At 46.9% G+C, this 66,736-nt stretch overlaps 1 protein-coding gene across 1 annotated transcript; it reads left to right on the plus strand.

Annotated features, from left to right (window-relative positions):
• The first annotated feature begins 18,735 nt into the window (after positions 1-18,735).
• On the plus strand, positions 18,736-48,521 carry CAPN14 (calpain 14). The gene is made up of 21 exons (XM_047779228.1): positions 18,736-19,083; positions 21,714-21,783; positions 22,881-22,999; positions 23,135-23,271; positions 23,676-23,850; positions 24,432-24,497; positions 26,496-26,581; positions 29,312-29,386; positions 30,406-30,569; positions 31,551-31,714; positions 32,203-32,211; positions 34,857-35,062; positions 37,201-37,237; positions 37,731-37,787; positions 39,447-39,504; positions 42,124-42,188; positions 43,450-43,518; positions 44,417-44,495; positions 45,065-45,181; positions 45,509-45,564; positions 47,863-48,521. The coding sequence occupies exons 1-21, from the start codon at positions 18,859-18,861 to the stop codon at positions 47,887-47,889; spliced, it is 2,061 nt and encodes a 686-aa protein (XP_047635184.1). The 5' UTR covers positions 18,736-18,858; the 3' UTR covers positions 47,890-48,521.
• The last annotated feature ends 18,215 nt before the right edge of the window (positions 48,522-66,736 follow it).

A 66,736-nucleotide genomic window follows, 5' to 3' on the forward strand; every position in this document is an offset into this window, starting at 1 on the left:
TTTACAAGATGTGAGCTATAGTGAGGAAACCTTCCCTCATCACCCTTATTATCAGTCTCTACTTTCATAGCACTTATGTTTCCAGAGGGTGGGCATTGCCCTGCAGCATCTGGTCCTCAGAGCAGTCCTGAAGGTCACACACAAAGAGGCTGAAAGCTTTGCCCACATAGGCATCCCTGTGGAGTTCACTATCATTCTCCTCCTTTCCCTCAAGCCACAAATGAGGTGAGGCAGCTTACAAAGATCTCCCAAATTCACAAAAATATTTTAAGCCTTGAGGCTGTAAATAGGAGGGAGTGGGCAGGTGGCTGGTGCCCATGTCGGGGAAGAGGAGCTCACCCAGTGCTCCTTACAGGTGAGCAGCACATGGGGCTCGAGCTTCCTGATGAAAGCCAAACCAGAAGCAAGGACTTGGTTCCAAGCCCAGATAGAGCCATTTGTCCCTGCAAGCAGGATCTTGATTATCCCACTTAACCACCTCTCTTGGGTAATAACAATGTCAAAACAGTGAAATGCCAAAAAGCAGAGGAATCCAGAGAGACCCTAGAATCTGTACAAGTCCTGAGCATCTTTCCTAGGTGATAAATTTTGCCTGTCTCCCCACTAGGGGAGCTAGAGGAAGCTTCTTGAGGAAGAAGGCTGAGATTTCATCTGCTAAAATCCAACTAGATGCAAACTATTGCATTTGGAGTGGATAAGCAATGAGATCCTGCTGTATAGCACAGGAAACTACATCCCATCACTTGTGATAGAACATGATGGGGGATAATGTGAGAAAAAGAATGTATATATGTGTATAACTGGGACACTTTGCTGTACAGCAGAAATTAACAGAGCATTATAAATCAACTATAGTAAAAAATGTTAAAGAATCCAACTAGAAGTTCTCATATTAAGTGAAGTAAGTCAGATAGAGAAAGACAAACACCATATGATATCACTTATATGCGAAGTCTAAAATAGGGCACAGACGAACTTAGAAGGTGTTCCCCTCCTCAGGAATTGGAGTAGTTGCTCAAAATTATCCTGTAGTTTGAAACTACAATGTCATTTACCATTTCATCAAAGAGAATAAAATACCTATGGATAAACCTAGCTAAAGTGGCCCAATACGTGTACTCTGAAAACTGTAAGACACTGGTGGAGGAAATTGAAGATTGTTTCCTTAGTTTCTCTTCCTGATCTTTCATTGCTAGTGTATAAGAATGCAAGAGATTTCTGTGTATTAATTTTGTATCCTGCAACTTTACGGAATTCATTGATGAGCTCTGATAGTTTTCTGGTGGCATCTTTATGATTTTCTATGTATAGTATGCAAACATGTCATCTGCAGACAATGAAAGTTTTACTTCTCCTTTTTCCATTTGGATTCTCTTTATTTCTTTTTCTTCTCTGATTGTTGTGGCCAGGACTTCTAAAACTATGTTGAATAAAAATGGTGAGAGTTGAGGAACTGAAATTTTAATAGTTGTATTTGGAGGGCTGTTCCCTGCAAAGGCAAAAAATATAGGACGACAGTCTGCTACTGTGATATTACTCACTTGTAAGATTTTGGTTACCATCTGTAGGCCAACAGTTCTAAACATCTCTATCTCCAGTCTGAGCCTCCCCTGGATATCCTGTAGACAGCTCAGGCATTAAGATTTTTCCAGGAGTTAAGACCTCTCAGTAAGCATTAAATGCAATCATTAAGAAAAAAAAAAAGAACTGGCGTTCCCGTTGTGGCGCAGTGGTTAACGAATCCGACTAGGAACCATGAGGTTGCGGGTTTGCTCCCTGGCCTTGCTCAGTGGGTTAAGGATCCGGCATTGCTGTGAGCTGTGGTGTAGGTTGCAGACTTGGCTCGGATCCTACGTTGCTGTGGCTCTGGAGTAGGCCTGCGGCTATAGCTCCAATTCGACTCCTAGCCTGGGAAACTCCATGTGCCGTGGGAGTAGCCCTAGAAAAGACAAAAAAATAAATAAATTAAAAAAAAATAATAATTCTAATTATTATTGTAACACAACTTACTGGGTGCTTATTATGGACCAGCCACCGGGCAAAAAGTTTTGCATTCAGAACAAAATGAATAGTTGAATTTTCCTACCAATCTTACCAAGTATATATTATTCCTATTTTGTAGATGATAAAATTGAGAGGTAAGTGTCTCAAGGTTTTCTAGCCAGTAAGTGGTTGGAGTCAGGTTTAAACCCCAGGTTTCTCTGGTTTTAAGTGTAAGCCCCTCCTAGGACACAAACTCCACAACTCCAGAGAGGGCAGATATAGGTAAAACACATCATGCATTAGGAGGCTCAGACTTGAGGGTAACCAGATGACTAATGTTTTCAAAACTGCTGCCTTATTTCCCAAAGCCCAGACTCTCAGGCTTATCTGAGATTAGGTTCTTCAGGTAAAAGGATGTTTGATCTTTCATGTTTTGAAAGGTACACACAAACTGTAGGAGGGAACTATATTTCAGCATAAATCTCTGCCAATGTTCTGTTGAAAACTTTAGCCCACACATTCCATAAAAGCATGTTGTTTTCTGGATATAGAGAAACCCTGATTTTAAGAGAATGCAAGGTTGAGGATGGCTGGTAGACATAATTGTCAAGAGGATTTCCTTTGGTTGGAGACCCAGAAGCCTTGGTACTAGAGATAATGCTTTAGTCGATTGAGCAGAGCGAAACTCTCAGGAGTGGAATTACTATACTGGCAACTCTTCTGGAGTCATCACCCTGGCTGGGCAGCTGATGGCTTTGGAACTTTTTTCACCTCCTCTCTTGGATTTTCTGGGCATTGGGCATCATGTCTTAGGCATTTTTGTACTCTGAGATTAGTCATGGTTTATTCACCATCTGAGTGTTTTTCCCGACAGAAATCTTGCCACCGCCTCTTAGAAGGAAAGATGGAAACCACACACTGTTCTCCCCAGCAGTCAATTTTCCCTTCCATCAGCATCATAATGGCAAACAAACGTTCTGCCAATAAAGATAGTCAGGGTCACAAGTCAAAGAAAACCCACACCAACAGGTAAGTAGAGATAAAACTGTGAGATACTCAGGAGAAAATGTCAGGAACAAAGTAAAGTTCAGGAAGGATGGTACTTTGGACCTTCGATAGTTGTATATCGATTTGGACAAGCTTAACGATGCCAAGAATACGATTAAGAATAGAGGCAGAAAACAAGACATGTACACTCTGAGACTTTGAAAGAAAAAAGTCTAGACAACATTTTTACCTGTCAGGGAACCAAGACCAGGAGTTAAAAAAGAAACAAAAAAGCCAATTATTCTGTAGACCTTTTTGTTTTGTTTGTTTTTTCTCTTTGGATCATCTTTGTTTGGAAGAATAATCCATAGCATCACTGTATGCTTTTGGGGGGGTTTCCAGAAAGGTCCATCATGCCAAGAGAATCTTCCCTAGGGGCTTATTGTTAATAGATGAAATTCTGTGTTTCAAGGTCCATGTTTTGTAGTTAAATCATTGGCACTTGACAGTTAAACCATCATCAGTTATGAGCATCTTTTCATGAAATAGGTAATCAGATTCTGTCCAATGGTCATGGAAAAGAGCATGTTTTTAAAAAAGTGGCCAGAGTACTAGATGGATGGATGCTTCTTGAACTTGCTAGAGAAATGCCAAAGTGCACTGCCCATCCAACTGAAATGCTGTGTACCACGTATGATAATATACGTCCTAGAGATACGTGTCTCTGGTATTACCCCAGTGTGTCTCCACATGCTCCTCAGACCTGCTCCCCTGGGCCAATATTAGGTCAGAGGAGGTGGAGTGGAGGAGACAACAACCATAATGAAGGGATGTGGAGGGGGCTCCTGCTCCAACTCCATTTAACACCCATCTACCCCAAGTTTAGCGACCAATTCTACCCAAAGACTGGGGAAATATCTAGGGCCCGATTTAGATATTTTATGGGCCTTTGACTCTGTTTCAGCATTGCTACTCTTTTCTTGTCTTCTTCTCTATGATAAGCAATTGCCTTACATCCTAAACCACAAAGAGCTCCTTGTCCCAGACCTTCTTCCCTATGAGATAGAAGTCAGCCTTACATCTGCAGCCCTTCTAGGAATCCAGCTGCGCTCTGTAGCCAGGTCATCAGAGCTGTTTTGGACCCTCTCTGATGCTGCCTGCCTATCTGGGACTGGACCTTGGTGTATTTCTGCACTGTTTCACCCTCAGTCAACCCAGATCATCCTGCCCTGATACCTGCCCTGATTCCCTTGGTCTGCACGACTCTCCCAAGCCCTTCCCAGATATGGCACACTCGGATCGTTTGAATTCATTCAGGTTATGGGTTAGGAATAAATGTCCTTGAAATTCTAATTAACTCTTTGACAACTTAGGGAAACAGTCCCCTGCTGAAAAAATACCTTGTCTGTTTTTATTTCCAAACTTTATAGTGAGTTTCTTAAAGAATATTTTCCTATGATATTCTGAAAATATTCTGAGTGTGAAGAAATTAATAACTTGGGGCTTAGAATTTACCTTGGAATTTTGGAAATGACTTTTAATTTATGAGCTAGCCCACAAAGCCTCTTCTTATTATCTGGGTTTTTGGATAAATTACTAATGCTTCAAAGTTATATATGGAACCACAAGTTTTTCCTTTTCCATTCTGCCATTCATAAACCAAATCCCTTCTCTTTTCCTTGTTGGATCCTAATTTTAAAGACATATAACCAGCTGAACAAAGGTCAAGTGGGGAAGAAGCATAAGATAATAGTAGAACCTGTCAATTTATTTTATGAAGCTTTGATGCTGCCACAACCACTAGGACCTTAAATCCCTGTCTGTAGGGCTGCCAGAAGTAACCCTTGCCAGAACTATAATATATCATGATTTTCTTGTTTTACCCTTATAGTCTATGAAAAAGGGAGTCAAAGCAGGGATTGATTAGCTCTTAACCACAAGTGTTTAGTAGCTTTTCCCATTTATAATTGTGTTGAACACATTAACAATTTTCCTTTTTTTTTTTTTGGTTTTAGGGCCACACCCATGGCATATGGGAGTTCCCAGGCGAGGGGTTGAATCAGAGCTGCAGCTTCCAACCACAGCCACAACCACAGCAATGCCAGATCCAAGCCACATCTATGACCTACACCACAACTCACGGCAACACCAGATCCTTAACCCACTGAATGAGGCCAGGGATCGAAACTTCATAGATACTAGTTGGGCTCATTACCACTGAGCCATGATGCGAACTCCTTCCTTGTGTGTTTTTAATGTGAGTTTAATTAAATAACATGAATGACCCAGGTGAGTAAGAATGAACACTTTTGAACAGGTATTTACTATACTGGGCCCCTTAACTTATTCCCTCCAGACCTTTTCACTAATTTCACTGCCTAAGATTCTAAGAATCAAGGATTCATTTGGGCGAGAGGTTTTCTATTTTCAAAAAATGCAAATACCTATGTTACCATAAGGTTTTGTGAGCCATTCACACATTAGTGAGAACTAGTTCAATCAGATTGCTTTACGGTGCTCTAAAAGTTTGGAGGAAAAGGAAGGAGATACTTTAGAGAATGCAGTTAAGTCTTTGGGAAGGTGGAGCTTGTATTCCTTGACAGAAGAGTACCAGGAAGTGGGGGTTACTCATACCAGGAAGTAGGGTAAGAAGAGACACACTTGCCCTCCTTTGAACGTTTGCGCAAGGCAGATCCCAAACAGAGTTGTAGAATGTCATAACAGAAAGCCAAGAGGTGACGGAACACAACTTTGCTGTTTTATTTTTTAAAAAACGCTTTCACTTGTATTAGCACTGATAAGAATAATTCCATTCTTCAGTCTTTTAAATCTTACTCCGTCCTCATTTTCTTTCTTTCTTTTTTTTTTTTTTTAAAGATTTTTATTTTTTCCATTGGAGTTGATTTAACTTTGCTGTTTTATGTACATGATTGGGTCCCAGAGAGAGGTGGAGGCTTACCCAGCTTCCCATAGCCAGCGTAGAACCAAGACCTGAATCATATGTCTTTTTTTATTTTTTATTTTAAAATTTTTTTTATTACTCAAATGAATTCATCACATCTGTAGTTGTATAATGATCATAACAATCCAATTTCACAGGATTCCATCCCACGGAAATTGGAGCTTACACCTCCAATGCTCTGCTGCACAGCACAGGCAAGGAAGCACTTCCCTCCTCCCTCAGATTTGCCTCTAGGACTTGGAACTCCAGCAAGTGCACAGGCCCTGCTCCCCAGGAGTTTCCATAGGCCACCAAAACCCTCCTGGGAACGTTCCTGCTCCTCAAGGCTTGTTCCACAGGAAAGCAAATTCATGATCTGAAGTTACAAATTTGTCAACCCCCTCTGGGTCCACAGTCCACTTCTGGGTCCGGGATTGGTTGCTGCGTGGAGGTAGAAGGACTCTTCCCCAAGTGGACCAGACTTCACTACCTTCTTCTAAGGAACATAAGTATGTCCTGGGTGAGAATGGAAGCCAGGAGTGGGGGCGGGGGAGGGGTCACAGGGCCTCTGAAATACCAAAATCATACACACCACTGGCGTGAGAGGCCAGTGATCCTCCCTGGCTGTTTCCTTCACTCAGGACCATAATTCTCAAGAGTTGTCAAAGGAGGAACTAGCCACTGGGCCTCACCCTCTGCATCTGGTGGGGGTGGGCTCTGTTCATCCTCTGCACAATTTATGATAAGCCTGATGAAGACTGTCATAAAAGCAGCTGTGACATAGTGTTGCCCAGCACTGCACAGGTATGGTGTGATGTGCCCAAGGAGGGGTCAGCCCATGCTGAGTCCCCGAAGCAATGGGGGGTATAAGAGGGAAGGTGAGGGGATGAAAGTGAAAATGTTATGTCTGGGAGACAGCTCAGAGGTCAAGGATAAGAGCAGTCTGCTCCGCATGTGTAGATGGAACGCTGCCTTTGTTATAAAACATTTTCACATACCTGACTTGATGGGAGCCTTAAGTTGGAGATGAACTGATTTTTTCTGAAAGGAAAATTGACCTTTCCTTAACTAAACAGGATTTTATTCCTCAGTCTTTCGATTTGCAAAGTCACTGCTCTTGTCACCCCATGACACCTTCAGACCAAATAGCATAAGGAGGGGTGGCTGTTTAAATAGGAGGTGAGGCCAAGGGTTCAAAGAGCTTTGAACTCAGGAGGAAAGCTTTGGATTTGACTCAACAGTAACAGAGAGAGAGAGAGAGAGAGTTCCTTTCTCTTTTTTCATCCTTCTTTCAAAAAATTTTATTATACTTGAGTTACAATGTTCTGTCCATTTCTCCTATACGACAAGGTGACCCAGTCATACACATATATACATTCTTTTTCTCATATTGTCTTCTATCATGTTCTATCCCAAGTGATTGGATATAGTTCCTGTGATGTACAGTAGGACCTCATTGCTTATGCATTCTAAATATAAGAGTTTGCATCTACTAACCCCAAACTTCCAGTCCATCACATTCCCTCCCCCTCCCCCTTTGCAACCACAAGTCTGTACGCTATATCTGGGAGTCTGTTTCTGTTTTGTAGGTAGGTTCATTTGTGCCCTATTTTAGACTCCACATGTAAGTGGTATCATATAGTATTTGTCTTTCTCTTTCTGACTTACCTAGCATGAGAATCTCCAGCTGCATCCATGCTGCTGCAAATGGCATTATTTTGCTCTTTTTTATGGCTGAGTAGTATTTCATTGTTCATATGTACCACTTCTTAATCCATTCATCTGTTGATGGACACTTGGTGTGTTTCCATGTCTTGGTTATTGTGAATAGTGCTACAGTGAACATAGGGGTTGCACGTATCTTTTTGAATGAAAGTTTTGTCCAGATATATGCCCAGGAGTAGGAGGGCTGGATCATATGATAGTTCTATATTTAGTTTTCTGAGGAACTTCCACACTGTTTTCCATAGTGGTTGAGCCAGTTTCCATTCCCAACAGTGTAGGCGTTCTCTTGTCTTCACATGCTTTTTAGCATTTGTTATTCGTGACTTGTTAATGATGGCCATTCTGACTGGTGTGAGGTGGTACCTCATTATAGTTTTGATTTGCACTGAAAGACAGTTTCTTGATCAACATGATGAAAACTTAGTGGAATATGGCATCCCTGGGACTTAGTCACATTGCTGCTTACTAGCTGTAGTTATCTTGGTCAAGTTACTGCTCTGGGCCTCAGTTTCTCCTTTAGGGGGATGGTAATAGTACTACCTTGCTATGAGGTAAAGATTGAGAGATTCCGCATGCAGTGTATCTAGCATTGTACCTGGCATGTCAGTTGGTTATTACCTTAGTCTGCTGAGGCTTCAGACTGCCATGACAATATACTATAGACTAGATGGCTTAAACAACAGAATTCATTTGTTTATGGTTCTGGAGGTCCCCGATCAAGGTCTTTAATGAGAGCTCTCTTCCTGGCTTATAGCTGTCTGGCTTCTTCTTCTTCTTCTTCTTCTTCTTTTTTTTTTTCCAGGGCGGCATCCATTGCATATGGGTGTTCCAAGGCTAAGGGTCAAATCGGAGCTACAACTGCCAGCCTACTCCACAGCCTCAGCAACACAGGATCCAAGCTGTGTCTGTGACCTACACCACAGCTCATGGCAACACTGAATCCCTGACCCACTGAGCGAGACCAGGGATTGAACCCAAGACCTCGTGGATACTAGTTGGATTTGCTTCCACTGAACCACAGTGGGAACTCCCAGCTAGCTGCCTTCTCAATGCATCCTTATATGGCCTTTCCTTGGTACACAATGAGAGAGAGGGAGAGAGAGAAAGGACATCTAGTGTCTCTTTGTATAAGCACACTAATCCTATTGGATCAGGGCCTCGTGATTATAAACTCATTTCTTTCCTTACTCCAAATACAGACACTGTGGGATTAGGGCTTCAACATACGATTTTGGGGGAAGACACAAAATTCACTTCCTAATAGCCGTTATTGTCAGTACCCTTTCCTTTATCAGCACTAATAAAATGAGTAAGGTGACAGTTGCACAAAAAGGTGGAGGGGTGAGAGATTAGAGTCAGGGCAGATGGCCACTGCAGAGAAGCAGGAAGGGAGGAAGGGAGAGGCGGGAGGAGTTCCAGAGGTGAAGGGCTCTTAATTCCCCTGGCCGGTATTGAGCACCCACTGGGTGCCAGCCATCGCTCTAGGTCCTAGGGATCCAAGGTGTGCTGGCGTGGAGTCAGACAAGTTAGAACTGACTTAATCGCTGTCATTAAGAATCTGTGCAAGTGGTGGTGGGAACTCAGGAGAAACCTTCACAACAGAGCAACCGCATGAGTGCCAGGAAGTGTTTTGAGGGAGAAGGAGCCAGTGTGAAATGTAAGGCAACAGTCAGTAGCGGTCAATGTATCTTGCTTTGCGTGGTCAAAGACACGAAGACCAAATGGGCAGAAAAGTGGGATTTGGGAAGGGAAGGAAGAGCTCAATTGCGCGAAGGAGTCACAAAATTCCCCTCAGCAGGAACTATCCTTGGGAGCTGCATCAAACTCTGAAGACCACAAAAGAAAATACGTCATATCTCCAAATACCTTCCCTAGGTCGGAAGTGAGAATGTGACTAACCCTCTCTTCTTTTCAAGGCATTACCGGAACATGTTCTTTTTTGTTGTTATAAGATAATAATCACCCGTGTAGAATACCATCACAGCCCTGGGCACTCCTCTCTCTGCCAGGGAACACAGAGTGGGGAGGAGCCAAAGCTCTGGGGGGCGGGAACTCAGACTCTCAGTCCAAGACCTGTGCCTAGAAAGGACTGTATATAAAGAGTGGCCTTGGGCAGTTAGGTCTGACTGCTTTGGGATTAGAGCCTGTCCAGCTGCTCAAGGAAGCAAGATTTCCTGTGCAGGTAAGTTTCTTTAGCTCCAAGGGTGGGTCCAGCTTAGCCCAGAGCCCCTAGGGACCTCTGCAGGGTCTGGGTTCAGAGATGAGAGAAAGGGAGCTGCTTCTCCTGGTATGAATTTTGCAGGAAAGAGTCCTGGAGTCTGGAGATCTGAATTTTGTTCTTGGCTTTGCATTTGCTCGGCAATGTAGTCTTAAAGCAGTAGAGTGCTGCCCTTTGGTCTCAGTCTTACTCAAATAAGGGCATCTTTGGACCTGGGTGATTTCTTGGGTTGCTCCAGCTCTGATGTCCATCAAGAATTGTATTGCTAGAGTATTGATGCTTCTAGGGGTTGCCATTTCCCAGGGCTCAGGCCCTTCTAGAGGTCTTTTGGAAGGGGGCTGGTGGGGGCCTGGGGCCTTGTGGGGCCCTGATGTTCTGGGATGTGGGCTGCTCTCCAGGTGCTAATGGACAGCAAGGCTTGTTTGCCATCCTCTGTGAAATCATATTGGAAGAAACCCCACAGCAGTGCTCACCCTCTGTGAGAGTGAAATGGCCCCTCACGTGAGGCTGTCAGTGGAGTGCTAAGGTGCGGCCTTTATTTAGACAAGAAATCTAGAAATTACCATGTTTGCTGGCCTCTGATCATTGGAAAAAGTCACTCACTGAGGCTCTGGATGGCTCAGGAGGAAGGGTGTCAGCTCTCAGCTCAGCGGGCAGGTATGTCCTATGAAGGCAGAGGGAGATATTATTTGTGTGGGTGGGACGCAGACTTGACATGGGTTAAACATTTTTCTTCTAGAAATGCAAGATCCAGTCTGAAGAAGCTTGGGGGGGCTGAACTGTGACCCTAACCCTGAGCCAGCAAAGTGGACCTCTGTTTCTGGGCCCGGGGAGGTCCTCAGACCTGGCAAGGTGGTAGCACGTCTCTGGCTTTCTAGAGAGACGGTTCTTGCATGGGCTGGGTGCAGCCCGTTACCCAGAGTGAGCCTCACAGGAAAGAGAAGAGAGCCCTCTGGCTTGGGCTATGCTGTCCTCAAGGGTGGAAATTCAGATTCCTCCTGCACCCCTGCTACTGAGGGCCCATGGGGAGGCATTCATAAAGACTCATTGAAGATGCGTTGAACTGATGACTTTTCAGTCTCCCTTGAAAATCTCTCCACTGACCATCATAGAACCCATTTAACTGTTCGTGGCATCACTGGTTTGGGGATAAATCTCTCCATCCCAAGTGTAATCACTATGCTGATTTCTAACACACAGATCCATTGTGCCTTTTGGGGGCAAGTTGTATACGTGGAATCATAACGTTTCCATGTCTGGATTTTTATACTCAGGCCTATGTGAATTTCTTCTGTCTGGTAGCCTGTAGTTCTCTGTTCATTCTCAACGCTCTATTGCATTCTGCTGTGTGAATGTGCCCCAGTATTATTTTTCCATGTCCTTGGCCTTATGGATGGTTCCCAGTTCAGCACTATTTGGAATAATGCTCTTATGAATATCCTTATACACATTTTTGGTGCATAAACATAAGCATTACTGTTGGGTAACACCCAGGAATTGCCATGTCAGGATGTATATATGTTTGCCTTTCATATTGACTACCAAAAACTTCTCCTAAAAGATGTTTCTGAATGACTTCCTTTTTCCAAAGTGTTGCCTGAGTTTCTAACTGCATGGCTTGATTTTCTGGCATAGAGTAAATTACAGCCTGAGATGCGAGGCCATCTGTTCCTGGAGTCCAGGACCAAGGTTTCAGGGGGCAGCAAGTGCTTTTACCTGGCATGACCCTCCACAGGTCACGCACGAGGTCGTAGCAGAATCAGGATTGTTCTTTCATGGCTGCCCCTTCTCCCTCTAACTGTCACACATGCTCAGAGGTCCTTAGAAAACCTTTCTGGAGATATGAAAAATTCTGTGCGTCAGTGAGGCAACTTAGCTGTGAGGAGAAGCTAAAATGTGCTGGGAGGCCAGAAAAGGCTCTGGAGAGAAGGGAAACTTGAGCTGAGCTTTGAAAATGGATGTAATTTGAACCAGAGAGGGCAAGACACATCTTGTGTTTGTGTGCAAGTGGAAGGCATGCTGGGATAGACCCAGGGGTGTGCACTGCGGGTTATTGACCCAGAAAGGGCCACAAACACTGAGAACCTGACTGTTTGGGTTTGAGGCCACACTCTGTGTGGAGTGGGGAAGAAACTGAACTACCTCTGTTTAAAGAATGCCATTCAAAGCCTGTGACTCTAAGATGATGCAAAGACTCCTGAGAAATGAGGAACTCATTTATGTCTGTTTTCAAACTCCTTCACATTCAGATGTGTTTTGAAATGTCTCAAAAGGAGGAAAATCAAAGCGGTTGGTCCTTTAAAAGTGTGGAAGGTGGTGGCAAAGTCAGAGCAGGGAATGACTCTAAGATGAGGATGCTGCTGTGGGCTGGGAACTGTGAAGGCAGAAGCAGGGGAGAGGGGAATAGAATGGCCCTGCAAGGTTCCCGTCCAAGAGTCCATTGGAAAGTAAAGAAGAAGATGTGCCAAAAAGATGCCCCAGGGCTCGCTGCAGTCAGGCTGAGCAGCCGAAACCTCCCTCGACACAGGGGCGCTGGCAGAGCTGACTGCCATGTTCCTTCTAGCCCAATGTTTGGTTCATCGGCAAAGAGTGGCATTAGGGTCTGGCTTCCACATGGGCCAGTGAGTGTTCATAAGCCTACGGAGAGTCATGTGGCAACTTAAGGTGCACACTCACATTCTGATGGGTGTCTGCATTTCTACAAAGATCTGTGGCTGTATAGTGTCTCGTGGAGTCAGAGGGAAGATGGGGCAAGTGGGAGTGGGTGGTGAGCCCCACCAGCTAAGTTCTTCTATCTCTAAATAGGCAAGCAATCACCCCCGAGGACCCCCCGCCCCCAGCATTACCAGTGAAGGCAGGGCCTTCCTGCCTCTTCTCCCTCCACCAGTCTCCTTCCCAGGTGCATGGATGGAGACTCCTTTTCTCCTTGAAGTCTGGCCTTGATTTTACCTTATTCCTTGGGGCACTGTTTCTTAAATCTCACATAACCCCCATCCCCCCGGAAGGAGCCCTAAAGCAAGACTGGGTGAGGAGGGAGTGTTCTCTCTCTCTCCTTTTTTTTTGTCTTTTTGCCATTTCTTGGGCTGCTTCCCGAGGCATATGGAAGTTCCCAGACTAGGGGTCGAATCGGAGCTATAGCCGCTGGCCTACACCAGAGCCACAGCAACGCGGGATCCGAGCCGCGTCTGCAACCTACACCACAGCTCAGGGCAACACCGGATCCTTAACCCACTGAGCAAGGCCAGGGATCGAACCTGAGGAGGTAGTACTCTTAAAGAGGTCCCTGAAGGCAAGTCCCAACCTAAATCAGTTCCAGGGGTGCGATCAGAACAACAGAAGAGCAACCAGATGGGTGACAGCTCACAAAAGATTTTCCTGTCCTTTTCTCCTTTCAGCGTCACATCAGGAGGGGTGGGGAGGGCAGGCTTTACCATTCTTTACATTTTACAAATGAAGCAACATTCCATCCATTCATTCATTCAGACAGTCAGTCATCAAACATTTATCAACCATCTCTTTATTCATAATACAATGCCGGGCTGTGTGGATCCAGGAAAAAAAATTACTATTCTTGCCTTCAATAGCTCATAGGCCACGTTCTTCATTGTTTCCTGAAAGTCAGTGTCTTAGGGTCTTCTCTTAAAAGCTCACTCTAAATGCAGACAGATATCCAAATGGTAAAAACTTTCAAGATCCTCTCCAATCATTAATTTTGTAAAACCATTTCCCCTTTTATGAATAGGTCATGATCTGTACGTAGAGATGTGGGTTTTCCTATTCATAATCAGTGCCCACAAAACCACCTGAAAATGACTCAAGGATGTCTGATGTCATCACCTCTAAAAAAATACATTAGAGACCAGACTTTAGCAGAGGGAAATGGCAAGCCACATCTTTAAGTCTTTTTGAGACATGAATATAATTCTGAATGTTGAGTCTGTAAAAACAAACAAACAACAAACAACAACAATAAAATCAATGAGTCAATTAGGGATAAAATTCTGTCTCATTAAGATAAGTTCTCAGTGATTGATTCAATTAACCACCTTTTATTCTATGAATCCTCCTTGGAGCTCCCCTGCTGTGCTTAACACAGTGCAGCAATGATGCCCCCGTGTTAGATAGTGCTTTAGAAGCAGACATTTCTATAAAAGGCCAGGCTGTAAATATTTTTACTTGTGGACCATATGACCTCTGCCCCAGTTACTCAACTCTGTTGTAATGTATGTGGCAGCAGCAGTAAGTGGGGCTGTGTTTCAATAAAACTTTATTTACAAAAAAACAATGGTGGGCTGGATTTGGCCCATGGACCATAGTTTGCCAACCCCTACTTTAGAGTTTTCTCAAGCCACTTGACATTGTTGTCTCTTCAAGTCCTGAGAGTAGGCACACTACATGTCATCTCTATTTGATGTGGAAAGCAGCCAGCTCGAAAACAGTAAGTGGTCCGCTCATGGCCACATGGGGAAGAGGTGGCAAGCCCAACTACCTCTGAGGTTTTCTAATACCAAATCTGGTGCTCTTATGAACACTGTCCAATGCCTGTTACACAAAAGAAGTATAAGGCTGCCCAAGATAAATAAGGCAGGGCTGATTGTTCATCTTGTTCTTTTGTTCCAACTGTCAGAGGCATAGAATTGATCATTTGTCCAATCCAATGCTTTTTGTCATGTAGACAGAGCCAATGTGCAAGGAGCCTAGGTTTATATTCCAATTTTACCTCTGACAATTCAGTAGATTATGGCAAGGTGCCAGAGCTCTCTGAAAATTAATCATCCCACAGGAGGATTCTACAGATCCACAGTACCTGTGAGCAGGGATGTGGTTTTTATTCCTTTTGGTTCATTTTCAGAGCCTTGACTCTACCCTTATTGGTGGGTCAAGAGCCAAGAGTATGTGTCCAGCATGGCACTGTGTCTAGCACCCAGCAGGTTCTCAGTAAATATCTGAGTGGACTGAACATCAGGGCAGGGACTGAAGGCATGGAATAGACCCAGTTTCTCACCTGGTGATGCTCCTCCATGTTTACCAACCAGTCAACATTCAAAGGCCATGAGCACCAGTGCTACCCCTCCCCATAAAGCTCTCCCTTGCCTTGACATCTGTAAAGAAGGCAAGTGTAGGCAATATGGAAAAAAAAAAAATGAAGACTGGGGCTCTGATTATTGCTTTGCTGAGTGCAAATGAATCCTGGGCTGAAGAACATGATGGAGGAGTCTAACTCCCCTTGGAGAGCTAAGGAAACACTCAGGTACAGGCAGCATGACTTTCGGCTTCATACACTAACATCTCCGCCCCAGTTAGTGATCTCCTATCCATTGGCATCATCTTGTTTTACGGGCCTGCTCCAACACCGCTTACTTACAGTAGTTCAAGTGCATTTCCAAATATGACCAAGACCCATCTGGCCCTTGGCAAGGAGCTGGCACAATCTGGGAATGAGCCAGTTTCTTCCACAGCTTGTATCACACAGAAGACATGCAAGAACTTCCAAATGGCCACATCGGGGTCTAGGCTCTCCTTAAGGTGACTTAGGAATCCTTTAAAGTAAGATACATGTGTCTGTGGCTGCATTCTGAAATTTGGAGGTGAGAGGATCTTATGATGGGCATGTTGTCTTCTGAGCCCCATAAGGCCACCAAAGTTTGTGCTGAGATGCAATGCTTTGGAATCTGAGTGTGACTCAGAGCTCGGTAAGGAGGGCATGACCCTGGTTCAGGTTCTGAAGCCAAGAGACCCAGTACCATTTATCACGTTGCAAACAGTGAAGGGTAGCTATTTAGGCTTGAAGGGCAAAAACATGAGACCTTGCCTTCATGTGGCCTCAGATTTACAAATGTACATGTAGTGGAAGAAATTTGTTGAAGAGGAAGTGGCCTGGAGGAAGCTTTGCCTGATAGTCCATATCAGGAAGAAAAACTCAGGGGAACATGCAGACCAGACTAACAGCTTTTGGATCCCTCTAACCCAGGTAAGGATAGGGCTAGGTCGGTCTTCCCCCAGGAAGTGTACAGCCACTTGTAACAAATAGGAACAGCCTGAAATCAGTGCGTCTTAAGCTCAGAGAGAGGTAAGAGTGTAACATGAACAGCATTCCAGTGTTAATCACTGTAGGGGAGAAAATACCAGTATCAAGCAGGGGAGGTTTCAGGGCATGAATCACTCAGAGCAGAGCCCACAATGGGTCCAAGGACAATGTCATTCTATGAACTCATCACTAGCAGTGCATGGCCAACGAAGTATTAAACAATTGCAGTGTTCAGAAACCTTCATAGCAATTGACCAAATAATTTTATTTCTCTTGAATCTGAAGGTTTTTTTTTCCAAAAGGAAGGCATGTATTTTGTATATCCTTTAAAATTTTATTTTTCTGTTAATTCATTTTCATTATATTGCTGTAACAAATTGGAAATGAAAGAATGCAGGCCCTTCACTAGTGATAATTTGAGATGCACCAATTAGAAGGCAGTAGGGAGATCTACAGGGTAGACAGTAGGTCGGAAGATAGGATGAGGGGCCTTGAAGACCAGGCATTCAGGGGAGGCTTCCTAGGGGAGGGATCAAGTTGGACTTTGGAGGATGAGCAAGATTTTGACAAATGAAGAGGGCCTTCGGGTCATTTCTAGAGTCTTGATCGAATACTTGTACTTCATATCAACCTTCTTTTTTAGGCTGCTTTTAGTACTTCGACATTCTGTTCCAAGTACTATATTTTACACACATGGGAGTTCCTGGCACTGAGGACTGACCACTCTAATGAGAGTCAGAGCCCCGGGCTCTGGATCAGGCTCTGATTCAGTTTCCTCACGTAGCACTTAAAAGATCATTTAGGAAGCAAGCTAAATGTCCATTGACAGAGTGGATAGAGAAGATGTGGTACATATGCACAACGGAATATTACTCAGCCATAAAAAGGAACGAAATAATGGCATTTGCAGCAACATGGATGGAGCTAGAAATTATCTTACTAAGTGAATTTAGTCAGACACTGAGACACCAACATCATAGGCTGTCACTTATATGTGGAATCTAAAAAAAGGATACAATGGACTTATTTGCAGAACAGATACTGACTCACAGGCTTTGAAAAACTTATTATTACCAAAGGAGAAAGGTTGGGTGAGGGGGGGCTGGGGGTTTGGGATGGAAATGCTGCAAAATCAGGTTGTGATGATCATTGTACAACTGTAAGTGTAATAGAATTCATTGAGTTAAAAAGATCATTTAACACCCCTGCCTCCCCCCCACTAGACTGTAAAAACCAGGAGGGCAGAGCAGACTCTGGAGAATGATGCCTAACTCCAGCCTGGCAGGTGACTGATTCTCAATACATGTTTTATTAAGTGAATGGGTGAATGGGTTTCAGTTTTAACACTTAAAATTGAAGTGGGCTATAAAACATTGGTGATTTTCAAATCATAAACTGAGAAACTGCAAAGACGCATTGGGGTCCAACCTGCAAACTCAAGCCTCCACCCTTGAGTTTCTGTAGGATTTCATTTGAAGAAGGAACTCACCGCTAAAATAATTTTGGAAATTACTAAATCAGATGTTTTCCAAGGCCTGTTCTAGCTGTGACTTTTTCTGACTCTAGGTAGATAATCCAAATAATAGAGGCCATAATGTCATTGGTGTAACCAATCACAACTGCATAAAAATAGATGCAAGAGATCTATGGATATGCTGGAATATTGGGGTGGGCGGAGCCCATGGCTTATGGAGCTCTTAATATGAAGCTCATGGGTGAACTTCAAAAGAGGGACCCACTGACCCCCTAAAATGTATGTATAAATATATATATATATATAAATTTAACATATATATTATATATAACAAATATATAATAAAAATTACATATATATATTATATATATATAATTTTACATGTCATTGAGTTATCAGTAGAGAGTGTGCTAGGGTTACATGAAACACACATCCATGCAGTAGCTGACACAAAGAACATTACAGATTTTGGCCACTACCATGACTTAAGTAAGCAAATGGTTTATATTCTCATGTAAGAAGATACCTAGAGGCAAACCACTGAAGGCTGGTGCATTTGTTCAAAGAAGTCCTTGAGATCCCGACTCCTTCTAGCATGCAGCTTTTCCCTAATGGTATCAAAACAGCTGCTCCCTCTCCAGGCATCACATTTGCTTTCCAGAAAGGGAGAAAGTCAAAAATAGTGCCAACTGAGGCTGTTTTTTTTTTAAATTAAGAAAGTCATGGCTTTTCCAAAAGCCCCACTGAGTAGACATCCACCTACATCTCACTGGCCAGCACTAGACTGTGTGGCTGCCTTGTCCAAGAAGAAGGCTGGGGCAATCAAGTTTTGTAGCTGGGCAATCAAAACTGGGATTCTATTAATAAGAAGAAAGGATGGATGGGTAGGAACTGAAAACTCTCAGCATTTGACACAACATGTGTGTGATTTTTTTTTTTTCACATTGCCAAAAATGTATTCAAAGTAGTTTGAAGAGAATGTAGAAAGGGGAAAGGAAGAGACAGAGTTTTGCAGGGAAGAAGGAGGAGGACATTGGAGTAGGAGGAAGGAGGAGTGTGAGCTCAGAGGCCCTGGAGGAAGCTCAGAAGGTGCAGCCACAGCCCCCCACAACAGGCACCAGACCCCCAAGCCCAACGAACCAACCTCACACTCCTGCTCCTCTCCTCCCTGTGTCCCCCCTTAAGTGGGGCTCTGTGACACTAGCACCGTCAGGGGCCCCGGGACTCAGCCCTGAGGCTGGGGAGACCCTCCTTTCACACCGGTCTCCCTGTGGGAGCCAGACCCCCCACCAGGAGCCCCAGCACTTAAGTGAAGGTTCCAGGACCCCAGTCTCTAGGTTAAGGATCTAACCAAGTGCTTCCTTCTCACAGTTCCTTTCTCCTCCTCCCCGCGGGCCTGGCAAAGTCTCAACAGGAAGTGAGGAGCCCAAGCATCCTCTGCTCATCTTTTCAGGCGCAACAGAGACCATCCCGGAGGCCCTGGGGTCCGCAGGGTCCTGGCCATGCTGCTGTGGTCTTCTCTAGGCGGCTGCTGGAAGCTGGGGTGCGAGGACTGGATGCGGAGCTCTTCGCAGCTCCCCAAACAGGACTACGAGGCCCTGCAGGAAAGATGCCTGATAGACGGCTGCCTCTTTGAGGACCAGAGCTTCCCGGCCACCCTGCGCTCCATCGGGCGCGGGCCCCTGCTGCGGAAGCTGCCGGAGCGTGTGTACTGGAGGCGGCCTCCGGTAAGGGGAGGGGGCATCGGGACAACAGCGCGCAGTGTGTCAACCCAGACCCTCTGCCCCAGGGCTCAGGATCCTATTCACTGCCATTGATCCCCATGTGAAGGGCCCTGGGTCAGTCCCCACATTCCCATTTCCCAGAGGAACCCAGGGCTGATCCTGAGAGCCGTCTAAGATGTAAGCGCTCCCTCAGGCCCCGCCCAGAAGTGCAGAGCAGCTGCTGCCAGAAACATGCCAAGGTGCTGCTCAGCCTCACCTGTCTCACCAATGCCCGAGACAAAGTGTCTTCACTCCTCTGTCCCCCACATCAGGCTCCTGAAACATGTAAATGAAGGAGCTATTAATCACTTTACAACGGATTCTTCACTTTATCAGATGAATCAAGTCCCTTAAAAGGCAACTTTTTAATTTAGTTTAATTTAATATTTTTTTATTTTTGTCTTTTAGGCCTGCACCTGCGGCATGTGGAGGTTCCCAGGCTAGGGAACTGAATTGGAGCTGCAGCTGCCAGCCTAAGCCACAGCTACAGCAATGCCAGATCCGAGCCACATCTGTGCCACAGCTCATGGCAATGCCCAGATCCTTAACCCACTGAGTGAGGCCAGGGATCGAACTCTTGTCCTCGTGGATACTGGTTGAGTTCATTACCCCTGAGCCATGACAGGAACTCCAAAATGCAACTTCTTAATGTGTCAGAGGCAATCCAGCTCCCTCCGCTCCAACTGGGTTGACATGCAATACTTCCAGAATACAGCCAGAAAACAAAATGAAGTCAGCCTGTGCTACAGATTCTCCCCTCTTCCGTTCCCTATTCAGCCATCACCATCGGAGCCCACAGCCCCAGACTTAATAAGTCCCTGCTGTGTATAGGATGCCCTAGTGAGCTTCCTAAATTAGAGGGCAGCCAGGATTCTCCTTCTCCCAGAGAATCTTGGGGATTGCTGACATAGTCTGTCTCATACCTGACCTTGGGGAACCAGTGCAAAGATGGAGGGATTTAGGGCTTGCTGTGGAGCAGAGACTGCCCACACTTACCACCTCACCCCAGCCTGCATCTCAACAGGAAAGCCAGAGAGGCTGTTAAAATTGGGATCAGGGTGGGAAGAAGGAGCAGGGGGAGAATAAGGAGAATGGGAATATCTCTAGGAAAAATGAGACCCATGCAAAAACAAAACAAAACAAAACAAAACAAAACAAAACACAGGAGTTTTCATTTTTAACAGATGCTCCATTTTTTTTTTTTGCTGAAATATAGTTGATTTACAATGTTGTGTTAGTTGCAGGTGTATAGTTATATATGTATATACATATATATATATATACATGTATATGTTCTTTTTCAGATTCTTTTCCAATATAGGTTATTATAAGGTATTGAATATTGTTCCCTGTGCTGTACAGTAGATCCTTGTTGTTTGTCTATTTTTTTATAAAATTATGTGTATCTTTTAATCCCAGACTCCTAATTTATCCCTCCCTTTCCCTTTGGTGACTATAAGATTGCTTTCTATGTCTGAATCTGTTTTTTTTAGATTCCACAAATAGGTGATATAGTATGGTATTTGTCTTTCTCTGCCTGATTTACTTCACTTAGTAAGATCATCTATAGGTCCCTCTGTTGCTGCAAATGACATTATTTCATTCTTTTTAATGGCTGAGTAATATTCTGTTGTATACGCATACCACATCTTCCTTATCCAGTCATCTGTTGATAGACATTTAGGTTGCTTCCATGTCTTGGCTATTGTAAATAGTGCTGCTATGAACATTAGGGTGCATGCATCTTTTTGAATTATAGTTTTCTCTGGATATATGCTCAGGAGTGGGGTTGCTGGATCAGATGGTAATTCTATTTTAAGGTTTTTTGTTTTTTGCTTTTTGTTTTTGTTTTTTTTTTGTCTTTTTAGGGCCGCACCTGCAGCATGTAGAGGTTCCCAGGCTAGGGGTCTAATTGGAACTGTTCCTGCTGGCCACAGCACAGCCATGCCAGATCCGAGCCACATCTGCAACCTACACCACAGCTCACAGCAATGCTGGATCCTTAACCCACTGAGTGAGGCCAGGGATCGAACCTCCAACCTCATAGTTCCTAGTTAGATTCCTTTCCATTGAGCCACAATGGGAACTCCTATTTTAAGTTTTTTAAAGAAACCTCCATGCCGTTTTCCATAGTGGCTGCACCAGTTTACATTCCCATCAACAGTGTAGGAGGGTTCCCTTTTCTTCACACCCTCGCCAGCATTTATTATTTGTACACTCTTTAATAATGGCCATTCTGGCTGGTGTGAGCTGATACCTCACTGTAGTTTTGATTTGCATTTTCTAATCTTTAGCAACATTGAGCATCAAGAAAAGGCATTTTTGGTTCAAGTGCTACTTCTCAATATCTACACAGAGTTCTCCAGAGTGCTGCCTTACATAAGCTGCAAGAAGAAACTGGAAATAGAGTAGGCCAAATCTCTTTGCCTGGATTTTCTGGGACAGCCCTGATTTCACTTATATTCTGTATTTATGCTCCCAGAAGCCAAGTGTTGGAATATGGGAAACTATGCAAATGTGTGTATATATATGTATATTTGCTCCAGGAGCTTTTATGTTCTTGATTAGAAGGTCAGTTCCGTCTGTTCCCACAGGAGCTGCACAGCAATCCCCAGTTCTATTCCGCCAAGGCCAAAAGGCTGGATCTGTGCCAGGGATTGGTAGGTAAGTCTTCCCATCCCCCGAGACACATGCTCGGCACCTGCACGCCTGGCCCAGTCAAAGCAGAGTGGGGTGGGAAAGAGGAGGACTGAGAGATCCTAATGGAGAAATGGCTACCCTGAACTTCACCTTGACATGATGTCCTTGGCTGGAAAATGATAACAACCAGTCCTTTGGGTTGTTATCATTTTGGGAGGTGTGGGAATGCCACACCTTGCCTAACTATCATCCTTGTTACCAACTTACAGATGTAAGTTTCATGCTGGGAAAATGTGCTCACTCTGCTTTAGTCCCTGAAACAATTCCTTCTTGGCACACCAGTCACTAGATGCCCCAGAATCCAAGAAGATCTATGCTCAACCCAGCTTTCTTTTTAGAAGAATAGAAAAAAACCCTTGGCCAGGAGGGAAGGCACATGTGTAGCGATATTGTCACCAGTGTCAATTCACAGACAGAGAAATAGGGTCCAGAGGGCTGAGGCTTTTTTCAGAACATAAATCAATTACAGAAGCAGGACTTAGAAAAGTTTGATTGTGTCTGGGCCCAGGTTCCTGCTCTTGGGGCATTTGGGAAGCTAAAAGCTAGTCCAGGAATACAGTTCAGTTCTTGGTGTCAAATGCAGATTCCAGACAATATTTCCTACCCCCTACTCTGCTCACCTACCATCTTCCACCCTGCTTCCTCCCTGCATATAAGAGAAATGACTGGTCCCAATTGCTATCCTCTCTGGGCTTGCAGCCTAGTTTAGGAGAAGGTAATTGTATAGCATTAAAATATATTTGATTTACAATCTTGTGCCAATTTCTGTGGTGCAGCAAAGTGACCCAGTCATTCATATACATACATTCCCTTTCTTAGATTATCTTCCATCGTAGTCTGTCCCAAGAGACTGGATATAGCTCCCTGTGCTATATAGCAGGACCACATTGCTTAGCCAGTCTAAGTGTAATAGTTTGCATCCACTAACCCCACACTCCCAATCCATCCCACTGACCGGGCATTTCTTTCACGCAGTAAGTCCTCTGTAGGTTCCCTTTGACACTGGTGGTCTGTGCAAGCCTGAATGGTACATCCTTGAGGATGTGTGCTCTCTGTCTCAGGTGACTGCTGGTTCTTGGCAGCTTTGCAAGCTCTGACTTTGCACCAGGATATCCTGAGTCGCGTTGTTCCCCTGAATCAGAGTTTCACTGAGAAGTATGCTGGCATCTTCCGGTTCTGGGTGAGTGTCCTCCTGGTGCTCCATCCTGGAGCAGGCCGTAGGAAAGAGGGTTCTGGGAGAGTCGTGTCTTTGTCCCCCAGGCTCACCATCCTCCACAGCAGTCTCCACTCACCAGCGGGCACTGTCTCCTTCCAGTTCTGGCACTTTGGGAAGTGGATTCCGGTGGTGGTAGATGACCGACTGCCCGTGAACGAGGCTGGCCAGCTGGTCTTTGTCTCTTCCACCTACAAGAACTTGTTCTGGGGAGCTCTTCTGGAAAAGGCCTATGCTAAGTAAGATGACACTGGGAAACTTTCCCCCTTCCTTGCTAGCCCTCCCTTCCTCTGTCTCTCTGACTCCCTCTCATCAGTGTTGAGGGAGGGCAAGGGGAGGCAGGTCAAGTTTATCAACTGAGATCCTGAGGCACATGCCTGCAAATCTAGAACTGACCCATCCAGGGTCTCCTGTGTAAAGGGTACCCCACTGGCACCAGCGTTCCAGAATCTTGCCTTTCCCTAATGGATGGAGTTGCTGAACAGGGATAGAAACTCCGCGTATGTATTTTCTTTTTTGTCCCTGGGATGGAAGGAAGGAAGAGCAGATACGTGACCCAGGCATAACCAAGTAGGGGGGTCATGCGGCGTGTTTGGACCATCCCACCCTTGCCTTATCCCACACTGATTCCTTCCCTGGGTAGGCTCTCTGGCTCCTATGAAGACTTACAGCGCGGACAGGTATCTGAAGCCCTTGTGGACTTCACCGGAGGGGTGACAATGACCATCAACCTTGTGGAAGCCCCTTGCAACCTCTGGGACATTCTAACCCGAGCCATCTACAGCAGGGCCCTGATTGGCTGCCAGACCCACGCAGGGGTGAGACGGGGCTGTTTCCTGGCAGGATGGCCTCCTCCCCTGGCCCCGGGTGGGGGCCCCCAGATTCCACCAACTCCCAAAGCCCAGAGTCCTGATGTTCAAACCATAAGAGCACAGCTGAGTCCCTGGGGCAGGCGAGAGCACAGTAGAATATAGATGTTGTGCAGAAGGGATCTAACCATCCTCAAGTGTCAGCCACAGGCAAGGCAACTGACCAGCACCGCTAGTCTCCACTAATTTCATGGAGGCACAAGAACCCAGAACTAGAGTAGGAAGCCCTCAGTTCAGCCCCGCCTCCGCTACCCACCATCATGTCACCTCACCTGACTTAGTGGCTCTGAGTCTGAGTTGCCCTCTGGAAAGTGGGGTGATGATAATCACTACAGGGTGGCATCCTGACTCCTTGAAAGGCTCAAAGGAGATTGTGGGTGCTCAAGGGCTTTGAAAACTGTAAGCAAACAGCATGGGTCTCTCCCACCCCTCCCTCCCCATAAACCCTGGGCTCCGGCCAAATGTGTCCCCCTGGACTCCTAACAAGCTGGACACAGCAGAAGACTGACAAAAGCTCTCTGTCTCTGCAGAAGGAGAGGGTGCTGGAGAATGGGCTGGTGGACGGCCATGCCTACACTCTGACAGGCATCAGGAAGGTGGGTGGAGCCAGGCCCCTCTGTCTCCCTTCACCCTCTCCCCTCTTCCCTGGGGGGCTTCTCACCAAGGCCTTCCTCCACCTTGGTGAATGTTAGCATCTGAGCCCAGTCTAAGGCCTGAATTCTCCAGTGAACCTGCCAAAGCAGGTGGTGGGCTCCCCGGACCTCTGTGCCTTTTTTCTGGGGTGAAGTGGTGGGTCCAGCCTTTGGCCTGCCCACTGCACCTTCCAGCCTCTTACCCTGGGGCGGCCCCAGCCAATCAGCCATCTAGCCCTGCTGTACCCCACATCCCTTCTTTGAGCTTCACTTTGCCTGGGCTGCCAGTGATAGTTTTCTCTCTGGGTTTTCCCTCCAGATTCTTGCTTCTTTCCCAAGTGCTCCTTTCAGAAGCCTCCCAGTTTCCTTCCATTGCTATCCATCTTTTGAGTTCTACTAAGCATTGGGAGAAAGATGAAGCAGCCAGGGACCCTGCCTACCAAGAGCTTACAGTCAAGTATGGAGACAAACCATATAAATTGATAGGGAAGCAAAGGAGAAACTGAAAGAAGAAAGCAATGATGAATGGCTTTAGGGGTTTAGAGGTAGGAGAGAAGACATTTACGTGTTTGGGCTGGAGGAAAGCAGAAGAGACTTAATAGAGGAGGCGACATTGAGTTGGCCACTGAAGGATGGGTAGATTTGTGCGAGGATGCAAGGGCATTTCCGATGGAGGGGGATGAAGGAACAAAGTATGGAAATAAGGAATCGACAGGTTGAATTTATTTTTTCTTTTTACAGCCATACCTGCAGCATATGGAAGTTCCCAGGCTAGAGCTCAAATGGAAGCTGCAGCTGCTGGCCTACCCTACAGCAATGTGGGATCTGGGCCACATCTGTGGCTGTGGCAACGCTGGATCCTTAACCCATTGAGTGAGGCCAGGGATCAGACCTGCATCCTTACAGACACTATGTCGGGTTCTTAACCTGCTGAGCCACAGCAGGAACTCTGACAGGTTGAATTTTAAAGAACCTGCTATTCTTTAGAGAGTGCGACTTCCCCAAAGTCCTCCAAGTCCCTTTACCTCTGCTTCAGATTTTTTCAACTCCATTCACACCTGACTTCTTCTTCCTCCTAGATCTGCATGGATCAAGTTTGTGAGTGTGCCACGAACTTTTAATTTATTTTCAGATTTAGTTAACAAAATTTATATTTTAAGATATTTATAATTTTATATTTATTCACCAAGTTATTTAGCAAAATTTAACCCTTGCTATGTGATAAATACTGTCCTAAATGCTTTATTGATGTTATTAACTCACTTAGTCTTCACAACAGTCCTATAAGTAGATGTATTAGTGTCCTAGGGCTGGTATAGCAAATTGCTACAAATTGAGACAAGGCAAGAAAAAAGAATCTTTGTTCAGAGGTTTTTTTTGTTTTGTTTTGTTTTGTTTTTAAAGGCTAGAAGTCTGAAATCAAGGTGTCTTTAATGCCATACTCCCTCCAGTGGCTCTAGGGGAGAATCCTTGCGCATTCTGGCTCAAGGTGGCTGCCAGTATTCTCTAGCTTGGAATGCATAGCTCTGGTCTTTGCCTCCATCTTCACACACCCTTCTGCTCTGTGTCTCTCCCTTTCTCTTCTTTTGTAAGCACCCACCTGAATCCAGGGTGATTCCAGCTCAAGCTTAATGTATCTGCAGAGACCCTTTTTACAAATAGAATCACACTGACAGCTTCTAGGTAAACATATGTTTGGAGGGAAGCATCCATTCAACTCATGGCAGTAGAGTGACTATGAGCAGAATTTATAGATCAGGAAATAGATGCAGAGCGGTAACTAACTTGCCCTAGGTATCACAGCTAGTAAGCAGCAGAATCATTTTCTCCTCTCCCAACACCAAGGGCCTTTGATCTTTCATTTCAAGGTCTCATCTGCAGGCATGAATCTTGCCCAGATATCTGCAACATTTGCAGCTGGCACTCAGCCCAGCTGCCCCAACTGGTTCTCGTTTTATGCAGGTGACCTCCAAACATGGACCTGAGTATCTAGTCAAGCTGAGGAACCCCTGGGGGAAGGTGGAGTGGAAAGGTGACTGGAGTGACAGGTGAACTTCTGGGACTAGCTGGGAGGGGTGAGGACGGAGTATGTGAAGCCTGCAAAGGAGGGTGCCATTGGTACACAAATTCAGATACGTAAGTTTGGTCTCAGGCTGAATCAGAAAAGCTTTCAGACGGTGAAGGTCAATCGCTCACGTTGACAATTATTAATTTTTATTAACGTAGAGTTGATTTACATTGTTGTGTTTGTTTCAGGTGTACAGCAAAGTGATTCATATATGTGTGTATAAATATATTTTTTTCCTCACATTTTTGAGATGTTTAAATATATAGATCCTTTTTATTCATTATAATCATTGAAGCTAATGTTTATGGCAAGCTTGCCGGCATTGTGCTAACGTTTTGAATTTGTGTAATCTTGTCTAATCCTCCAAACAATGCTGTTTTAAGGTAGGTAGGTTTATTCCCACTTGCTGATGAAGACACTGATGTTTAGATTCAGTGCATTCCTTAAGGTCTCACAGCATGACTCAAGCCAAGTCTTTGGCAACTAGTCCAGCATTCTTTCCAGTCAGTGCACTCTTGGGCTTGTTGAGTCAGAGGTACAGACAGATCTGGGTCGGTCTCTACATTCTAGTTCCACTTAATGACCTCTGGGCATTCTGATCAGCTGCCTACCTTTAGAGTGTTTCTGCTTAGAGTCGACCCTAGAGGGATGTGGGCTTCATAAGCTACAGACAAAAACAGACCAAGTGTTATAGTCCTTCTCCCTCCGGCGATGAAGACTTATAATTCTTCACTCCATATAACACTTTAGAGAACCCTAAACATTTTCACATATGCATGATCACTTCATCATTTTTATAGATGAAAACAATGATGGCTCGGAAAAATAAGTGGCATTTTACTCCTGATAGAATGTTCTGGCTTCTCTTTATTATCCATTAATAAAGAGAATTGTCAAAGGGACTGGGTCTATGTGGAAAAATGGCATCCAGATATTTATATAAATTTTAAAGTGTTACATAAATATAGCATCATAATGTGGTTGGTAGTGGTTTGTTTAAGAGAACAAGTTCTTGCCTTTGAGAAAGATGACATTAGTTGTATGATTCTAGGCAAATGTCTTAATTTCTTTGAGCCAGACGTGTGTTATGGATCAAATAAAATGATGGGCTTTATTCTGATCTGCTTTTAGTCTCATCCAGAGTAGTTTCCTCTTTACATATTATATTTTTAAACTCTAGAGATACCATTTGAGAATATCATCCACTTTTCTCTTCATCATGTCCATACTTCCCTTTATATCCTTGAGAATGTAGAGCATATTTACAACAGGTGTTTTAATGCCCTTATCTAATAAGCCCATCACATCTCTTTTATTTCTAGGTCTGTTTTTCTTCCTGGTCATGGATTATTTTTTCCGCTTCTTCATATGGCTAGTAATTTTTTTTTATTGGCTGCTGGATATTGTACATTTAGTTGCTTAGGGATTATTTTGATACTTCGAAGTTTTCTTTTAGGACAGATCTAGAAAAAACTTCATTTTGGGGATAATTTTACCCCATTACCAAGGTACAGAGCCTTTGGGCTCTACTAAAGGCCCTATGTATACAGTAAGGCCTTTTGACTCTGGCAGGTGGGAATTCAAATACCTGGCATCTGCTCTGGGACTTGTTCTGTGTAGAGTCCAGTGTTGCGGGGTTTCACTTTATATTTTATATGCACAGATTTTATTTCAGCCAAAGACTAAATGACATTTAGTCATGTGTGACTAACCATTATGACATTCTCTGGCACTCCTTCTCCGTGTACCCGCCAGTCCAGGCCGTTTACACAGCAAATTCTAGCTGTCTTGTCTTCCCTGACCTTCTGACTATTTCTTCCACTTGGCAGGACTGCTGGGTTCTTTTGGGGTCCACTTCCCTACCAGGGAATTCGTTTCAGACAGAGTTCTAGGCCATGTTAGGGCTCATTTTATTTGCTTCCCTCTTCTTGTGGTCACAGTTCTATGCTGCCTGCTGTCTAGTGTCCGACAACTGTTGTTTCTTATATTGTGTTCCATTTTTAGCTGTTTATAGTGGGGAAGTGATACGAGAAAGCGTTACTCCTTTATGGCCAGAAACAGAGATTTAAAATGATGGGCTGTGAGAAAAAAGCAACAGCAGCATAGGTTCCAGAGCTAGCTCTGACGTTTAATACCCTGTGACTTCAAACAAGTGACCTAGGAGTTCCTGGCTTAGTGGTAACAAACCTGACCAATATGCATGAGGACATGGGTTCAATTCCTGGCCTCACTCAGTGGGGTAAGGATCCTGCATTGCCATGAGCTGTGGTGTAGGTCACAGACGCGGCTCGGATCTGGTGTTGCTGTGGCTGTGGAGTAGCCAGCAGCTGCAGCTCCAATTCAACCCCTAGCCTGGGAACTTTCATGTGTTACAGGTGCGGCCCTAAAAAAAAAAAAAGCAAACAAGTAACCTAATCTCTTTCAACCTCAGTTTCCTAATCTCTGATATGGCAGGGAAATTCCTACTTTGTAAAGTTGTCATTAGCCTTCAATGAAATTCAATGTCAAGAGCCTAACCCTCAGCTTGGCTCAGAGTAAGTGAGGAATTAATGTCACATGTTGCTTTTCTAATAAAGGATGTAAGATTTAGTCCCCTGCAAGCAGTAGGAAAATGAGAATAAATAACACTATAGAGCATTTACTGCGGAATTTCTTGCATGCCCTTCACAATCCTTTCCTTCCCCAAGAAAACATTGTTTTTCTGTTTCAGCTCAAGTACATGGGAACTACTGAGCCCCAAGGAGAGGATTCTGCTGCTAAGAAAAGAGAATGATGGCGAATTCTGGTATTTGACTCAGGGACTTGGGACAGGTGCCCTGGCTTATGTTAAGATATCCATCCAGCGAATATTTATGGGGTGCCTCATGACAGCCAGGCATCTCTTATACCAATATCAACAAGATCCTTTAGGGGCTCACAAGCTAGCAGGGCAATCAAACAGCCAAGGTTTCTGTGATGGGAGTGGTGACCCCTGGCATGGAGCTCAGAGGACTCACAAAACTGAGCGTGGGCATGGCTTCCACTCTGTTTCGTGAGCCCACTGAGCTCATACCAAACTATGAGCCACCACACCTGTGCCCTTAAGAGCAAAGCTACTACTTCTACCTGCTTAAAGCTTCACACCCCTTTTTATAAGCCTTCGCCAGATGCCCTGAGCTGATTCTGCTTCTCGGTGTCTGACCTGAGACCTACCTGTTCTCCCTTCCCCTCTGCTGTTCACCCTTTTTATGAATTTCCACACTGCCCCTTAGGCCCCTCTTCTCTCCCTACCCATCCTTTTCAGACGACTGGGCCCTCTCCCTCTTGAAGTGGTCACTGAACTTAAGAGCCTTGCACCTGCCCCTATTTCTGTGTTACAGATAGTAAACTGAGCCTCAGCTGCTAAGACAGCATGCCTCCGGTCACAAGGTTAGCCTGCAGAAGCAAAGATTTTTATCCATCAATGATTAGGAACTGACATGCACAATTCTTATTGAACATTTGTAGATCAACTGACTAGATACAAATGCCTCAGTTCCGCTTTATCACTGCCGTCAGTGGAACGAGAACATTCCCAACAGGCAGCCTTGCAGGGTGGGGTTTCTCAGTAGCAGCACCTCCCACGATGGACCCTCACGCTGGTCCAGCAAGCCCCACTCTCATGGGTCCAAAGCCAGCTCAGCTCTGCCCAAGGGCATGGAGGATGAGGCCCTGGGTCCAAGAAAGGGCTGGGATGCTCAGTGCTTAATTGCAGCCCCTGTTCTGGTCCTGATGATTAAGTGTCATCTCCTTCCTCTCTGCATTGTTCCTTCTTTCTCTGCACAGGATGACACTGCGGGACTTTAAAACACATTTCACACTTCTAGTCATCTGTAAACTGAGCCCAGGCCTGCTGAGTCAGGAGGGGGGCCAGACCTGGTTGTACACCATGCTGGAGGGGAGATGGGAGAAAGGGACCACAGCCGGTGGCCAGATGAGGTCACCTCGAGGTAAGTGTGTGCACAGGAGCCAGGACCTCTTGGATCTAAAGTGGCAGCTTCTCCAGGCAGTGGTGGTGGCTGCGGACAGAGCCCAGGGCGCATGGCTGAGGGTGAGGAGGCTCTACTGGCCGAGCTGCATGCTCTGGCCCTGGGCTGTGTCCACCGAGGTGTCTTTGTCTTAATTTACACAAAGGCATAGAATTCTCAGTCAAGCTGCCTACCTCTTGGGGTTGCATCTTTCCAGAAGGTTCCCTTTCCTAGTGAGCACCAGGAGGCCACAGGTGCACATGCATAGTAGAAGGAGGGGTTACATCTTTCTGTGGATTTAGGACAAGGCCATTGATATGCTGATGTAACTACCCTATAATAGGCAGGATGGAAATAGCTTTTATATGATAAATATCAGGCCCTCCTTACCTAGAGTTTGGTAGAGAAACAAAGTCAAGGATTTCCAGGTCATCAGGTACAGGAGATGAGTGGTTTGGTGGAGATGGAGAGGTTTGGGGCCTGTGTCCCTTTTCTACCAAGGAGGTACTGAACCATCTCTTTGGGAAAAAAGACCTGGGGCTGTGATCTCAGCAGGGCCCAGGGTGGCCTTAGCTCTGGCTTCCTCTCCCCCACAGTGTACCCCCAAAGACTGAAGCTGCCCAGAAGCTAAGACTTGGTTAGTGTTAAAAGGCACCTCCCTGGGGACTACAGTATAGCCAATTAACACAGCCGCTGAGCCAGGGGCACAAAGTCTGTGCCAGGCAGTGCACTGGGTGAGAGAGTTACAATGGAGAGTAACTCTCGGTCTGTGTGTCCGTCGAAGAACCTGCAGTGGAGGAGGTGGTTGGGAGGGGACAGAGCTGAGGCGGGAGAGACCCTGGTTCCGTCAGGGGGACTTTGGCTGGGAATCCCTGGGCAGTGCCCTGGATCTGCGCTCCTCTCTGGGGTTGGCCGCATGGGATGCTAGGGGATCCTGTCTTGCCTTGCTGTGTTCTGCCCCAGACATGTTTTGGAAGAACCCACAGTTCCTGCTGTCTGTCTGGAGGCCCCAAGAGGGCAGGAGGCTGCATATGCCCTGCAGTGTGCTTGTATCCCTGCTCCAGAAGCCCCGGCACAGGCACCGGAACCGGAAGCCTTACCTCGCCATTGGCTTCTACCTCTTCAGGGTAGGTGGGCTTCTCATGAGCTCTGATCCTTTTCTCCTGGTTCCTGTCCTCTTTACCCTCCGTGCCCGTCTACTCACATCCTTCTCTGTCTGCCATGCGTGCAAATCCTGGCTGTGTCCCTTGGGAACGTGTGATCTAGGACAAGCCACCTCCTTGCATTTGTACATCAGTTTCTCCATCTGTACAATGGGAACAATGATATTTATGCAAAAGTGGAGTCGAATGCCTCCCATCGTGCCTGGCGCCCAGTTGGTACGATCAATTCTGCTCTCCTCCACCCCACCCAAAAATCCAGGCTTGCCTTCCCTCCCCCTCTTCCAGAATTTCTGATGATGGATGAAAATGTCGCTGACTAGAACAGTAAGTCTTGTGGAAGGGAAATGGACCTCTGGCTAGAGTCTTCTTAAATATCAGCCTCCGTTAGCGTTTGTGCTGGTGAAAGAGCTGCTGCGTTCATTGCTAATACAGCCTCTCTTTTTGTTTTTCAGATGAACCAGGTGAGTTCCACACTTGACTGGCTGGCCCTGGTTGGGAGCAATGTCCCCTGTGTCCGGGTTCACTGGCACTGCAGCAGCCTTACGTCAGGAGCTGTGGGAAGGGCTGACGGTAATGCCGACTGCCTGTGTGCGTGCCGGTAGAGAGCATCTGCTGTTCTTTTTCATCCAAGGACCCCCCAAAGTCCTTATGCCTCCATAGGGAGGACTGTGCCTGATGCAGAACCAATACATTTTAGAATTTATTAAATCCCTACATAAATACCTACAGCTAATATCGAGGACTGTAACAGCCTAGGAAGAATGATGAATCACAACCTTGCCTGAGTTATGAATTTTATGTTACAAAATAGATCTATAACAGATGGGACAGCAGGAGCCCATGCAGCCCACCTCCTAAGGGGACAAGGGACAAAGGCTTGGGAAAATGAAACAGAAACACAGGCAGAGGACAAAAACAGCTCTGGCTTTCAGCTGCACTGGCAGCCTGGAGGGGTCTGTTAAGAAGGTCTGAGCTGGAGTTCCTGTTGCTGCTCAGTAGGTTAAGAACCTGCCTAGTATCCATGAAGATGCAGGTTTGATCCCTGACCCTGCTCAGTGGTTTAAAGATCCAGCGTTGCCATGAGCTGTGGTGTGGGTCACAGATGCAGCTCAGATCTGGTGTTGCTGTGGCTGTGGCTGTGGCATAGGCCAGCAGCTACAGCTTCAATTTGACCCCTTGCCTGGGAACTGCCATATGCCACAGGTGCAGCCCCCCCCCAAAAAAGGCCTGAACATTCCAGCCTTTGAAGGGTGACAGCTATTATTTTGTGTCCCAAAGAAAAGAGGAGTGAAAAACTTAATTTTCTCAGATTGCACTGAATCAAGCAAAAGAATTTTTGTAAAGAAACCATTTTGCATTAGGTATCTTGGGTTGGTTTTGTTTTTCCTCTTGAGGGAACACTGGGCATTACTGAAATTGCTTATTAATTTAAAAAGAAAAAGTAATTTCTATCATGCCTATTCCTAGTAGAATTTGGGTCAACTTAATAAAAAGTATAAACATAACAAAACTATGAACCAGTTACAGAATTCAAAAGGCGAGAAAAAAAGTTATAAATGGGCAAGGGGTAGGAAAGCAGTTGATTTTACCAGGAACACTAAACCTGGAACAGCAACTACGGCTGATTATAAAATTTAATTCTGAGATTCCTGGCAGCCAGGGCAAAGACAGTAATGAAATGATTCTCTAGTTCTCACTGTGTCAATGAAGAAAGCATGGGAGTTCCTGTTGTGGTGCAGCAGAAATGAACCCGACTAGTATCTAAGAGGATACAGGTTTGATCCCTGGCCTCGCTCAGTGGGTTAAGGATCCAACGTTGCTGTGAGTTGTGGTGTAGGTCGCAGACGTGGCTCCGATCTGGCATTGCTGTGACTGGTGTAGGCCAGCAGCTGTAGCTCCAATTTGAATGCTAGCCCTAAAAAGCAAAGCAAAAAAAAAAAAAAAAAGCAAGCAAGCAAGCATGTATCATCAGGAGCTATCTTTTGTTTCCCCAGCCCTGGGTGGAATCTGCAGAATGTCTTTATGGGGTGGGTAATATCTTTATCAACAGCTGTATGCACCCCAGCAGGGACCTTCCCCTCCCCCCACAGCCCTGCCTGAGAGCAAAGGGGAGAGGAGGCAAAAGAGAAAAATAGGACCAGTGGGAAAAATAAAATAAAATAAAAAGACAAAACACCAGCCCGGGCTCTATTTGGCTGTACCGAGCCCTTGGCCAGTCCTCCTCCCCTTGGATGAGGCTGTACCGAGCCCTTGGCCAGTCCTGTACCGAGCCCTTGGCCAGTCCTCCTCCCCTTGGATGAGGCTGTTTTCATTGAGATGGTGTGGCATGTCCAGGTGACCTGCATGGAGCTACCAAGAGGTAAGGAAGGGGGTGGCTGCTCTGCATCTGTGGCCATAAGCACGCCGTAGGCAACCCTGAGATTGTATCACATACACGGAGGCAGTGTCGGGAAAGATAAAGAACATGGGCCTTAGAGCTTGGCTGCCCTGAATCCCAATCCTGGCTGAGACCAGAGTCAGGATGGCCTGACTTGCCTGAGCCTCAGTCCCTCAACGGGAACATGGAAAGTGCAGACACATGCTACGCCATCTCATTCTGTATGTGACTTTTTTTTTTTGCCTTTTTGTCTCTTTTAGGGCCACCTCCGTGGCATATGGATGTTCCCGGGCTAGGGGTTGAATTGGAGCTCTAGCCGCTGACCTGTGCCACAGCCACAGCCACGTGGGATCCAAGCCACATCTGTGACCTCCATCACAACTCAGGCAACACCGGATCCTTAACCCACTGAGCAAGGCCAGGGATCGAACCTGCATCCTTATGGATGCTAGCTGCATTCGTTACCCGCTGAGCCATGATGGGAACTCCTGACTTTTTAATGCAAAGTCAAATCAACTGATGTATCTATTCAGTCTCAGGTGGGGTTCCACCAAAGGTGCCCTCTCTGCACGTGTTCTGGTGGTTTCTCTCCACTCCTCACCCTTCCTCTCACGCTCCATTGGGGAAAGTTGGATTTGGCAAGTCGGAGGCCCCCTTAGTCCCAGCTCCTGGCCGCAAGCTCTGCATGATCCCCTCAACTGCTGCCCTCTGCCCACCCCCTTCCCCCAGAGCTATGACAACCAGAGGAGGCTGCCCCCTGAATTCTTCTGGGAAAATGCTCCCCTGAATTGGCCTGAGACGTTTCTCACAGAGAAGGAAGTGAGTCGGGAGCTGTGGCTGGAGCCAGGCACGTACCTCATCGTGCCCTGCACGTCTGAGCCCCGCCAGGAGTCCGAGTTCGTCCTCAGAGTCTTCTCCAGGAGTCACGTCTTTTAGTAAGACCTAGCCTTCTCCCAGAGGCTGGGGTCCCCAGGGGCCAGGGGATGGGAGGAGGGGGAGGTGGAGGTGGCAGGGGACGGGGGGTCCCTGTGGCTGACACAGGAGAGAGACAGGGTGAGCGGGAGAGCAGGGCTGCTCTCTGCGTGTGGAGACAGGCTTCCTCCTCCCCCCTCTCCTCCTCACGAATGAATACTTTGCTAAGCAGAGAAGAAACTACAGCAGGGAGTTCCCGTGGGGGTGCAGTGGAAATGAATTCTTGTTATACTGTGCCCAGGGCAAGCCTGCATCTGCACAGGGTGTGAGAAGAACAGCAGGGAGGAGCATCTGAGCTAAACTTCCATGGTCCTGGGGGAAGCAGGGGTGGCTTCAGGGAGGCGGTGATTCCTAAGAGATGCACAGCCGTGGTTCAGTTGAGAGAGGATGTCATCAACCATCCGGGTCAGACAAATCCATGTGCACACATCCCAGCCAAACTTATTACAGGCCTGCCTGGGGGATAGCGCAGGTTTCGTTCCAGACCACGGCAATGGTGCAAACACGGTGTTAAAGCGAGTCGCAGAAATGTGTTGGTTTTGCAGTGCATGTAAGAATTACGTTTAGGAGTTCCTGTGGTGGGTCAGCAGTAACGAACCCAACTAGGATCCATGAAAACTCGGGTTCCATCCCTGGCCTCGCTTAGTGCGTTAAGGATCTGGCATCGCCATGAGCTGTGGTGTAGGTCGCAGATGTGGCTTGGATCTGGCATTGCTGTGGCTGTGGTGTAGGCTGGCAGCGGCAGCTCTGATTCAGGCCCTAGCCTGGGATCTTCCATATGCTGCCAGCGCAGCCCTAAAAAAAAGAGGGAAAAAAAAAAAAGAATTATGTTGACACTCTATTGTAGTCTATTACATCTAAAACACCAATGTGTCTCCCTTAACTAAAAAACACTCACCACCATTGGCGCCTTCAGCGAATTAGCATCTTTTTTTTATAGTAACATCACTGATGGCAGATTAGCAAAACAAATATAATACGAAAAAAGTTTGAAATATTGCAAGAATTACCACAGAGAGACACAAAGTGAGCAAATGTTGGAAAAACGGTGCTGATAGACTTGCTTGATGCAGAGTTCACAAACCTTCAGTTTTTTGTTTTTGTTTTTTGCTTTTTTTAGGGCTGCACTAGCGGCACATGGAAGTTCCCAGGCTAGAGGTCAAATCAGAGCTCCAGTTGCCAGTTTATACCACAGCCACAGCAACGCCGGATCTGAGCCATGTCTGGTGACCTACACCACAGCTCACAGCAATGCTAGATCCCCAACCCACTGAGCGAGGCCAGGGATTGGACCCATGGATACTAGGTTCTTTTCTGTTGTACCATGATAGGAACTTCGACAAACCTTCAGTTTTTAAAATATGAATAAAGTGAAGCACAGGGAAGGGCGGTAGGCCTGTATTTTGTCTGTGATTATTTTGACATGACAGCCCCCCAGTGCTTAGAATCCAGTTCTTTTTCCTTCATGTTTTGGGTGTAGGTAGTTTGACTTGATCCCAGGCCTCATGGCCTTGTCAGATGGCTGAGTCTTATTATAATTATTATAGTTGATTTACAATGTTCTGTCAATTTCTGCTGTACAGCAAAGTGACCCAACTATATCTATATCTATATATCTATATCTATATCTATACACACATTCTTTTTCTCACATTATCCTCCATCGTGTTCCATCACAAGTGATTGGACCTGAGTCTCTCTCTCTCTCTCTTTTTTTTTTTTTCTTGTCTTTTTAGAGCTGTACCCACAGCGTATGGAGGTTCCCAGGCTAGGGGTCGAATTGGAGCTGTAGCCACTGGCCTACACCACAGCCACAGCGATGCCAGATCTGAGTTGTGTCTGTGACCTACACCCTAGCTCACAGAAACGGCGGATCCTTAACCCATTGAGCGAGGCCAGGGCTCGAACCTGTGTCCTCATGGATGCTAGTCAGATTCGTTTCCACTGAGCCATGATGGGAACTCCTGGAGCTGAGTCTTAACATATAAGCAAGAGTCATTAGATGAGGGTGGGGGAGGAAAGGGCATGGGGAGGGGGTACATTTGTCAAAAGATTCCCACAACGACCCCCAAGGAAGTAAGTCTGTCTTTCTCCCCCTCAGTGAAATTGGCAGCAGTTCGAGTGTTGTCTTCTCTAAGGTGAGTTATCAGGTGGAATTCCACAGGACAGGGCCAATTTGCAAAGCCAGGGTGATGAGTTTGTTCAGGGGTCGGGGAGAAGGTCCACAGATATCCCACAGAGCCTACTCTGTGGCACGCATAACTACGTTATCTACTGTACCCCCAGAGCACCCAGGTCCTGCTGTTTTTGCCCCAAGAGAGCTACCCTTATCGTCAGGTCCTTGGCCTTGAAGGCTCAGAGCCCTGGGTGTGTGACTTGCACTCTCCATGTTCTTCTGTTTCTCTCTGCCTGATGTCTCTTCTGCCCTTTTCACAGTTTGCTACTCCCCCAAAGCCGGGGAGGATTGGAGAAACGAGGGATGTGTATGAATGCTGCAGTAGAAAATTTAAGACAGCGCTCAAGGTGCAACTCAGAGATTTCAGAGGCCCGGGAGCCCCGAGCTGTTAGTGTGTGCACGAGAGTCCATTCATCCTGGGGAATGACCACGTTTTTCTGTGTTTGCTCCTATAGGAAATTGTAGACCCAAATGAAGGGCAGGATGAATTCTTCACCAAAGTCTTTGAAAAGGTAAGTTGACCAGAGTGGGGAGCGAGGAGATGCGGCTACGGTGGAGCACGCAGTTCCAGGGAGGGTGGGTTTGCGTCTGCCTGACTCTGGGTATAAATTGGGATTTAAGGCCCCCTCGTCCCCTAACTGCCACTTTCTTTTAAAGCCCTAGAGTCTTTAGACAAATGAGTAGAGCCATTGTTTCCACAAGGCTCCTGTAAAATGTCTATCTGTCCTTGGAAGCTACACCGATTCATTGTAGGAGAAACAAGTTTAACGTTTAATCCCTGAGAAAATGCAATATGGCAGAGGTGAGAATCAGTGTTGGGAGTAGGGGGTGGAGAGTGACAAAGATGAGCCCTGGGAGTCTGGGGGAGGGAGCCCCAGGGAGAGAGACCCCGTGGGGGGGGTCACCTGAGGGACATGAGACTGGTAAGAGGGCGTTGGGGAGGAAGACGGCTATACACCTGGTCCCTTTGAGTTCTTGCTTTGGGCTGACCCAGATCTGAGCACAGCAGGAGGTCAGTGTGTGAGTGAAGGGCTCTGGTGGCCATCCCATCATCCCCAACATGCAGACACTGAATCTATTTAGGAACGGAGCAAGAAATCTGGGTCTGGCATCTGAGTGATGTCATTAAAACTGGAGGAACAGGAACCCCATGTGTTAGTTTAATTCACACACTGCCTGCACTCCCATCTTCTCATTTTCATCACTGGTATTTTGCTAGATGTTGTCATGAGAATCTTACATACATTGTCTATGAAAGTGTTCCGCCGTAACAAGGTTTTCCAGACATTTTCTTCAGTAGTCCTTTTATCAAATGAAATCTCATAGAGAATCCTAAAGCATATAAAACAGATAAATATGAACAGATAACATACCCATTTTATAAGGTCAAATTGATGGTACTTATAGTTCATGAATATATTTTATTTATTTATTTATTTTTGTCATGAATATATTTTAAAGTTAAATATTCATGTACAGAGTTTCTTTTGAGCTCTAAAATTGAAATCTGACTCTTGGCTAAGGATGTTTTATTAAGACTCAAAATGAAGCCAATTGCTGAACTTTTGAAGCATGTCAATAGAAGCCAGTTTGAGAATCATTTCTATTAGTCTCCCTCTTAAGGGTCCTGCCCTGGAGTTCTCATTGTGGCTTAGCAGGTTAAGAACCCAACTAGTACCCATGAGGATGCAGGTTTGATCCCTGGCCTCACTTGCTGAGTTAAGGATCCGGCATTGCTCCAAGCTGTAGTGTAGGTTGCAGATGTGGCTCAGAGCCAGCGTTACTGTGGCTGTGGCCGCGGTGTAGGCTGGCAACTGCAGCTCCAATTCGACCCCTAACCTGAGAACTTCCATATGCAGCAGGTGCAGCCCTGAAAATAAAAAAGGAGAAAGAAAAGAGAAAAGAGAGTCTGTCTCTGCTGGGGTGCTCTGAACTTGGCACCCAGTTAGACTATTGTAGAAGTTCTAGGAAATCCTGGGTTTAAATATATGTCTAATTACAATCCTTATGAGCCAGATAATGGTGTCACTAATTCTGTCCAGAAATGGTGCATAAGCCGTGCTGAGCGGATGTGGGAGAGGCCTTTCCTGGCCCCTGTTAGCTGGGGCCTCTCTGCATCTCACGAGCCTCAGTAATGATGATTTTCTCCTGCCTCTCTGTTTCCGCTCCAGTATCCGGAAATAAATGCGATCCAACTGCAGAAGATCCTGAACCGCATGCCCTGGTCAGGTGGGTATTTCAGAGTCATCCTATAAGACTCAGGAGACAAAACTCTTCTGAACTCTGGATGTTTCCCTTTCTCCTGGTGGCACATGTGAATGCCTGCCCATGGGTCCCCCCCTCCCCTGGGCGCTGTGTCTTACACCAGGCTGGGTCATGTGGTCTGACAAAGAAGGAGAGGAGTTTATGCATCCTTATGGATACTAGTTGGGTTCGTTACCACTGAGCCACAATGGGGACTCTTGCAGCTTGGAAAGCAACTTTTTTTTTTTTTTTTTTTTTGCTTAGTCAGGTGTGCAAAGATATATGGCAGTGAAAATGAAGATTTCTGCTTGTTGGCTCGTTTGAGAAGAATAGCTGAGTGTTTCTTTCTTGGCGTATAAAGTGCATGTAGAAGAAAGGCACTCATTTCCTCAATCTGATAAATATGAAATATTGACTAGCTGACCAGGGAGCTCTCTGATGAGCTCATTTAAATTGATCAACCTACAAAAATCTCATAGGAGGGTGCCCATCACATAAGAGAACTGCAAGTGGCTAGCGTGGATGCCTTTGTGGGGAGCCTGGGATAAATTATCAGTGAAGCTTACAGCTCATGTGAACTATTTTATATGTATATCTTGAGTGAGAAGAACCTGATTTCCCCGGGGAAAAGAATGAACCTCAAAATGAGAAAAAGTAAACCAAACAGTGAAAGGGTATTTGCTACCTGAAATATGTGCTTTGCTTCTCCTTTATATGAAGCCAAGGCTTCAAACCCACACAGACTCAGAAATTATATAATTTCCAGACAGTTTTTCAAAGCCAAACTTGGGTATCATAAAAGAGCCAGAAGGGAAGACTCTAGAAATTGTAGAATATGAGAGGTGTCCCCCTCCTCACCCCTCCTGAAAAAACACATTCTGGGGAAATTATCTGGAAGAGATGGCTATCGCACTTCCATGGTTTTAAAGGCCTTCATCACAAGTGTGCAAAGTGACTTTGAAAGAATGGAAGGACAGATTACTTTTGTTTATTCCCCTGAGAGGGTTTCTGGTTGATCTACCTTAGACTTTGGCAAAATATCTGGTAAAGTTTCCCATCATAAATGATGAAAATGTGAGTTGGGAAGTAGCAATATGATTCACAAGTGTTATCATCCAACCCAAGAGTTTATAAATATGAAACCAGAGGGATAATTCTATGTTATGGATTGGAGTTGATACTTTTAGATATGAAGGTGTAAGTCTCTGTCTTCTGCCCCTGGTTCCCCTTCACTTTCTCAACACTTATCAGTGGCTTGGAAAAAGACATGGCATGCAAGCTTATCGGGTCTGCAGATGCCACGGAGCTGGGAGGAACAATGCATGTGATAGACAACGGAATTGAAATTCAGAATGTTCACCACAAGCTGTGCCCAAGCCCAAAAGATGAAATGTAGTCAGGATGATAATTTAAAACTGCCAGTTGATTATTTTTTAAAAATTGGTTTCCCAAGTTCCTTACAGAAGAGACCTCCTCGTTGCAGCAGTCCATTGGAAAGATATCTGGTTAATTTAGTTGACCTCCAGCTTCACATGTGCTAATGGTTTCAAGTTTCTGCCTAAATAAGCTCATCCAGTTCAGGCGGTCTTGAATGGAGACATTCAGATATGTGCTTTTGAAATTGTGTTCCAAGAAATATTAGAAACCCAAGGTTTTAGTAAGTGTTCAATGACATAAAAGGGGTTAGGTCCTGTGGTCAATTGTGCTTGGGAAATTCTGCGTTAAACAAAATTGCAATGTTGGCTGCTCTGCACTTATTATGGGCTGAGGTTCTCAGTAGTGGGAAGAAGGATCTGTAGATAGCAAGTATTTCAAATGTATTTGAACTCAAAACTGTCTCTGCCAAACATCTCCCTGGGAAGCTAATTTGGGAGTGCAGACTGAAAATTTTGGAAGTGACAGACCCCTGTACTCTGTGTCATGCAGTTGCATCTGTGGGAGGGCACCCCAGTCTTGGTGCCACATTTCAGAGAGATGCTGGCAAAGCATGGTGTGTAGAAGAGGGAGGTGTGGGTTGAGAAACCAAAGCATCGGGGAACAGTTGGAGAAATGTTTAGATGTTTAGAGTGGAGGGGAGAAGTTCAAGAGGGGACAAGAACCTGTTTATGCTTTTCTGAAGGCGGAACAAGGACTGGTGAGCAAATTTTACAGGAGTTTCCTTTGGAATTTCTAACTTGGCACCAACCATCCATGTGAAAAGCTGAGCTCCCGTAACAGACAGGCCATCCATCAGGATGGCTGAGGATGTCTCCCAGTGTGGGTGGGAGCTTGAACAAGTTGCGTTTTCAGACTGGGAAGTTCATGACTCTGTGGTCCTCCACGCCTCCCCATGCCCCCCCCCCCCGCCCCGCCCCAGCACAAAGGGCCATGTTTGTCTAACTCACTGTCTAAGCAAAACCAGAATGTTCTCTGCAGGGTTGTACTGTGTTCCTTGGGGGAAGGAATCCTTCTCTCTCTGTCTCCACGGCTCTTCCCACCCCCAGCGTGAACAGTGGTCTTGGGAACCTTTTTTGACAGGCCTGGGCAGCACTGCCTCTCCTCGTTCAGAAAAGGGCCATGCAGTCCCCAGCCCAGCCCCACACAAAATCTTTCTTTTCCTTACAGGCCTTGGGAGCAAACAACCTCTCTTCAGCCTCGAAGCCTGCCAGGGGATCCTGGCCCTACTGGATGTATCTTTTTAGGTTTGGGGGAGGATGGATTCTGCTGTTTGAGAGCTTTGCCCTTAAGCCGGGCTGCCTGGGGTTGAATCCCAGCCCTCTGACTTACCGTGATATTAAAACCTATTTTATTGGATTAGTTTGCAAATGCAAATTAGAAAACCCATGGAAGGGACTTAGGACAGAACTGTCATTGAGTAAGTGATCCATATTATTATCTATAACAATAAGCTTTTTTCCTGACAATGAGGATGAGGGTGGTGGTTAATAACAGCTCTCCGGGTTACAAGAAGCTTTTACAAGAGCCTCAGGGTCCTGAGTTTTCCATCCAGTGATGGGGCAGTGACTGTCTCTATGTATAGATCAGGAAATGAGAGCTCAGGAAATTCAGTGACGTGCTGAGAACTTAGCTTTTCTCGTTCTCCACCCTGTGATTTTTCTAGCAAACCCTCTGCCTTCCTAAATTGCCAGCGTAATCTGAATTTAATAATCCACGCTACAGAGAGGCATACAGAATGGATGGCGTGAGGGGAACTGCCAGGATAAACAATGTTTGCAGAAGCTTTGCAGAGGGCATGCACAGCATGGGATGGTAGACAGGTGTGGAGTTGTTGGGACAGATGCTGGCCTTGTCATCAGCTATATGAACTTGGACAAGATCATACTCGCTGAGCCCACATTTCATTGTCCATAACAGGGGGAATTAATATCTATGCCACCCAGCAGGTGACATGAAGTATATATAGCTCAGTACCAGGCCCACCCTCAGGGCTCAAAGAGGTGGCATGTGGTGGTATTTTTGACCCAGTCTCTCTGATGCAGGGGTACTTGAACATGGTCTACAGGCCAACCATTAAGCCTTTAGCTTTTCATAAAGTGACTAAATATAACGGGCATCCTCAGCCACCCTGCACCTGCTGACTCCTTCCACAAGTTGGTTTTGCCAACAATGAAAGAGTTACTATTTTTATTTAAATTGCATCCAGTTGGCCATGTCAGGATACCCTGCCTCATAAATGGTAGCTGTTGCCATGACCATCATCACTGCCATCCTCTCCTCCCAGCGCTGCTGTGTTCCAGGTCATTCTGTCCTCTCCTGGCCAGGGCGAGGGAACCGTGGGCTGGACTGAGCAGCCTGGGGGAGGCCAACTGGGGATGTGTGACGTTGAATGGGGCCATCCCAGGTTGCACGCTGCTCTGTGAAGGGCCCATCACTGCCTCTAGAGGTGTGGGTGAAACTCCCCTGGTGGCCGTGACCTTAACCCTGCATCAGCTTAATGCATCTGGCACCATGGGTATCCAGGAATTCAGGCACCTGTGGAAACAGCTGATGCTCTATCAGGTAAGAACAAGTGTTCACACTGCCTCCCCTGGGATGGAGTAGAGATTGCAATTCTGCAAAGCTGTCTAAGTTACTTCTCTCCCTTTCAGCCCTTTCTACCCAACCACTTACTCAACTTAGCTAATGGCCTTTTAGTGATTCCTCCTTTCTCTCCTGGCCTGTTGCCATAGACTTCTGAGCATCCAAAGCACACAGCTGATCATGTTGCTTCCTTACTACAAGCTTTTTTAGACTCCCCGTGACCTTCCGATCAAGGCATGGCATTTAGAGTCCTTCATAAATCCGTTCCCTCCTATTTTCCAAGCATTACTCACAATTCTCCTGAGTCATAAAGTTGGAAGCCCTTCAGAATTTGGATAATATGATTGGATTAAACCCATTTACCCATACCTGGGCTGTCCATCCCCTGGGATAGAAAGACCACCCCCTCTCACAAGCATTAAGGGGGACTGGGAGAAGGGGTGGGACCCTGGCATGACCGCCCCCCACCTCTTATCCCAGTAGCCAACCTGCAGGTGGAGCCTCATGCTCAATAGTCCTGCAGCCTTGGAATTCCTGTTGTGGCTCAGCAGTAATGAACCTGACTAGTATCCATGAAGAAGAGGGTTCGATCCCTGGCCTTGCTCGATGGGTTAAGGATCCAGTGATGCTGTGAGCTGTGGTGTAGGTCACAGACACAGATTGGTTCTGGTGTTTCTGTGTTGTGGCATTGGCCGGCAGCTACAGTTTGGATTTGACTCCTAGCCTGGGAACTTCCCTATTCTGCAGGTATGGCCTTAAAAAGACCAAAAAAAAAAAAAAAAAAAAGTCCGGCAGCCTTGACACTGGGGCCTGAGGGACCCTTAGGCAGAGCCTGGAAATGCCTGGCTTCCTTAGCCTTTGTGTGGGTTCTTTACAGAAGGTTTTCCATAAGCAAGACACTCACCGGTCAGGATCCCTGAACTGGGCCCAGCTGCGAGCTGCCATGAGGGAGGCAGGTAGGCGTGGAGGTGGGGTGGGGATTGGGGGGAGCTGGTGCTGTGGGGCGGGTACAGAGGCCCCAAAATGAGGATCTGCAAACAACTAAAATATTTATAATGATCGCTCTAATCACAGCTAACATTTATTGAGGGTTGGCACATCCACACTTCCATTTAATCTTCGCCAACACCCTGTTATAATCCCCACCTTATAGAGGAAGAAATTGGAGCTCAGAGAAGTTAAGCAACTTACCTGGGGCTTAAATCCAGGACTCCCAGGCTCCAAAGCAGATGCCCTTGACCACTAAGCAGGCTGTCTCCTGCCTTGAAGGACAGTAACCCACTTGATAGAAAGATCCTCATGCTGGTTGCCTAGGGGACGGGGATGGAGACTGGAGATAAAATAAAATTAATATGCTAAGTAATTAAACAGTTCACAGTGAAGCCTGTAAAAAAAAAAAAAAAAAGATCCCATGCTCTTAGGATTCAGGTCTCAGAAGCACAGGAACAGTTTAGGAGCCTCAGGTGGGAGGGGATCTGGGTGCGAGGTCCCCAGCACCCATGGTGGGAGGCTGTGTCCGATGCAGGAATCGTGCTCAGTGGCAACATCAGCCAGCTGATGCTCATCCGCTACGGTGGCCCTGACCTCCAGATGGACTTCGTCAGCTTTGTCCACTTGATGCTGCGTGTGGAGAACATGGAGGGTGAGCTGGTTGGGGGGGGAGTGGATTGCCCCCTTGTCTTCAGTTCCAGCGGCCAGGCGCCTGGGAACCCTGGATGCATCTACGGCACCTAATTTCTGCCCTACCTATTCCAGGGCTAAGGGTGGAGGCGGCTTGTTTAGAATAAGTGGGCCACATGTGGTTGCCCAGAGGTCGAAACTGGCTTCCCTGGTGAGGGGATTTATGGGAGGAACTGGTCCCTAATGTTTCCAGCTCTCTCTCTCTCTCACACACACACACACACACACACACACACACACACCCCACACACACATGTCAGCTGCCTTCCCTTCTGCTGCATTTTCACAGATGTCTTCCAAAACTTGACCCAAGATGGCAGAGGGATATACCTCCGGAAGCCAGAGGTAAGACCTTCTCCACGAGGTTGACGCGTCATCTTCGGGAGCAGTGGCCACTGCGGGTCCAGGGTCTGATGAAGGAGGAGGGTCCTGGGGGCCCTTTGTTCCGCTGTGTTGAGGAGGCAGCACTGTCTTCATTGCACTCTTTTAGTCACACATCAAATGTTTCCAGGCCCCGCTGGGTGCCAGCCACCTGTGAAGGGGACAGGAAGCCGACTCTGTGTACCCAAGAGCTGTGATCATGCTGTGCGGCGTGACAGCAGTCCTTGTTTAGCTCTGCAGTCCCGTGGCGGGGTTGGGGAGGGGGCAGGCAGTCCGCGGCTCTCAGCTGGCTCACGCAGCGATGGGCCAGCTGAGCTTTGCTGGGGCCCCTTGCCTGAGGATGCTCTGGCCAGGCCTGCCCTTCTCAGCACAATGGTAGAAGCACAGGGGAGCTGCTTAAACACACAAGGTCTCTGACACCAGGGCTCCATCTGGCAAACGTTGCCTCGCAACTCATTCTCCTGTCCAAGGCAAGCCACACGGCCAAGGCCACCTCCTCTCTGTCATGGGAGGAACCTTATCGTCACTTGCAGAGGGCGTGCACACAGAGAGGAGTGGAGACCTGGGCCAGCAATGAGCTCAGACCATCACAGGAGCACTGGTCTAGATAGAACCTTCCACAAAGACCTTTCAGGAGGAGGTAACCTCGAAGTTGTCACCTCCAAGATGAGAAAAAGCCAGCCAGGCAGAGTAGAGAGTAGGAAAGGCCCCCCCTGGAGGGAACAGCATATGCGCTTCGGGCTGGAATGTAGCAGGGATGGAAACCAGCTCAAGAGGAGCCTGAGGAGGTCCTATCAGATCAGGTAAGACGTGCAGGCCGTAAATAAACCTCCTTTCCCATGTGGCAGGGATTCTAGCCTTGTCTCTGTGCCCTCCTCCTGAATCTCTGACAAAGCCCTGCACACAGTAGGCGTTGACTAGCTACTGCTACACAGTAAGTGTTTGTTGAATGAACTAGGTGATAGGCTGAGGAGAAAACAACGCTGAGTCTGACACCGATGGTCTTCCCTGACCATTCAGGCTGCATGGACTTGTTGAGCACCTGCTATAGGCAGGTGGGGTGCCAGGTGGTGTTCGCTGCGCAGACATTGGACCCTGGAGTTGAACGATGCACCCTTTCTTTCTAAAACACGTCCTCTGTTTGGGCTGCTTAGAGAGGGACTAGGAAGAGCTGGGGTTTCTTCTGTGACCTCAGATGTCCATTTTATCGACTACCCTTCTGAGATATAGGGACCCTCAGTATGTTCTACCCTCAGTCCCTCCCGTATTTGAGTGGGAAGGTGGGATGCAGCGAGAGGGGCAATGGTGGGAATCTTTGGAGCTCCTCCCCTGGGTCACCTTCTGATCCCAAGTCATCCTTCCACAGCAGCAGACTCAGAGCTGAGAGAGCAGGACATCAATGTGGCCATTGACCCAGGACAGCCCACTGCCTGAGCAGACTCCTAAAAGCATGTGCTAGCATGGAAGGAGAACTGGATTGAGAGCCAGATCGAAGCCTTAGCCCTCCTTGTTACCACATGTGGGGCTGTCAGCAAATCACGTTACGTCTCCGGGCCTCACGTCCCTATGGGTGAAGTGAGCCAGCTGGGCGAGGTGGTGTCTAAGATCCTCTCCTGCTCTGACCACCCCTGGTTCCTTGAGGAAATCCTCAAGGCCGTCCAAGGAGGTCTACAGGGAGTGGCAGCCAATTTGTCAGAATGTCACTCTGGGGTTTTCTCTGCCACCCCTGATAACTTCATCAACATCATCTTCATCCTCACCAGCCATCGGTGTCACCATTTTTATGTCATTTCCCCTGTATGAGATAGAGGGACTGCGCATCACACCCACATAAAACTGTCCGACAAATGGGCCCATAAATGTGAACATGTAGAATCTGCTCTAGTGGATTTCTGCTGCCCAGTCAGTCCACGTACCTGCACAGTGTTGTTCTGAAGAGGCCAAATTGAATTCATGGGGGAAAATTGCATTGGGAATTGAATATGGAATCAGCTGTATCTTGGCTATCATCATTCACGGGCACCGTGAGAAGTCAAGGTTGATTATATTTCAGGTTGATTTATACTTACTCCCAGATGGCGTGGTCCCTCTGGCTAAATCATCCATTAATGTCCTGTCTCTGTGGCTTCCTGGGAGTGAGGAGGAGGAGGCCCCAAGTCCTGTGTCAGGCTCTAGGACCTGGTGACTGAGACATGGAGCACCTTAAACTGAATGCCGGGGATGGATCTGAGGAGACCAGAATTTGCTTCCCCTTTATTTCAGTGGCTGATGATGAGTCTATACTCCTGAGAAGGCTGGAGGCTCATCGGCCCTCACCGAGGACTCCACATACTGCCCAAGGGTGGCCTTGGGCTGAGACCAGTCATACTCAACTCACCTATAGTCCTTCAGGACCACATCTCCCGCCATCACCTTCTCATCTGCAGAGGCTTCTCTTCTGCAGATCTCTCCTTTGGATGGCCAGCCTGCAGAAAGGGAAGGAAAGTCATAAAGACTGATTGCCTCGGACTTGTGACGACCGGCTCTCTTTCCTTGTGACCGCAGTTTTGTCACAAGCAGAGAGGTGGCCTAAGCAATTTGACTCTGGGGTTTGTGTGCTTACCTTCATGCAATACTGCCTCCATGGGTGTCCAACCTCAATGACCTTGGACTTGCCAAGTGTCACCCCATTTAGGCTTATGGTCTAGGTTTCAAGATCTGAAGATGGAACGATATGTTCGTAGACATCTGTACCCACATCTATAAATTGGTTTAGGCATAGGTTTAATTTTAACTGTCTGGGGAGTGGAATGGGGATAGATTGAGCTTCCAAGAATACAGAAAATAGAACTGGTAGATCCAGTTGGGATGGGCTGGCTCTGTCATCTGAGGCACTGGGTGATCTTCTGCTAACAATAATCCCCAGGTGATTGGGTCTGGGGGGGGGGGTTTCCAGTGGATTTAAAACATTAGACTTTTTTTTTTGTCTTTTTTTTTATATTTCTTGGGCCGCTCCCACGGCATATGGAGGTTCCCAGGTTAGGGGTCGAATCGGAGCTGTAACCACCGGCCTGTGCCAGAGCCACAGCAACTCGGGACCCAAGCCGCGTCTGCGACCTACACCACAGCTCATGGCAACGCCGGATCGTCAACCCACTGAGCAAGGGCAGGGACCGAACCCACAACCTCATGGTTCCTAGTCGGATTCGTTAACCACTGCGCCACGACGGGAACTCCAACATTAGACTTCTTAAGGGCTTTCTGTATATGTTGGGCGTCCATCTGTTTACCTGACCTCTGGACTATCAGATCTACATCAAAGAAGAGCAGCAAATTCATGCTACATTATAGAGCTAATCGGTGATGGTTGGTATATCTGATTCTTTAAACAACATTGATACCTCATTTTCTTGGCATCCCTACCAACCCAGAGCCCATGTAGGAAGCCAGAACCTGCACAGTGCATTTTACCCATAAGTTAGCAACCCAGAGCCATTCGTTAAAATTCTATTTATTATTAATTTACAAATGACTCTAACAAACATGACTATCTGGTTTCCAGGTCTACAGCAGACTAGAGGAGGCTGGATGAGGGGATAAAATGGTGTCCATTGGCAGAACTAAAGGGAAGTCAACAGCCTGGTGGATGGACAGTGTAGCAGAAGGCGGGAGCTCTTTCAGAGCATGGCTCAAGGAAGTAGAAAAGCAGTTTATTTAGAAAAAACCGTTATTTATTCCAAATGACAGAATGTAAAATGGTTGGTCATAAAGTGCCATACACGCTAATATCTGAGATACTGATTTTGTAAATTATGATCATAACATTTTTAGTCTTTGAAAGCTTTCCATGTCTATTTATTTATCAATGTCTCTGCCTTTAGACTCTGCCATGTAAATATTTGGTTTAATTAAATAGTTATTTCTTTCCTCTGTGAAGACAGCTTTGCAGATTTGGGGGGGTGACGGTACCATTTTCCCATTCATGATTCTTGAATTTCAGTGTGATGGTTTTGCTTGGTGTAGATGGGATCTACACCCAAGTTAATGAACTCGATTTGGTGTCGGGATCATTTTGCAGTGTATACAGATATCAAATCATCATGTTGTAAACCTGAAAAAAAGGCTGACGGAGCACACCCTCCCCCCATTTGGCTTCTTGGCTGTGGTCTGAGCTGCTCTCCTGTCACTCATGTGTTGTGTTACCCTCATTGCCCTGAGTTTAAGTATCACTGTGGCAACTCACAGATGCCCTGTGCCCTGCCGGCCCCTGCCCCCACCGATTCCCTCTGTGCCCCCCCAAGCTGAGCACTGGAGATGGGGGACATGTCTCCTCCTCTCCATCTTCTGTCACTCCAGGACAGAAGTGACAGGAGGGGCAGGTAAAGATCTAGGACAGGACAGACGGTTCAAGGGTCAAGATGAAGTCATGCTGAAAGTCTGAGTGGTAGGAACCAGCGAGTTCCAGAAGTCCAAAGCCAAAAGCTTATCATGACCAAGACAGGTAGGAAGTGTGCATTCCAGAAGCCCAGCAATAGAGGAGCAAGGAGTCGGCCCTCAGGTGCCAAGGCAGGTGAGGTCATGGAGTCCAGAAGTTTGTCCAGAGGTCCAGCTCAAGCAGGCAGAGCATGCTGGGGGTGTGTGGGGGGTGGTAACCTAAGCTTTCAAGTCTCAGGGAAAAAGGACTCTGAGAAAAATGAAGGGACAGTGCAAGAGGGGATTAAAATACCTGCCCCTTCTTTATCCATGGTTTTCCTTTTCCCCTTCTCTCATGTTTGGTATAAAAACTCAGTCACCGAAGAGAACCTTCCAGGTTCCAGTTAAGGCCCAGGGCTTGGCAGTCAGCATCTGATTGTTCTGCTCTCCTGCTGTTGTCACGCTGGGTTAGAGAAATGACTTTAGCCTCCAGGATTTCCAAGCTGATGTTTCCCCAATGAACTATATGTTTTTTTATTTATAATGGAAAAAATTGAGCTTTGTGGGTCATGGGTTGGTGAAAGGGGGCCAGCTCTGCCTGGCTTTGTGGAGGAACAAGCTGGGTGTCCAGCTCTTGGGGAGCTCTGGAGCCCTCTGGGGTCACCATCCTTAGAGGCTGGTCCTGGGGACTGAGGGCTACAAAATCCAACAGGAGGGAAAGTGGAGAAGTTGGGCAGGAACATTCTAGCTGTGTGACATTGGCCCGCAAGTGACTCATTTGTAAAATAGACCCCAAATGTCTACATCACTGGGTCATGATGAAGATTAAATAATGCTGGTGTGCTGCAGGCACTCGGTAAATGAAGCTTCTCTTTTTTCCCTCAGGCAATACAGTATTTTTTACAACTATTGTTATTTCTTTTGCTTTTGTTTTAAAAATGCCATTACTCATAATGACTGCTCTTCTGAAAGGCCTGAGATGTCATACTCCATTTTGACTTTCCTCTTCCTCCTCCGTATCCCCTCTCTGAATGTGTCACCACTGCCTTGAAGTGTGGCCTCAGGAGGGGTGCCTCCGGGTCCAGTGCCAGGAACCCAGCTCCAGGGACTTTGGCAAAAGGAGTCATCTTGTTATTAAAGCTCCTCTTAAGTCAGAAAGGGACTCTGCCCTCTGCTTACCTTGAACCTCAGAAGCAGGAGAAAGTTTACTCATCAGGGCCTCAGGTTGTCCACCAGGGGTTTTCTGGACCACAGACAAAGCACCTTCTGGAGACTGTGCTGACAAGCCATTGCTCCAGACACTTCTGGGCAATTTAGACATGACCTAGAATTGACCTGACCCTAGCAGTGAGAAGGCATGGCAACCGCACAGGCATGACAAGGATGCAGTTACTCTCCATTAGACCCATGTCCTAGCCATGATGCTCTACGCTGATTGGCTCAGCTGGTTAACTCAGCCAGTTTGCACATGGTTCTGATGCAGCCCTGGTGTGGTGAGGCCAGCTGGGCAGTGAGAGTTCATCTCATCCACCTGCACATCTAGCCAGCCCTTCAAACATTCACCTGCCTGTCAGAAGACGTGTGTCAACCTCCTGCAATGCATCAGGCACTGTTCTAGGCACTGGGGACACGGTCACAGCTTCCGGGGGCCACAGCTGACTGACAGGTGGTCTGAGGTGCCCTGTGATGGGGGTGCACAGAGTGCCATGGAAACCTGGGGGACAGGTGCCCAGGCTAACCTGAGAGGGTCAGGAAGCTTCCCAGGAGGTGATGCTTAACCGTCTTAAAGGATAAAGGCACTAGATAAGACAATGAAGCGAGAACAATGAAGTTCCAGATAGAGGGTCCTGGACCAGGGGAAAAGAGATGCAGAAGCAGGGAAGGGAATGAAGTGTTTAGAGAACACATGGTCCCCAAGGAGGAGCAGAGCTTAGCAGAGTGAGCAAGAGAGCAAGGTTGCACAGGTGGAGTGGGTGAGGGGCCCGTTCTTGAGGGGCAGAAGCTATAGCCAAGGCCTTCAAGCTTCATCATGAGATGTTCATGCCCTTCCTCCCCCCTGTCATTAGCAGGGTGCAGGCGGGGAACTCAGAGTCTGAAGAACTGAGTTCAAATCCCTGCCTTCGCTCAAGGGACCTGGATCAAGTAACTTTACCTTTCTGAGTCTCTATAGCTTCATGGAAAGGCCCATGAGAACTGTCTTAACCTCACAGGGTGAGTTTCATGGGGCAGAATATGAGTGTGTCTGGCGTTTGGCTGTGAACTTAAAAGATGTGAACTCAAAAGATGTGAACTCAACCTGGTTTCTTCCTTTCCACACTGAGGGGTGTACTGAAGCTGTGCTGGCACCAGATGGCGCTCTGGCCCCACACAAAGACTCCTTTCAGCGCTCAGGACTGCAGGTGATCGCTTCAGCCCCCAGCCTGGGAAACCCAGGCTGATTTATGGTCCTGAGAACCTGACTCTGCTCAAAAGACCATTTTCAGCCCCACATGGACTCACCCTCCTTTTCCTGCTTCCTTTTCTGCTTAGGTTTTCGCTGATGCACTGTATTTGATTTTAGACAGCTTATTTGTTTCTGAAAAAAGCAAAACTCTGTCATTAAGCCCTTGTTTCAAATACATCTCTTTGATGTGGTACCCAGTGCCCTCATCCTGTACCCCAGCGCCTGGCTTCGGGCCTCGTTTGGTATTTGTTGTATGAATGAATGACTTTTGAAGGCATTCAGATGACTCCTGTCATTTAAAAAGTCAACATCTATTTGAGTTTTTCACTGAAAATATCAGTAGGTAAGGTTTGCTTAGGGACATATGACTTTCCTCTCACAGGGTCCCTGTGATGTTGCAGAAGGTACAGTTTGACTCTGATGTCAAGCGCTGTGCCCTGACCAAGGGCCAGTTCCAACCACCTTTGAAAATCTTTTGGGCTCTCTCTGAAGACATTCTTCATATTTTGACCGTCCAGGGCCTGGGGCATCCTTTTCTCTTGCACATTCAGAATTCCTGCTCCCAGGGGGGCTTAGCCAGTTGAATGAAGTTCCAGAAACTTTTGCTTTCAAGGTGCTGGTGGCCATGCAGGCTCTGTGAGCAGTGGCAGAGGGTGGGGCCTGGTCCTGAAGCCTGGCTGTTTCATCCTTATCTCCATCCTAAGCCTCCCCTCCTACAAGCTTCTCCTGCTCACAGAGGAAAATGAGGCCAGAGTCCTGCAGCCCAAGCAGGCAGGGTGGGTGGTGGAAGGAGCAGGCCTCACTTTGGCAGGGAGTCTGGGTGTTTTGGGTTCTCCTGAAATGCTGTCCCTGGGGCCTTAGATGGGTTCTCTAACTTCTCAGTTCAACTATTTACAAGATTATGTGTGTCATCGGAGGAGGCTGGACTGTATAACTTCTATATCTGCCTCTGGCTAGAGATAAATGTGCCAAGAGCATAGGGTTGGGCTTAAAAAAAAAAAGATGCCTGCTTGAGTCAAGCTCCACCATTTACTAGTGTAAGTTGCCAGTGTATCTGTGCGCTGGAGGATGGCGTGGTTGACATGTGATCACGTAGGTGAGCTGCTCAGCACAGAGCCAGGCCTCTGCTGTGCGTGGTTTGCTGTGGACCCCTAGCAGGGGCCTGTGTCCACTTCCAGTGGCCCCAGGATTCCACTAGGGAAGAAGCTCAGTGGTTTCTGAACCAGGGTAAAGCACTGGGCCTTCGGCGCTGGTACCTGCAACCCAAGATGCGGTTCTGCTCGGAGAACATTGACTTCAGGACTTTTGTACAAAGGACTCGTTTCCCACTCATTTTCGTTTTGGCCAAATGAAAGGATCACATCGATCTTTGTCTTTGTTTTGACTTCCCATTGGCCTCACAGCAAGCCTCCCCCAAGAGGGAGGCCACCAGCTTGACTTTCTACTCACCCAGCTAGGGGACCCATTTGTTCATCAGCCCTTACAAGAGAGGCAGCCCTCCGAGGCTGAGGCAGCTTGGGGCTTGGGCAGAGGGGGTGGGCCAGGCTGCAGCCCTGGATGGCCCCTCTGCTCTCTCACCCTCCTCAGGCCGCAGGCAAGGCTGGGCTGGTGCAAACCCTCCCTCCTATTCTGCATGGTTCAGGGTTCCCTGGGTGCAGCTTGGATGGTTGACTTAGATCATTCTTTCCCTGGTCTTTGGCTTCCTTTGACTGCTGGAGCATTCATCCTGGCTGGGTTTAGTGTCAGGAGGGCTGGGATATCCTCAGGGTGCAGAAACATTTCCCCTAAAGCTGCCCCTGCCCCTGGGTGAGGGAGGAGCTTCTGGAGGAGGGAGCTGCAGGGAGGCCTCCTGTGAATTCTAATAGATGTGAGCAGAGTTAGCTGCTTATCTGCATTTCTAGGGGTTAGAATGGGACCAGATGGCTTTGCCAATGGGCGGCTGATGGAAGACTGGGTGCCTCAGGGTCCTGCCTAGAAAGGGGCCTGGGAGATTGTTGCAGGAACCTGCTTGTTGCTGCCTGAGTGCTTGCGTGTCCGACACCCAGGCTTCCAGAACCGGTTTCCTCAGAGCAGGCTCTGCCGGGCTGTGAGTCTCAGGAGCTGAGGGGAGAGGTCTGAATTCTGCAAGTTCTGCTGTGAAAGGTGAGGTCCTTAAGGGAGTGAGAAAGACCCAGAGGTCAGCTGAGGGCTGGGAAAATGGGCAACACACTTGACCAGAAGCCAAAAGACATGAACCTATGTCTCCTCTGCCACCAACTGGGTGTGAGGTTGTGTGGCCTTAGGAAAGTCACTGAACGTCTCCGAGTATCTGTGCCGTCATCTTCTGGTTTGGGACGGTGACCCCTGCCTCCCAGGATGGTGGCAAAGATTAAATAAGATTGTGAGGGTGAGAGAGCTTTGCAAATCCCAAAGTGGGGGTTCGTAGTGGGGGGTTGCTCTTCTGGTGGCTGGACCTGGAGTCGTGTGCATTTGCTGGATTATTTGAAAATATTTGATCCTGCTCTAGAAAATAGAAACAATCAAATAAGGAGGAGAGATAAAACTAAATGTAGAAGCACATGGGTCCAGAGACATGTTAGACATAGATAAGAAGGAGTGAACCGTGGCGTGAACACTGATAGGAAGGGATGGAGGAGCTGAGTAGGCTCTGAATATTCATGACTCACACTAAATATACATGAGGCACGTGAAGCATCAAATATTCAGGATACATCAAACATACACGAGCCCCCGAGGCACCCAGTCTTCCATTAGCCGCCCATTGGTGACACCCATCTGGTCCCATTCTAGCCCCTAGAGATGCAGATAAGCAGCCAAAGCTTTCAGCTGACTAATTGCTGAGCTGCAGCTGTGCCCCCCGGCCCTGCCCCCACCCCCTTCTCGCTGATAGAGCACCTGTGTTGGTGCTGATAGAGAACCTTCTGTCTTTTGGGTTCCTGCTCCAGCCTCAATTCCGGAGCTTATGACCACACCATCAGCGGGAAAAGCTGATGCGGCCGAGGAACAGGACACACGAGTTTTTTCAGAGCCCGAAATTCAGTGGTGTGGTCCTTCCATGCTATTCTAAGTGTGCTCACTGCCCCCTCTTCCCCGCCTTGCTTTTTGCTGTGTTTTCGATGGATTCAATCAACCATGTGATCCGAGGCTCTTGCTTTGGTCTGCCTGCTCTTCTGTTTGGTGACTCTGGGGCAGAGCTGGAGGCCACCCTTGAAGCAAGGTAATTCCCCAAGGACACCTGGGGCCAGAATGGGGGCAGGATGTGCTGGGGGAGGACCGTGTGCTTCCAACCCTCTAGGGCAGCTGCTGAGATGCAGTGTCTATGTGCCTGGTGGATGCAGGGGGCCCCTCAGGAGCCCCCCTCCCCAGCAGCCCTCGTCAGGTGGGCCAGCTCTCACACAGAGTGTGATGGGGACAGGGGCAGCTTGGGGATAGGCAGGGGTGTGGAGGAGGCCTCCCCAGACCCTGCGGTCCTGCCCAGTCCTCCTGGCTCAGGGGGTCCTGAGGAAGGTGTTCTGTTCATCCACCTTGTGAGAAGCAGAAGCAAATGGGGGGCACTCGGTGAACAAGGCAAGGCATCCCCTACCCCGTCTGCTCAGACTCATACCAGCAAGACCAGCCCTCTGGGTGGGGGCATTACAACCCCCTTTTTACTATCGTGGAAAGTTACATTCAGGGAGGTATTGGACCAGGGCTTCCTTTCCAGGGTTGGTCCATGTGGAGAAAACCGTCTTACTGTACGGATATCAGTCTGGGTCCAATCAGGAGAGAGAAACTACAGGTAAATTGAACAGGGATGGTTCACATACTTTTAAACTATGACAGGGCTTGGAGTTATGAGAGATGGGGTAGTGAGAAGTAAAGAGAGGGCTAAATAATGTGACAATAGCAGATATAAGGGCCACCCCTATCCCTAAGTCTGAGACAGGGGGACCAAGAAAGAGCCCCCCGCTCCCCACCCAGAGCTGATCCAAGCCTTGGCAGAGAGGGCATGGCTGTGGTTCCTGCCTGGCCCAGAAGGCACTGTGGCATCATTATGGCAGGCTTGCTGGGGATCTCAACTCTGGAACTTACTCAAGATCTACCCTCCAGAACCTGCTGGAAATCTGCCCTGCGGGGTGCCAGGGAAAGCTGGTGACAGACAGGTTGTCTCCCCGGGAGCACAGGGAGCATCAGCCCTAGAAAGACAGGGCAGGACGTGGTGGGCAGCCCCTCACCCCCCATCCCGGGTGCAGAGCTGAGCTAGCATGGATCGTTCTTCCTAAGCCAGAAGCGTCCTTGGCCTTCCTAAGACAGGGGAAAACCCAGACTTACAGCAGGATGCTCAGATGCTTCTGATCCTAACAGTCCACATTCGAGAAGTTTCCCCTCCACCCCATGTCTGTATCCTACCAGCCAAAGACGGTCTCTGAGGAGCCGATTCTCACGGTTTCTCATCATTTCTTGGATATGCTCAGAACCCTCCTTAATGCCTTTGCAACTTTCTATGTCCTAGATCAAAAGTAATTAGGTGCTTTTTTAGACAAATAAAGTGTCTTGGAAGTCCCCTTATTAAGAGACAGCAGGAGGCTGAGGGAGAGAAAAGGCAACTTTCAGGCTGGGCTTCTGGGGGGCTGTAGTGTAACTGGACCTTCCCAGCTCAAGACTCAGCTGGTCAGAAACCCCAGGTCAGAGCCCAGAAGCGACCAGTTTCTGGGCAGCTGGGTCCCCACGGCCATGCTCATGTCCTTGTAAAGTGTCCTGGGACTTCCTCCATCTGGAGGAAGTCCCTTTAGAGTGACCAGATGCTTGTCTGCCCTTCAAGAGGCACCACCTCTGGGAACCTGGCAAAGCAAACAAATCATTCTATGTCTAAACAGCCTTAAAGCCCAGGGAGTGAGATGAGCCTGGGCTGCTGCAGCACAGGACTTCCTAGTGATTAAATATTTGTGCTGCCAGATGCGCCCTCTCCTCGTCCCCCTGGACCGTGCTGTGCAGAGCGGTGAGCTCTGCCTTCTGACGGCGCCCTCATCAGCTGTCAATTACTTCCATCCATCTGTTTGGATGACATCATCTTCGTCTGAGCACATGGAGCGTTCCTGGCAGGCCGCGTTGTCCACGTTTACAGATCATTTTATGTTGATTGCATTTTTGAGTGGCTGCTTCCCCATGTGTGCGGGAGGGCCCGTCATCTACCAGCGCAAATACTCCCGGTCACTCCTGCAGCCCGACTTCGTCGGGGGGAAAGAGTTCCTTTTAGACAGTTTATCCCTATCAGGAGTGCGGGTCTGATCAAAGAGATTCTCTGTGATCCCCCGTGCCCTTAAAGCACCACCTGGGTCGATTTATTTAATGGCTTCTGTCGTTAATGTTACTGGGGGCCCATGGGAGCTTATAGAAATATCTTTGAGGCCACAACCTATAGAAAATATGCAGGGGCCTCAAGCAAGGCCAACCTTTGAGTTAAGAGTTTGGGATTTTGAAACTGAAAGCTTTTCCACCCCTTACAAATAGCATTTTTTTTTTTGAAAGGTGAGCAAACAATTAAATGTTGTTCATAGTCATTTAGAAATTAATTTTTAGAAAAAACAAAGGCCTTAAAGATAAACTCCAGGTCTTTATCTCCAAGTGTGACGTTCTGTCTCAGAACCTCACATTATATGAAGTTTCCTTTGGGGACTATCTGGGTGTTCCCTGCCCCTTGGTCTCCTAATGCTGGACAGGGCTCTCACTATTACAGCCCATTCATGAGGAAACTAGTCTTTAAAGGAGCTCAGTTTTGCTGCAAAACTGAGTTTTTTTATGATTTACTTGGTTTAAAAAGTCGATTCTGGGCTCTGGGTAATTGACATGCCGTAGGGGACCTGCTACCTCCTTAGTGTGTGCGACCAGTGGGCCCTCCAATCAGATTGCCTGGGGTTTCGATCACATGGCTTGCAGGGTCCCATCGATCATCCGCTTCGTTTTATCAGAGGGCTCTTTCAGGGCACGGCGTGTTCTTCCAGCTTACAGATGATTTTCTGCTGGTTGCGCATTAGAGTGGCCGCTTCTCTGGGTGTGCAATTCACCACTTACAGCTGAAATTCTGGGGCCAAGACATGAAAATCCAAGTTCTCACAAGACTTACATTTTCACCAAAAAAAAAAAAATCACTAAAATGATTCTGATGTACGCCAAGATCTGATGTGTTTCAGAACCTACTAAATTCACTTTGTCAGATTTCGTTTACCCCATGCCACCTCTCTAGGACGGGACTCCAGAGACAGATTTCAAGGACATAGCAGACTCAGGCAAGGTACCCATCCACTGGGCAGCGGCTGCACCAACCTCTTGGCATAAAGGAAGATGCTGAGTGGTTTGCACATTTCTGCATCCTGCCTCCTGTGCCACTTCTCCGGAGCTCCCCAACTAAAGGGATCTGAAGATGCTGAATCTGACCTGTTGGTGGCACGTGCACCTTGCTGAGAAGGGGATGAAGGGAGCGTTTGGCTTCCTGGTGCTGGCATACACACGTTAATTGTAGGGTCTTCACCTGCTTTGGTAGATAAATCGCAAACATTTCCATGGATAACTGAGTCTATCATGCAAATTGGTTTCCATCTGCTGGTCTGTTGAGAGTCATGTTCCAGAATTACAACAGTTATTTACTTATGGGCAAATCAGCTTTCTTACCACCTTCTCTGTTTGAGTGAGGCCTCCAGTTGCTGCAGGAGCCCATGCGTCTGGAAGGGCTGGAGGGCTCTGCCTTTGTGGGCCTGTGGTCTGACTTTGCAGGTCCAGGAGCAGAGAAGAATCCAAATACCATCGGCCAATGAGAGGAGGACAAGGCCACGTCTTGGCTTTTTTGCACCACTAAGTCTAGGACACAGCTGGTCGAGAAAATAAGTCCCATGGAACAAATGGAAGAATATTTAGTTCTGCTTAGGATTGCTCCAGTGAGTATTCAGCAACGAAGGGTCTGGTGTGGCCTGAGAATCCTGAGGTGGCTTCCTGGAGAAGATCTTGCCCTGGGCTTGAGAAGATGGGATGGATTCCAGGTGAGGCCTCAGGTAGGAAGGCTGGGCCCAGAGCTGAGGCTGGAGGAAAGGCCTAATGAAACATGACCCCGGGCGGGCGCAGGGAGGTGGGCCTTCCGGCTTGTGTGCAGCCACGGCTCTCTGGCCCAAGTCACGTCAGGTTCGCTTACTTAGCTGCTGACAACAGTGAGGGAGGGAGGAGGAGCTCTGGACTGGGGAGCTGTGGCAGGACAAATTCCAGTGGATGGCCTAGGTGACAACACCAGGAAAGATGAGCTTAGAAGAGGAGGCAGGATGAGAAGGCAATGGAAGTTCTAGAATTCCAGGGAGAGTAAATGGACATGATTGTAGGATTTTTGATCTACAGTGAAATGACAGACAGTGGTGGAGGATGAATCCGATGTGTGGTGCCGGGGAGAGGGGGCGGGAGGGTGCCTTGGGGACAGTAGTCATCCTTTTCTGAATCTTCTGTCTCTCATCTCCCAAATATCTTTTTCACCTTGATTTTGAAATTGAACCCAATAAGAATATCATCCATATTTTTATTTTTCATCCTTCATAGATAAGGAAAATGAGACCAAGAAAAAGTGTGTCACCAGACCTTTGATCTTTTTTACTAGTAAGTCACAGAGTGTGGGTTCTCTTGGGACACGGTTGGTCACCGTTAGTTATAATTAATAACAATATTGATACCATAAGCAATTCATTCCCTACCTTCAGTGCTGCCCAGAGTCCTTGATAGAACACAGTCCTTTATCTTCAAACAGTTTCCATTCCAACAGGGAAGAATTCAAAATTTTTATCAGGCCAGGGCTGAGGAGAGTTAGTGGGTCCCAAGCTGAAGAGCCCTCTTTATTTACATGCTGCCATCTTGGTGGGAAAGGGTCCAAAATTTGAAGGTCTGGGTATCCCCAAAGTATGAGCTAGACAAAGAGGCTGCTAACAGATAAGCTAAACTTTGAACTGGATGCACTAAATAGAGTCTTTCCCACTCACTATCTAGTAGATAGAGGGCAGGATTGAGAAGGGGAGGTTTGTGAGAAAGATACGATCAGCTATAGAAAAATAAAGGAGTAATTCTTGCTCTGCCCAGCAGTTGTAAAGTCAGTAACTTTGCAGCCTGATCCCATGAGCACAGGGAGTCTTCTAGAAGGAGTGATTTGTATGTTATTCCTTGGTACATTTATTCCATGAGTATTTGTTGAGCACCTATGTCATGCCAATAACTGTGCAAGGCTGGGTGCTCAGTGATAACTAGATCTAGGTCTTATTGTCCATATTTCACAGTCCAGTTAGAATTAACACCAGCATGGTATTCTTATGAGGGGTAAGTATAAACGGTTATGTAAGCCCAAGGAGGGTCCATAGTCCAGAATCAGGAAAAGCTCCCAGGCAGAGGTGCTATCTTCTTACTACATTCCGACCACACTGTTCTTCCTGCAGTTGCAAATTCCCCCCCACTCCTGGCATTTTACTCTCTGTTCCCTCAGGATTGAATGCTGTTCCCTCTCCTTTTGACTGTCTCTCACTCATCTTCAAGTCTTGGCATAAACACCACTTTCTCAGAGGGGTTTCCTCTGACCTCATTCTCCCCAAATTGCAATGATGTTTCCCCTGTTATTTTTCTTTTCTACCTTCCCCATTCCGCTACAACACAAATATATTTGTATCTATGTGGATCTTTAAATAACTGTTTATTGTTCTCACTAGCATGTAAGCTTCTGAAGGTAGATTTTCTTCTACTGTGTCTGCCGCACAGAGGACACTCAATATTTAATATTGGTGGGACACATGAATGAAACTACCTAACAAGGGTAAGCCAAGAAGCCCTCTGGACCTCAGTTTCTTCATCTGCAAAATGGGATTTATGTACTTGCTTCAGAGGGTTTCTGGAGTGTGGTGGCCTGAGCAATGGCCCCACAGATTTTCCCACCTTGATCCTTGGAATCTGTGATTATGTGACCTTACATGGCAAAAGGGACTTTGCAGGTATGATTAAAGTAAGGACCTTGAGATGGAGGGATTACCTTGGATTATCCAGATGTGTCCAATGGAATTAGGGGGGTCCTTATAAGAGGGAGGCGGACATCAGAAGGACAGAAGATGATGTGGTAACAGAAGCAGAGAGAGACCTGAAGATGTTATGTGACTGTCCTTGAAGGTACAGGAAAGGGTCACAGACCAAGGACTACAAACTGGAAGAAGCAAGAAGCAGATTCTCCCCTGGAGCCTTCACAAGGAAAGCTTCCCCCCACCCCACCCCACCCCCTGCACACACACCCACCACCCTCCAGCCTTGCTGACACCCTGATTTAGCCCTGCAAGACTCATTTTGGACTCCTGACTTCAGAGCTGTAATAATGCTTCAGTGGAAAATAATGTTATTTTAAGCCTCTAAATGTGTAGTGATTTGTTACAGCAGCAATAGGAAACTAATACATGTAGGGGTCCAATAAGATCTTCTGTAGGAAGACTCTTGGAAAAACACAAAGCCAGAAATCATTATTAGCTTATGACAACTCACCCCTTGTTTATTCCATTTCCATGCCTTGCTATGTGAGTTCCAGCTACTATAATGAGGAGAGATGTTTGAATAATAGCCCTACACCCCAAGGAAGGGTATTTTTTCATAGTTTATAATTGCCATAGAGCTTGAAAATCTTCCAGGTCTTATAGTTCTTAATTATGCTCTCATGCATATGTATCAATTATCCAATGCTCCTACCTAGCTTGTTACTGCAAAGATATTTTAAAATATATATATTTGGAACAGTTTCCTCTGCATGCATCTCCCTCTGAAAATATCTTAGGAAATATTTCACTTCCACTGCAATAATCTGCTCCAGTTAGAACATGCTTGCCAGTCTTTCCCTGCATGATGAAATTAAACCTCCTCTGTCATCTGCTGCAGCCTTGAGCTTGCTTATTCTACCTGGCAACTCTCTTCTCATACCGCCCAGGGCTTCATTGAAGATTTGGTTCTCTGGGTTTGTGTCTGCTTTGCTGGGTATGGTCTGCAATCTGGGAGGGACCAGGGAGTGCCAGATCCGGGAGGTCATATTTAAAATGGCAGTGGAGGAGGAAGACGGGGTGAGATATTTTTGCTTTGTTTGCCATTTCTTCATCTCTGCAGGGTCTGTACCTCTGGGTCATGAATTCCAGCTGAGGTCACTGCTAGGGAGGCAGTTATCTGCAAATCTATGACTTCACTAAATGGTAGCATGTGAATTCCTCTAGTGGCCCTTCTGGTGATTTTCGGTTCCACCTGACTCAGTTTTCCAATTTGCAAGTCAATTCTCTTCTCTCCCTGACTGCTCCCCCTGTCCTGGAGGTACCCATAGGAATGATTCCTGTTTATCTCCATTGGGAAAATCATAGTTGATCTTCATGGGGGACTTTCATCAAGTGGACCAATGTCATATGGGAAGTGAGCTAATAAGAGGTGGCAGTCTGCTTCAATTTTTGACTATTATACTGAACTTAAAAAAATTATTTTGGGGAAAAGGAGATCTCATCTTTGGAACCTCTGTTTTATAACATGTGAGTTGTATCATTAGGTAAAAACTTAACACCTCCCCATCTTGGTTCCTTTATCTGTAAAATGGACATAATAATAGAAACACAGTAGTGGCGTTGGGAGGATTAAGTGGATTACTAGGAAAAATGCTTATCATATACGGGATTCCCTCCTCTGTGCCCTCACCCCATTCTCACACTTGAGAGGCATGCACACTCCTTGGTGAATCTGCTTTAAAGGAGAAGTCTGGGATCTTAGCCCAGAGAGTCAGATTCAGTTAATCTTGGGAGGAGCCTGGAGATCTGCACGTGGAGTGAGCTGCCCAGGTGACCTTGACTCAGGTGGTCTTTCGACTCTATTTGTAGAGATGTTCTGCTGGGCTGTACAGATGGTGAGCTTGGACCATGAGTATCTTGAAGGCAGTGCCGGTGTGTTATCAGTTTGTGCATAATCGCAGTGCCTGTCACAGAGGAGATCCCTATACACATGGTCCAATGTTAAATATGTACTTCTGCACACTTTCAATATTACCTGATTTATTTTTCAGGTTTTACTCCTCACTAGGCAATTAGAATACTCTGTAAGGTATTCCTGCTGTGGCACAGTGGGTTAATTATCCAATTGCAGCAGCTCCGGTCTCTGTGGGTCAATTCCTGGCCAGGCACAGTGGGTTAAAGGGTTCGGCATCGCCACAACTGTGGCATAGGTTGCAGCTGTGGCGTGGATGCAGAAACTGCCGTGTGCCGTGGGTATGGCCATGAAATTGAAAAAAAAAAAAGGCTATGTAAGTTCTCTATGATGCCTTCCCTGGTTCAGGGTAACATTACTTTCCTCTTCTCTACATTTCATAAAATAGGTTAACTTATACAGTTATTGCATTGGCTTGCTCAGCAAATTGCATGCTCTTGAGGGTTTTCCCCCTAATAGCTCTCAAATCCATTCCCTTCTGCCATCTGGGCCACAGTTGGCCCAATCCCAGCTCCACCATCTTGCTTGTATTTACATTAGCCTCTTCTTTGGTCTGTCCACATCTTCCTGCCCGCTTCTAAACTGTTTTCATCTTTGTAGCCACAGGGATTCTTTGAACATAGGAGTCTACAACCCTTACTCACCTGCCTGCCACTTAAAATCCTTTCGTGGTACTGACAAAAGCTTTGAACCTGACCTCAAAGCCTCTGGGGGGTCTAGCTGCTCCCCTTGCTTCTCCAGTTTCACTGTACATTACCATCCCCTCCCCTGGGTTTTCTTGCAGTTCCTTAAATACAACACGTGGCCTCTGGCCACTGGGCCTTTGCACATGCAGTTCCCCCTTGCCTGGAGTTCTCATCTTTGCCTCTTGGTTTAAACAATTTTATTTGCAGCTCTGTGTGCAAATCTTACATCCTCAGGAAAGCCTTCAGTTGAGCCCCTCACCCCAGTTCAAATAAAATTCCTGTCATATGATCTCATCAAACTGTTCCTTTCTCACATTGTTCTAAACTTTATTTATTTATTTATTTATTTATTTATTTATTTATTTATTTATTTATCTGTCTTTTTAGGGCCACACCCATGGCACAGGGAGGTTCCCAGACTAGGAGTCTAGTCGGAGCTGTAGTTGCCAACCTACACCATAGCCAAAGCAACACAGGATCCAAGCAGTTCCTGTGGCCTTCACCACAGCTCAAGACAATGCCGGATCCTTAACCCATTGAGTGAGGCCAGAGAGCAAACCCTCGTCCTCATGGATGGTGTTGTGTTCGTTAACTGCCAAGCCACGATGAGAACTCCTCAACTCCTTTTATAGCCGCACGTCAGTAGTACAGATACTTGATTGTTTGTCTCCATGAGATCACGGATGTGTCTGCATTTGTTCACCTGAGTCTCCTTCCCTTTAGGATATAAGGCTTAATACACAACGGGTGCTCAGTATATATTTGGTGAATGGACAAAGGCATTAACACATGGATGAGGAGTGTGTAGGTTTTATTTTAAACGGGGCTATTGTTTTGAACTCATCCGAAAAGCATTCTTTAAGTCCTAGGAATCAGAATTAGGCATTTGGTTTCTAGAAAAGTAGTCAGAATTGAAAAAAAAAATGTGAAAAGTGGTTTGTGACTTAGACTCAGGAACTAGGCTGATTGATTGTGTTACAACTATCTTCATTAAGTTTTGGCTCTCAAATTCTTGAAGAAAGTAGATTTTGCTGACTAAATGACTTATGAAACAGACTGATTAGACAGATGCCTATAGAGTACTATGTCAAGGTGAGTTTGGGAGACACGTGTTTTTCAATGAAAAGAAGGTGACTGAGTAGGGAAGTGGAGCATGTGTGGGTGACAGTGGAGGTGATGATGTGGAATTTCTGGGTTGTGACCATCATATCCCGCAGACTGTATGCCATGTGGTGGTGTACCATCACATGCCCTCCATCCAAAACCGAGTCTAGAAATAGCATGCAAGAGGAAATGTGGCTGTGGGTGGGCAATGGGAAAGTAAAGGTCCTGGTCAGGATAAGGATGCTCCAAAGGTATAAAGAAAATGTGGAAGAACAAAAAAAACAATGCTGATTGAAGGGCAGCAGTGCACAGAAACCCAGGGAAGTAAAAAGGCTCAGAGAATTCTGATCACAGAAGCTGCGGTTGATACAACCTGGGGTTCCTATTCCCCCCCAAATCGTCCTTTCTAGACAGTTGCTTCCAGCTCACATTGAGGAGGTTGGCCAAGACAGTCATGACTGTAGCAGGCAAACTGCTCTCACCTCTTACTTCTCACGCAGTCGCTTGGACTAGAGCAGTTTCCTGAGCCAATCAAATCTCTCTCTTGAAATCTGGATGTGGAAGAGGGAGGGACTAAGAGAGTTATCTATCAGAACCTGAGCCCAAATTGCACACAGAGATGGGGTCAGAGCCAACACCAAGGCAAGCCAAAGCTGAAATTGTGAGAGCAGAAACCACGAGTGAGGAAGCAGGTGTGCAGAGAGGAGAAATTAGCACACTCTGGAGAGAGGCTGAAGTGCAAGAGTATTTGTGTCAGAAGAACATAGAGAAGACCTGCTTGGTTCCTGTGCTTTCTCATTTCTTAGAGCTTCTTTCTCAGAGGCTCAGCTGGGTCAGGTGACTGTGTGTTCTTATCTTTCCAAGAGACTCTCCTTTGAGTAGGCTAGCTTGAGTGGGTCTCTCTCCATTCTTGAGCTTCAAAAAAATGTGAGAAGCAATCAGTGATTGAACATGCAATGGAGCCAACAATTTCAACTTGAACTTGCGAGGTGCCCGGGAGGTCTCACCTTTCTTAAAGACTGGAGCCACCAGCAGAGCCTCAGAAGAAGCAAGCTGGACATAGCATGCTTGTCTGTGACTAAACTGAAAGCTGGTTCTTGCATTTATGTAGATGGTCAGCGTTCCCAGTTACTCACACTGGGCTGAGGAAGGCTCTCCTGATTGACACTTGACCTGGCATGAGTTAGACTTATGGCCTGCTAGGATGCGAGCTCCGGGATGGGGGTTCAATGTGGAGGGTGCTCTTTGCTATATCAGAAGAAGGTAGTGGAAATGACAGGCACAGAAGGAACCAATCTAACTCTTCCCTCTTCCTGTCCAGTGGCAGCCTGGCCTGGCAAAGGGCTTATAGTCTTTCCCCTGCTCTTCCAGATTATTTCTGAGCATTAGCACCACGTTGATGCTCTCAAAAATCACACTGGCTGCTATTCCCCTTGGACAGTGTCTCAGCCACCAACTCTAAATGCCTTCAGATGTTCAAGTCAGCAGATCAAGCACCCTCCTCGTTGGCCATGGTGTTGTCAGCTCGTCAGCA

The sequence above is a fragment of the Phacochoerus africanus genome, chromosome 5, assembly GCF_016906955.1.
Source record: "Phacochoerus africanus isolate WHEZ1 chromosome 5, ROS_Pafr_v1, whole genome shotgun sequence".
Lineage (NCBI taxonomy): Eukaryota > Metazoa > Chordata > Mammalia > Artiodactyla > Suidae > Phacochoerus > Phacochoerus africanus.

What these genes read in the sequence shown, in the direction of transcription:
- CAPN14 (XM_047779228.1), top strand. Translation starts at nt 18,859, where the DNA reads ATGCTGCTGTGGTCTTCTCTAGGCGGCTGCTGGAAGCTGGGGTGCGAG. An exon ending in GCTGCCAGACCCACGCAGGG is followed by an intron (nt 23,851 to 24,431) that starts GTGAGACGGGGC and finishes CTGTCTCTGCAG; the next exon opens with AAGGAGAGGGTGCTGGAGAA. An exon ending in GAGAATGATGGCGAATTCTG is followed by an intron (nt 29,387 to 30,405) that starts GTATTTGACTCA and finishes TTCTCTGCACAG; the next exon opens with GATGACACTGCGGGACTTTA.